Consider the following 72,089-nt stretch of genomic DNA (forward strand, 5'->3'; position numbering starts at 1 on the left):
GATAGTCATATGGAACAAAGGATTATTTGTTGTTAAATAAAGTCATAGTGGAGAACTGTAAAAAGGGGAAGACTCTAAGTATGGCATGGGTTGACTACAAAAAAGCATTTGATAGTATCTCACATTCATGGATAAAAGAGTGCTTAAAATGTGCAAGATATAATATATACTGATCGACTACATTACAGTAACCATGAAACAGTGGCAGACCACTTTGCAATTAAGCCATGATAAAGGACAAATTAAAGGACAAATTATTATCCCAGGGATTAAAATTCAAAGGGGGATATTCAGGGCCAGTATTAGCATTTTGGGGGGCCCAGCAAGGTTCAGGTTGGGGGCCCTACTCAAGAGAACATCAAGTGTGACCACACTGCCATCGCACCCCCTTCCCTGTCAAGCTCATCGAGCACCATTTAACCACTAGTGTCACTACATTCAGATCATTAAGAATTGATGTGCCAAGCTACATACTGGCATTTAGTACCAAAGTTACATTATGACAAACCTTGGTACCACAGCAAGGTAGCTACTCACAAGTACACACTGACTGTCATTTAGTACCAATGTTACATTATGACAAACCACTGTACGACAAGAAGGTAGCTACTTACAGGTGCACACACACTGACTGGCATTCATTGCCAGTGTTACATTATGACAAACCCCTGTAACACAGCAAGGTAGTGACTCACAGGTACTCACACTGACTGGTATTTAGCACCAATGATACATTCTGATAAACCCCTGTACCACAGCAAGGTAGCGACTCACAGGTGCATGTACATACTGTCATTTAGTACCAATGTTACATTATGACAACCTCCTGTACCACAGCAAGGTAGCGACTCACAGGTGCATGTACATACTGTCATTTCGTACCAATGTTACATTATGACAAACTCCTGTACCACAGCAAGGTAGCGACTCACAGGTGCATGTACATACTGTCATTTAGTACCAATGTTACATTATGACAACCTCCTGTACCACAGCAAGGTAGCGACTCACAGGTGCATGTACATACTGTCATTTAGTACCAATGTTTCATTATGACAAACTCCTGTACCACAGCAAGGTAGCGACTCACAGGTGCACACAGCAAGGTAGCGACTCACAGGTGCATGTACATACTGTCATTTAGTACCAATGTTACATTATGACAAACTCCTGTACCACAGCAAGGTAGTGACTCACAGGTGCACACAGCAAGGTAGCAACTCACAGGTGCACATACCGACTGGCATTTAGTACCAATGTTTCATTATGAAACCCCTGTACCACAGCAAGGTTGCCACTTAGCTGCACACACACCAAATGGCATTTAGTGCGAATGTTACATTATGGACAAATCCCTGTACCACAGCAAGGTAGCCACTCACAGGTGCAGACACTGACTGAGTACTCAACTGCCCAGATCTACAAAGAATGTCCAGGTGTGACTCATATTTGACCTGTTTATCACAATTTGTAGTTTTCTCAAATTTTTGTGGCAAGTCATCGATGACTGAATTCATTAAATGACAGGCATTTCAGTTTAACTTCATATCCTTCAGAACATGTATGGTAACACCTTTTATTCTTGCAACTTTTTCAGTTTATAAGAGTAATATTTAAAATTTGCCCAGATCTTTGGGGCTGGAACCCCATTATCTGTGGCTTTGCCCAGATTTTGTGCCATGAGATCAAGAGCTATGATTGGCATTTAGTAGCAATGTTGCTACATTATGACAAGCCTCTGTACCACATCAAGGTGACCAGTCCCACAGAGGTACACAGAGACACTGACACTGACTCCCCACAAAAACACCCGCACTGACTGGTATTTAATAGCAATGTTGTTACATTACGTCAAGCCAAGGTACTGCATCAAGGTAGCCAGTCCCACAGGGGTACAGAGACACCCACACTTACTCCCACAGAGACACCCACAAAGACACACAAAGACACACTGACTCCCACACACACTGACTTCCACACAAAGACACACAAAGGCACACAAATACAAACACAAAGACACACAGACTCCCACACAAAGACACAGAAACCCCCACACAAAGACACAAAGACTCCCACACAAAGACACACAAAGAGACTCCCACACAAAGAGTCCCACACAAAGACACAGACTTCCTCACATAGGACAGAAACACACTAAAACAGAGACTCTTGCACACAGGACAGACACCCACACATGATAAAGACTGCACTACAGCAAGTCTGGACATTAACACCCACACAGACACAGGACAGAGGCACCCATCCCACAAGTACAGAGACAAGACCAGGACAAATTTACTTCAAGACTGAACATAAACCCACACAAGATTAAGTCAGCGCTACAACAAAACAGAACTGAGACACCACTCCCAAACACCAGATAATAAAAGCAATAAAGCAAGACTGAAACAAGCAGCAGTAGATAAACTGACATCACTCAAGGCAATTACTGACATGCAGAACAGTCACACTGCAGATGTACTAAACACATCTATGAGACACAGAAAACACTACAGACACAACATACAAAGGAAAGCCATGGGGATTACAGAGCCTGAGGCAGACTCAGACCCAAACAAACCCAAAAGAAAGCCATGGGGATTACTGAGACCGAGGCAGATGACTCAAACCCAAACAGAGAGTGCAATGGGGATTACTGAGCCTGAGGCAGACAGACTCAAACCCAAAGGAACATAAGAGAGCCATGGCAATTACTGAGCCTGACACAGACAGACTCTAACCCAAAGAAAGACACAAGAGAGCCATGGGGATTATTGAGCCAAAGGCAGACTCAAACCCATGCACAAGAGAGTAATGAGGATTAGTGAGTCTGACACAGGCAGACTCAAACCCAGAGAGAAAAAGGTGAAGACCAGAGAGCCATTCATCTTCCATGTGCATTGACCTCTTCAGCTTCTGACTGCTGCCACTTGTCTGTTCTTCCTGCACTCCTGTCCTAGCCCCCGATGAGTCCTGCCACTCCTAACTGTCCTAGCATCCTGACGAGTCCTGCCACTCCCCACGAGTCCTGCCACTCCCCTGCTACTGCACATGAGTCCTGCCGCCTCCGATGAGTCCTGCCTCACCTAGCTGCCTTTATCTAACATCCTGCTAGTTCCATCCTCATAATCCTACCTTTTGGGAGGTAAGCAAAAAAAAGTGAATACACAGCATACAAGCCACTTTAAGGTGCTACCTGAAATTTACTGCCTGACAGCATTATAAAAGATTACTGGAAAGGAAATAAGAGCACATACCTACAATTTTACTGGGATCTTACAATTTTTTTTCCAGACAAAGTCTTCAATGAGGCTGCCATGTGATGCACTTTGTCGCACTTCATGCTCAATTGAGAGCACAGCTAAGCCTGAAAGTCTCTCCTGACTCATTGTCTTTATGAGTTTCAGTTTAGAAAAGCTGCGTTCTGCAGTAGCCACTGTAATGGGTGCAGTCAAATAAATGCTCAGTGAAACATAAGTATTTATATATATGTCTTGCAAGTGGTTGTGAATGAGGAAATTTAACAGTCAGTGGTGATGATTCATTATCAATCATTCGAGAAAGGCCTTTAAGTTTGTGTCGAAGGTCAGTCATCAATATCACAGTGGCCATTTATCCTGTCAGTCCTTTCAGAGCCTTGCAGTGCTGCAGCAATGTATCTTCTAAAACATCACTCAAGGCTTTAATATTTGATAAAAATCCAAAGGCCTTATCAAACTCTGAAAGCTGCTCAAACTGGTCAGTAAATGATTGATTTGTTGTGCCCAGCAGCACATTGAAGAACTACACGTAGTTTTACCGCTGGATCCTGTACAGTCTCATCTTCTTCTTCATAGTCAAAGAACTGCTTTACTTTCCTCAGTCTCTTTTCTTGAAATGTGGAGCCAACATCCAGTTCTTCCGCTATCTTGGAGGCTTTGCCCATGGCATGTTGAAATCCTGTCTCTCTGTAATTCTTCAGCAGGTCCATAGTGGATGCTAGCACTTTGACACATGTTGAAATATCAACAGATGGACCTTGCAGAACTTTGCTTGCATGATTTACCTCTGTCAGCACATCATACCAAACCGCTAAACATACAATGAGCTTGTATGACATAAGTTCTGTGCACAGTCACCTTACTTGTTGATATGTTGCAGCATAACCTCGAAAAAGGGCATAGCAAAATAAATTTAAAATGGGTGGCGAAAGCCAAACACATTCTGGCTAGGCTTATAAATGCCCTAGGGCAGATAGTCTAGTATGAACCTATGAACCTATGAAGCTATCATTTGTACGGGGTCTATGTTAGATCACTGAATGCTTAAAAAAACAAACGGTGATTCATCGACCCTATGTAAGCGAAAACTGTCAGAACAGCAATTTTTTTCCTAGGGAAAAAAATCGCCGTTCCAACAAAAAAAAATAAAATACATTAAACATTACATTACGTGGGGGGGGGGCTTCACCCCCCAACTTAAATATACCAACTCTGAGACCGCACTACAATGCCAAAAATGGCAAAGTAATGAAGTGGCCAAGCAAATTCTTTCCCAGGAAAAGAATTTGCTTAAAAGCCACTTTGATACTTTGACGTTTCAGGCTTTTGAGTTTGACCAAGATGCATTCGAAAGAATGCATCTTCGGTCTTCTAATAGGGAACCTTTGTACGTACTGCTTGACCTATCTCCTGTAATGCCTCAATGACTCCCTTCAGCTGAAATCTTACTGCCTTGACAGACTCTATCCTGCATTCCCAGTGAGTCTCTGACAGTAGCTTCACAGTGACATTTGTGTGCCATTTCAAGATCTGCCATCAGCTTGTTGATGCTGAACAGAGTACATAAATGTTCTGCAGACATCCAAAGAATGACACTGCCTGTATTGATGAATGTGTGCCATCACTAACTATAAGATTTAAATTATGGTAGGCACATGGCACATAAAAAGCCCTTGAATTCATCTGTTTTATCCAGGCCTGCACTCCAGCTCTTTTCCCCTTCATGTCACTGCCATTGTCGTATCCTTGTCCTCGACAGTAATTAATGTCCAGTTGATGATATTGCAGAGTCTGAAGAAGTGCTTCTGTAAGTCCTGCCCTAGTTGTATCATTCACTGGCACAAATCCCAGAATATGTTCCTCAACTGTGGCTGCAGTCCATGAAATATCCACATACCAAAATACTACAGTTATTTGCTCTTGATTGCTGATGTCTGGCATGCAATCAAGAATCATGGAAAAGTTGAGCTGAGTTAGAGTTGAGTGTGACAAAGTGTCAGTTGAGGCTCAATGCCAGAAATACTCCAGGAATTAATAATAATATATCTATTGTTCCATTGTTTAAACAGAGAGCTTTGAACATTTAATTAATAATAATGAAATTTTACATTAAATTTTATATGTAATTCATATAATTTTTATAACAAGGCAATAAACGAATGTCTCCCACGATGTGAACATCTCTCTGCCCACCAAAAATACGCTGATAAATAATCCAATAATTGCGGCTAGGAGATAACCAAGGCATCTAAACAGCTCATACATAAAGTGTTGACATAAACATTTAAAACTCCGTATCTCTTAAAAGGAAAAAATCTGTTTATTGAGTAACAATTCGGTAAGCGCTTTCACTATGGCTTCATCAGACCGTTAACTTTCAAAATCCAACTAATCACATTTATATAGATCACATGCTTGATGAAAATACATCTCATTATCATGTTAAAGAGATATTTGTCAAATCTATTTCTACCATCAAGAAAAAACTTTACAAATGCTTAACATACAGCATGAAGCCTTTCAATGTTTCAATTGAGAACGCACTTGACAGAAAACAAAAATTCTCCATAGTTGTCCATCCACATCTATACCGTTCTATACACAACATGCATTGTATGAGAAGTGATGTTATGTATAGAATGGTGTAGATGTGGATGGACAACTATGGTTGTTCATTGATCTGTTTTAATTTATTATATTCTTTGATTTATCAGTATAGATAACTTTGGAGACTTTATATACGCTGTTACATGATATACCATCTGGTGGAATAAGACGAGGTTCTTTATGGTAACGCGTTTTCTGTTGGCCTTGTAATCTGCAATTCCCAATGGATTTTATCACAATTATTTTTGCAGAGTCTAAGTTATATATTAGGGACTGCAACAGTTTTGTTTTGTTTTTGTTTTTTGTTTTCTGTCAAGTGCATTCTCAATTGAAACATTGAAAGCCTTCATGCTGTATGTTAAGCATTTGTAAAGTTTTTTTCTTGATGGTAGAAACAGATTTGACAAATATCTCTTTAACATGATAATGAGATGTATTTTCATCAAGCATGTGATCTATATAAATGTGATTAGTTGGATTTTGAAAGTTAACGGTCTGATGAAGCCATAGTGAAAGCGCTTACCGAATTGTTACTCAATAAACAGATTTTTTCCTTTTAAGAGATACGGAGTTTTAAATGTTTATGTCAACACTTTATGTATGAGCTGCTTAGACGCCTTGGTTATCTCCTAGCCGCATATAATTTTTATATACATGTTCTTTATTGTTGCATGTTGTTATTCATTTGATGTTTTTTAGCTTAGATACAATATTAGATTAATATTTTTTAAATGTTATTTTAATTTATTTATTTGAAAGTGGCAGCAGTTGAATATTTTGCGATGTAATTTTAACAATGTATAAAAGGGAAGTGATGACTTGTGTATACGACTCTGATGAAGCCTGGGATGTGCAGGTGAAAATGCTTAGTCATGTACTGTCATCGTTGAATAAAGCAGTGTTTCGCCTTTCAGCATTGTGGTGTGCCCTACCTTTATTATTTTTTGGTTGTGGTTTAATCATGGAAAAGTACCTAGTGTCCTTCACCTGCCTTACAATGATACTTAAAATAGCATTTGCAATCAGCTGGATAACTCCATTCTGTATGTCCTTCCCAAGATAGTGATTCTTTACCTCCTTATTCTGAACACGATGCAAATGTCAGCCATGACAGAGTCAAACTGTGACAAAAGTTGCACTTAGCCTAAGAAATTACCATTGCCATAGGTGTCCAGGGCATCACATGTACCACAGAATGCCATGTTCCATTCCGCCAAGTACTGGACAACAGCAATAATGCATTCTATCCCACCACGCCAGTGAGTTATCTACTTTTCAACCACTGCTTGTCTCTTATCGTCCATAGTCTGCCTACTCTTTATTCTATTGTCCAGTTCCTTCCACTTCAGCATGCATGCCGTATGCTCTGGTGCTTGCTCATGGCTGTGTAAAGCTCTGGACATCTCTCTCCATGCTTTGTAACCACATGACTTGAGAAGATGGTTAGAATGTCAAAACAATTTGCATGCAAAGCAAAACAATGCATCCTTTGAGACCGAATATGTCAGCCAACTGCTTCTTGCTCTCTCTCCATTAGGGAGCACATGTGAATAGTTGTCCGATGTAAATCTTCTTTTCTGCTCATTCACTAGGAACTGTGGTAACACCACTTGCACAGGTCCATGCTAAATGGCAGCTACCCTAAACTCATCCCTTATCAAGTCTGGCCAAGTCCCTAGATCCTCAAAAGATGCACCTGACACTCCCTGCAAGTCACAGGCCACATCTGTCATTACGGAAGTATGGGCTCCTTCTGTATCAAAGTCTGATGATCCAGGCAACACCTCTACAGTTGAATCTGCTTTTGCTGTAGGTCCACAGGAGGTAGCCTGTGGTGTAGCCACAACAGAGTGGTCACTTTCTGTTGAAAGGATGCTGGCCTCACAGTGGTCAGACTGTAATGCAGAACCATTGTGTTGTTCTGAAGGCAGATATTTTCCTGAATCTCCCCTCTCCAATGACCCCAGAAATATTTCATAATGGAATCCTGTCTCTTTATATCATCATTCCTCTGCTGCTGAAACTTTCTTTTTGCTGCTCCTGACAAATATGTACACTTCATCACTAACTAGGAATGGAAGTAAAGTAGAATTACTACACATGCAGACAGAGTCCTTTTGTCATACTGGTAGTAAAAATGCATAATGACTTGCATTGACATCAGTCACTATTGCACTGCAGGCAGAAGGACTGAAGAATGACTAACCTGTAGGCACAAAAAAGTAATGAGAAAGGCCCAAGGTACAGTTTTATGTTAAATACCTAACACTAGAGGTGAACCTGAGCTTTTTCTACACAATTCTTCCCCTTTCACCCCCCCCCAAACATGTAAAGAGGCCCTAAATGATGCAGAAGAGTGATATTACAAGCTCTGTGGAACAGACTAAAGTCTGAAAGGACTAATGACTCGGAGAGGCACAAGTTTGAAGGGGAACACACCAAACTGAGGCAAGACAAAGGTTATGGTACAATAAAAGACTACACATGCCCACTACCTCTCAACCTCCTAGCACACTTGAACAAACCAAAATCATTGGTTGAACAAAGGAGTGAAATCATGGATTTGCTAGAAAACCTCATTTGTGAGGGATGTAAAAATGGCACACACATTGGGAGACATTCCCACAACCCCTCTTAGCATAGGATCTGTGCACAAAAGCATAAAGCCAAGGAATGTACCATGCATTATGTGGAGGTTATGAAACATGAAGTCCATTTCTGCTAGGAGCCTCAGCCCTCTGCATTGTGCTATGCAATTATTTTGAGAGAAAACAGGCCAAAATCCAAACACATCTGGACACACATTCTCACAGGCCCTGTCAACCTCCTAAACTGTCAACATAATTCAGACAACCAAAAATAACTGCAGAAAAAGGTGTAATATCATGGATAGTTTATAACATTAACTTAGATAGCAGAGCAGTGTTTGCAGTAGGATGCATTAAGACATCAGTACATTCTGCAGATTTCTCACCTCCCCCCAACAGCCTCTACACAATAATCCTGGATAAAGTGAAACTCAAAAACATAGACATAGCATTAACAATGTGCATATACAGTGCATGGCCTCAAATTAAAAAAAAATCCCAGGCAAACACTGAACACTGCAACATTCTCACAGTCGCTAACTACTCTCCCACCATTAGTCTTTTTAAACAATGTACAGGCCCCATCAACCTCCAAATAGCATAATTCAAACAGCCATAAATAACCGCAGAACAAGCTGGAACATCAGGGATAGTTAAACAGTACTATAAACCAAGACAGCAGAACAGTGTTTGCATTAGCATGCATTAAGTTATACCAACACCATCAATTTTCAGATGAAGGTAAAATAGGATCATCTGTCTTTCCCGATTTATTAAAGGCCTTTGTCAAAGTCTCTCAACAAACAACTAACTACTCTCGCCAACCTTAATCGCATCCCCCTAGTCCTCCACTGGCTCCAAAGCTACCCAACAGGTCATAAACAGTCATAAAATATGTCTCCAGGATCTACCCCCCCCCTCTACTTCCACTCACATTAGGAGTCACACAAGACCTCATCCTTGGTCCACTTCAGTTTAGTGGATTTATTGTCAGCCTCAACACCGCCACATCCCTAGCACTCACAATCCAATATGCTGACACTGATACACTTGTGTCACATCTACCATGCAACAGGTCATGTCCCAACCCATGCTGAAATAAGCTAATCTTCACCACTTACCCCATACAACTAAGATTATTGACTTAAAACAGCAGCTCACAAGACTGCCCACCTATCCCTGCTGTAGCCAATTACAATATCCTTCTCTGTCCCATTACTTATCTCCCCTTCTTTTTGTCACCCCCTGTCCCATTCTCTCTACCTTTTACATATACAGCATAGACACTGCCAAAAAAATAACGAGCCAACTCTACCTCTTCCCAAAATAACTAACTTACACACTCTCCTAACCAATGGGCAATCAAAATTAAATGTATTTCACATTCCCTTATATTGTCACTCATACAAACAGATAAACCAAACTTAATTTACATATTTCTAGCACATGTGTACTAAGATAAGCATTTCTCCCTGGGCCTCTACTGAAAATGGGTTCTATCCCAGTCAGACTATCCAGTAAACAAATGTAAAATAAGTAAAGTAAAACTGGTATAACCCACAGCCACTCACCCACAAATCCTCTTAGCACAACACGTTGTTACACAAAAGTAAAATAAAACTGGTACAACCACAGCCCCTCTCTCCCTATCCTCTTAGCACAAGAACTCTACATAAAAGCAAATTAAAACTGGTAAAACCAGTCCCCACCTCCCCAATCCTTATAGCACAAGAACACAACACAAGTGAAATAAACTGGTAAAATCACAGCCCCTCACCCCCCCCCATCCTCTTACCACCAGAGTACTACACAAACATAAAATAAAACTGGTACAACCACCATCTCACCCCCACTCACTTAGCACAAAATCTCTACACAAAACCAAAATAAAACTGGTAAAACCACAACCCTCTCATCCTATTAGCACAAAAACTCTACAGAAAACCAAAATAAAACTAGTACAACCACAGCCCCAAAATAAAACTGGTACAACTACAGCCCTCACCCCCCAAACCTCATAGCACAAAAAGTCTACGCAAAACTAAAATAAAGCTAGTACAACCACAGCCCTCACCCCTCAAACCTCTTAGTAAAAGAAATATGCACAAAAATCAATCACCCCTGCACAAAAAAATAAAGTTTAAACTAAACCCCAGAACTTACTTTTATGCTTACTACAGAAGGTTACTTCCAATACTCTGCTCCCTCTTCACGAATGAAGGCACACCTGCTCTCCTTGCCTTCCTCGGACCACTCAGTCCTTTTGAATTTGCCCTTAAAAGGACAGTTTGTCAGACCTTTTGAGAAATTGCCCTTAGAAGGACAGTTGAAAAAATGGGTATAATCCAATGATCATGAGTCCAGGACCACTCCAAAGGCTTGAATCCACTGCTGATCTGCTCTCTGAAGTAGTCTGTCCACATGCTGGTCCAAACCCGGCTCGATCTCTGCACTCTGCTGCTGCTAAGGAACACTCCTCTGTTTAAAAACAAGAGAATTGATCCTTATTAGCTGCAGGTGCCTTTGAAAGGCAGTTTGTGCAGGAAGTGATTTGCAAGGACCAATCACATCCTTGCAAATCACTTCTTTCTTTCTTCTTCTTCTTCTTTCGGCTTTTCCTGGTTAAAAAATGAAAAGAAAAATAAAGAACTTAGTTCGCAGGCTGCTGCAGCCAATCAGATCCCTTGTTCCAGTGAGCGGACCTGATTGAGTGCAGCTTGCTAGTGAATCAAAAAAAAAAAAAAAAAACAGAAACACAGTTCTAATTTTCATGGTGACGCCAATGAACTATGTGGAGGTCCATGAGGAGCTAAGCCAAAAAACATTAATGGTCGGAGCAACCCATGGCTGCTGGATGGGGGCCCTCATTCGCGGGGAGTAAATCTAGGGCTCCCCACGGCTGAGGGTTTTGCAGGTGCCTAACACCGGCTATGGGAATATTCCAGGGTAACTGTCACCATTGCTATTCTGCCTTGCCCTTAACTCATTAAGCTGTTTACTTAACAGCTTAGGCCATGGCCATAAATTGCCTCCTAGAAAAGAAACTACTCTTTGTTGATGATTTAAAACTGTATAGCTTATCAGCTGAGGAACTGAAAGCACAACTGCAGATTGTCAAAACTTTTTCAGATGATATAAGAATGTCATTTGGTCTTGATAAATGTGCAAAAGCAAGCTTTAAAGAAGGAAAACTGCAGCACCAGGAAAACATCAATTTGGGACAAGAAAGTGATGTATAAGAACTTGAGCAAGAGGGAGGGCCAGATTCATGAAGGCTTGCACGGAGTCTAAGAGTAGAGTATGACTCCAGCAAGCCAACATGTCCGCTGAGTGATCCAGGAACAGCCGGCAGGGGCGTGCAACTGAGCTCTCCAAACTAGTCCTACACGGACAGGGCTGGAATATGCAAATTACCTCAATTGTAGGTGAAAGCCATGCAAATGAGGTAAAATTGCGATCCAGGAAATGCGAACCTGTCCGAGTAGGAGTAGTGTTATTTGCAGTAATGTACTCAGTTGATAACTGAGTACGGTTCTGCAAATAGCAAAACAGAGCAGTGTCAGCTGGAAAAAAAGCATGAATTCACAGGAGGAAGCATGCCAATGGCCAGAAATATGGCCATTGGCAATGGGAAGTGATGCAAATTCAAAATAAAATAACTTTTTTTTTTAATCCTGATTTCCGGGGTTTAACCGTAGTGCAGCGCCATGCCCCCTAAAAAGCATTATTAATTAAGATCCACAAATGTGGATTTCATAGCTAAAATGAATTTAGTATGCAAGGGAATGGCAGGCTGAAGACAACATGGCCACCGAATAGAGGTTGCTAAGGGGGGAAGCTCAGTCCAAGAGATGTAACTAAGCATTAGTAGGCAATCCTATGCAAATGAGAGTTATGATAATGAATGGCAAGTTTACATAGCAAATGAGCACAGTCAGTGGAGTGTAGGAGTAGGATAAGGGGAGTAACAGAGTAGAAGATAGGTGACATCACAAGGGGGTTATGTATGAAAGGAGTGAAGCTCATTGGAACAGAGTGACATGTGTCAGCTTACATTTACATAATAGTGAAAGAGGTGTGTCAACAGGTAGGCCAGGTAAAGTCAAGGAATCGAAGGTGTATGCTGTGGATAACACCAAAGTTTCTTGCTGAGCGTGCATGCGCACGTGTGTGCGCCAGTAAACCCGAGTAAGACAGTGTGCACGCATGTAAGCGTGTGTGCATGAGTGTAGGCTTGAGTAAGCATATGTAAGGCTGTGTAAACAGTTGTAAGTGCATTTGTGCTGGTGTGCACGTGTTTTAACAAGAATAAGCAAGTTGTAGTCCATGTAAGCATGTGTGCGTGCATGTGAGCTGGTGTGCGCGTGTTTGCACTTGTATGCGCGGCACTGCCCCCTGAGGAAGCAGAAAGGGAAAAGGAAGCACAACAAATAGTAGGAAGTTAACCAGGGAGTACTAGCAGAGCTAGCAGGTGAAAACAATCAGAATCAGGCAATTACACAGGCAGTACACTAGCCCAGCCCAGCCCAGCACTTAAAACTCAGCAAAAAACATTCCAGTATGTTTTTCTCAGACACACCGCAACACTGCAGTAAGCTAATAGAAGTGAAAACTGAAAAAGCTTTACTGAGACAAAGAAATGTTAGGGGGGCTGCCATTACTGTCATAAGACGACATATGCAACATGCTGAGGGTGGTGACAATGCAAGTGATGCTGAGTGAGGAGACGGAGAAGAGTGTACAGGCCTAGGGTAACCTACCAGGGGCTACATGAGCTGGAGATAGTGGAGCACTATAGAGTAGACAGAGACCTCATGCAGCAAATTGATGAGCTGTGCAGGCCACGCCTCACACACAGAACCAACAGAGGGGAACCCATCCCAGTGGACACCAAGGTATGTGTTGGCCTAAGAATATTAGCAACAGGTACCTTCCAGAGACCAACTGGCGATATGATGGGAATTTCACAGGCATCAGCATCTAGTGTACTGCACCAGTTCCTGAATGCCATGGCAGCACCTGTCGGTGATCATGTATATTTCCCCAATTCCCGTGAGGTATTGGCCAGCAATATGCATCTCTTCCAGAAAATAGCAGAATACCCTGAGGTAGTGGGTGCAATATACTGCACGCACATTCACATCAAAGCACCAGCCGGTGAGCGGGGTAGGGTCTACTATAACCACAAGGGCTACCCCTCCATCGACTGCCAGGTCATGTGTGATGCCCAGGGCATAATAATGAATGTGTGTGGCTGCCCTGGAAACTACCATGACTCCCATATCTGGCGTCTGACACAGCTGTACCACACATTTGCTAATGGGGCATCCCTCATGGTCACCTAGTGGGGGATGCTGGATATGCACTCGAGCCGTGGCTGATGACACCCATCAGAAATGCACACACACCTGAACAGGAACGCCATAATGAGGCACACGCACCAACACGAAATGTAATCGAGCGTGTGTTTGGACTGCTGAAGTCACGGTTCCGGTGCCTGGACACATCTGGTGGAGCCTTGCAGTACTCACCAACTACATGTACCCAAATAGTCATGGTATGTGCTATGCTATACAATATGATCCTGCAAAAACAGCTACAGCAGGAGCAGCACAGGGCCAGGCACAACAGCCCCCCACCATTGCCAAGGCCATCACAGGCAGAGCGTGACTTGGAGGAGGAACAACCTGAGCCTGCCCCAGTAGGCAGAAGGAGGTGTGCCCAGTATGCTTTGGACTTGGCAAAGAGGCACCGCATAGCATATACACTGGCTCAGTAGGAACCCTTGAAATTATACCTCTCTCCGACTTGCACATATAGTAAAAGCGATGCCTAACTTGACACTACCTGTTAAAAAACAAGTATAGGGAGTGTAAAATGTGCATCTAACATAGGCAGCCCTGCAGCACCACCTGAGGCATGATTGCTATGTGTTAAGCAATTTAAAGCACTAGTAAACAACTCTCACCACTATTTAGTATATGTAAACAAAATTGCACACACTAAGTAGCACAACTACAGGCAATGTTCAGCAATACTGTGCACTGTCCAGCAATGCTGGGCAACATTGAGCAATGTTGTGCAAGTCTGGTCAAATGTGGGTATAGTTCATCAAAAGCAGGTTAACAAGTTCATATTTGCTTCACTTTTCTTGAAGCAGTCTGATCTGGCATGTATGAAAATATGAAGAAGTGACAGTCCTCAAACCCAGGATACAGTACACTATAGTCAGAGTACAGAACCACTAAACCATGACAGTACGTCAATGGTCAGCTTGTATGAAAAAATGTTGATAAGTCAATACTAAGATTCTCATGGAAACCTTGCAGGCATAGCATAATCCCTGTTGAATTAAGACACAAAGGTGAGGCCTGCAGTAATAATAGAACCTGATATTCAACACACATATAGTATAAATGTTAATATTGGTAATGTTCACACACATCAACAAATGTAGTGGACCTCAGACAGCAACATACTGCAAGGTCACACTGGACATGCTCACACACTTTAAACTATGAAACAAATGTCAGGCAATAAAACACTGAAAGTCTGAACTGGGCATGCTCACACACTTAGGGCAAGTTTGAGTACAACAGTGGGCCACACATATCCATCAGTTGCTTGTGTCAACCCAGGAACCTCGCACTATTCACCAATCCACCATGTGCACACAGTGATATGACAACAGACACAATATAATATAGTGAAATCCTGTCACAATCAAATATGTTATGCAGAAACCTAGCTTGTTCATAGGAAGTGGTAAAGCAAAGAATAAACAAAACCTGCAATCAGTACCATCACTGAACAATGTGCATCCCGAACATTAGCATAGGTTCAGGGGTTGACACTAGGCTATCTGCCCTAGGGTATGTAGAAGCCTAGCCACAGTTTGTTTGTATTCTGCAACCACACTAGATCAGTAGACTGTGCCTGTTAATAGTTGTTCACACAAGATATCTCACATATGTTCATTTCATTCTGCCTCTGTCTAGCAAGGACCCATAACATATCCCAGGGCTAAACATACGATCACCCATCCACCTGTGAAGATGTCACCTGTAGGTGGTCAGCATGGGTCTGTGCATATGTGGGACTGTGATCACATTCCCGAGTGAGTGGAGCCTCTGTGATGGTAATATGCCCCTCCAGCATGTTCTAATAACATCATTGCTTATGTACCTGTCCCTGGAGCATGTAGCTGTAAGGGACTTTGATATTCTCACATGGAGCTTGTCCATCAATGCTGTGATGGACATGGCTTCAAACAAAAGACACAGACTGCATCCAAGTAGGCACTAAGCAACTGAGGATAGCTGGGGTGACCATAGCCAAACTGTGCATACCATCTGTGTGAGTCCCTAGATCCACTTGGTTATGTAAATCTGTGTACATTCCAGTTGCTGCAGGTGTTGGGTAAGGTACATCCGAAATGAGGCATTGTATCCAAGCATGTACCTGATGTCTATAGGGTCACAATGACCCCACCTGATCTGGATGTAAAACCGTATGGGATAAAGTCGGCTAAATAGAAGGTGTGTCCAACAACATTGGCAATGTGAATGTCAAAGGCAAGAGTACTAAGTATTCATGTCCCCAAATCACAAATCATACACACTGTACGTGATGTATCATCACCTATGTGGTAATATGTGTGCACGATGTTACTACCAAAGGTGATGACTATGCATCTAAAGGAAGGTAGCTGTAGGCCATGGCTCTGGCACCAGTCATCCATCTCTGTGAGACCCTTTCTGAGGATGGTTGTGCCAGCTGTGGAGTTGATTATGGCACACAGTTTGCAGTCATCTGCAAACATGGTCATCCATATTCCTCCTATGTTAGCCAATATGTATCAGAAATATATACAGAACAAGAGAGGTCCCAGGACTGAGCCATGTGGGATGCCACGTGTAACTGGTGTATAGTCAGACATGGCACCTGCAATACTGACCATGTGTGTGCTATCCATGATCCAGTTAGCAATCCATCTTGTGACATATGTGTAGATATTGAATCCGGTGATCTAATGTGTAAAGGCCAAGTGGGGTATTGTGTAGAAGTGGTGTGCGAGCTCCAGGTAGGCTTTGTGGACAACCCTGTGTACGTCTATGGACCTGTTAACTGTTTAAAGACATCAAACATCTGCAAGAGGCAAGATATGCCCACAACAACACCAAATTGTGTAGGATCCAGTGTCTGTAGATTCACAATGTGTATATGTATGTGTTCCATGATGATACACTCCATAGCATAGCAGAACAGGATAGTTAGGCATATATTGTAATAATGTCCAGGGTCCCTTGTGGCACCAGCACTGTGGAGCGGATACACCATAGCTGTATGCCATTCCATGGGTACACATCCTGTAGTAACTGTGATATTAAACAGTGACATAATGTGAGTGTGAAGTTTGTCATGAATCTCGTGTATGCCACAGTCTGGGACACCATCTGGTCCCACTGATGCTGTGTTGTCTGCTATGGAGAGGACAGCACACACATGTTCATCTCTGATGTCAGGGAGGCTACACCATGTTATGATGGACATGTGCACTGCAGGGGGGATGGTGGGGAAACATTCCCACTGAACCTGTTGTCCAGGATGTTCGCAATGTCAGTGGGTTCACTGTATCATTTGTAATATGCAGTAACTCACAGCATATCTGTGAGTTCCTACCCAGGTCCCTGACATAACTAAATAATGCCTTGTGATTGTCCATAGTGTCTGTTGCAAGTGTCTGGTAGAAGTGGGCCTTAGATGAATCAACAAGTGATCATAGCTATGCCATAGTACTGATCAGAGATGCCTTCCTGATTGTGCTCTATAATGTAGTAGCCTCCTTCTGTCCCTGTATAGCTCAGTAATGGCCATGGTTCAGTAGACAGGTCCCCTGCCTTTGGAGGAGTGAGTCTTGCAGTTATCTGGGATAGCATGATCCATGCATTCCAGTAGTTGTCCATAGAATGTGCTTGTAAAGTATGAAGTGGTCTGAGCCGTAATTAACACTGTCCCAGGGTCATTGAGGGATACCACCTCAGTTTGTAGAAGTGTGATGTTTGCTCATGAGAAGTATGTCACTGAGATCCTGCTTCTGTGGCTCACTAGTGATATCTGCATTGCTTACTGTACTTATTTCCTTGTTTCACTTGAAAGAAAGTTACTGTTTGTCGTTTTTGCATTTAAGTTACCTGTAACACATTGCACTTAAGTTACCTGGCACTTGCTCACTAAAGCAATTATATAAGTCAGCACTAAAAATTAAAAGCACTACACCCTCACTCCCCACTGGCCCTGGTTTTCAATTATTAAGGAATTCCCAATATTATTCTAGCATGTCCAAAGGTCAGTTGTCAATCTCCTCTCCAGTCCAGCTGGTGAATCTGGGAATCTTGAGGCAATGTTACAACTGCCTCATGTACACAGACAACCTCTCCTCCTCCCAACAAATTCCAACACATGTGAGAGATGCAACCATATAGCCAAACTGGAGGCTAAGCTCTCTCAACTCAGTACTGGCATAACCAGTCAGGAGGAGAAGGAAACCATACTCACTACAATTCCAGTCTCACATAGACCTACCACGACAGCAAACCAAACACATAATCACAAAGACATACCCGGAGGCTCTAAATAAAGATCTGCCGAAGCAGCAGAGACCTCCAAAGCAGACACCCAAGCAGCCGCTACCCCAAAACAAAACACGTGCAACACATATCTCACAAAGCCAGTGTGCCAAACAGTCACAGCCCTTAAGACTAATCAACACACCTGATACACTTGTAATAGGTGACTCTATCGTCAGGCACACTGAAGTCCCGCTCACCAGGCTGAACAAGGAGAGGGTCACGGTGAGCAGCCTGTCAGGTGCTAGGATCCGCCACATAACACAAGCACTCAGGTCACTCCAAGGCAAGTACAAATATGACTCAGTCATTGTCCATGCTGGTGTGAATGACGTGAGACGTACCTCCCTGGACTACATGAAAAGAGAAATAAAGGAGCTCTCTGAGCATGTAGCCCAGGCCGGTATGACCCTGACCTTGAGTAGCATCTTACCCTTACCAAGAATTATGCCACAATATGAAGACAAGATGATCAATTTCAACAATTGGCTTAAGTACTGGTGTCATTCAAAGGGGATCCAATGCCTGTCAGCTTGGGATGATATGCTCGACAAGCCACGATGCTTCACTAGGGATGGCTTGCACCTGTCACCCCTGGGCTTTCGGATATTGGCAAAGGCTCTTGCTACCCCCATAGTGCCTTTTTTAGGCAAGGCTCAAAAGACAAACCCACCTCCATAGGTATCACAAGGGATAAGAAACTAAGAGTAATGCTACTCAACGCCAGAAGTCTAAACCTCAAGATGCACTTTTCGAAACTCTCCTTAGCATGGAGAACATCGATATCTGTGCAGTAACAGACACCTGGTTCAGGGCTCCCACGAGCACTCCAGCACTACCACTACCAGGTTATACCTCATACCATGCTTTTCGGCCCCAAAACTTGGACCAACCACAAAAGGAGGAGTATTGATATTTATCAAAGATACCCACACCTCCAGGTTGGTGGCAAAGCACGAAGCATCAGAGACTATCCATGTGCAACTAACAGTGGGTAAAACTGCCTTCCAGTTTATAGCCTGCTACAGACCACCCTCCCAAACCCAGGAACCCCACTCGGCCTTCCTGAGAACACTGGAAAATATGAAGGTCTCTCCAAACACCATTATATTGGGCGACTTCAACTACCCAAACATAGACTGGGAGCATTACTCTAGCTCCAACACCCTAGCCCAAAGGTTCCTAGAATTTATAAAGTCAAATGCTATGGAACAACTTGTTACCACTCCCACAAGAGGGGAAAACATACTGGACCTGATCATCACCATCATGGGGACTCTATGCTCCAGACCAGAAGTGTATCCCTCACTGGTAAGATCAGACCATAAACTAATCTCACTGGATATTCACATCCCGACCCCTGCCCAGAAAACCACAGTGAAAAACTTCTCTAAAGCAAATTTTACACTCCTCAAAACTGAGGTGGAATACTTCAAAGCCCCCGGGCCTGTGGAAAATGCAGCCCAGACCGCAGAATCCTTTATAAACGCATTCTATGAACACCTTCAGGAATGCATGGATCATGGGATCCCAAATAAAACCAAGACCCAATCCTCCAAAGGCAGACGTCCTGTCTGGTGGACCCCAGCCATAAACAAACTATACAATAGAAGGAGGAAGCTACTAAATGATAAAGCAAAATCCCAAAAAGGGAAGGCATCACTGATCAGTATTAGCAAAAAACTACGGGCACACGTAAAATTGTCTAAGGCCAGCTTCGAGAGAAAAATTGCACAGGACACTAAGGATAATCACAAGGCTTTCTTTAGTCATGTTAGGAACCTGGGTGGTAATTCCCAGATATGCTCAGAATTAGTCCAAAATGACAAAAAATACACCGAACCCACAGACATTGCCAACATCCTAGCTGACAGGTTCAGCGCAAACTTCTCCCCCCCTCCCCACCAAAAGGGCAAATATCTATCCCAGCAGAGTGCTGCCCCCCCCTGACATCTCAGATGCTCAGGTAAGAGCCGCCTCTCCAAAGCAAAAACACAGCATCAATGGGACCGGATGGTGTCCCGGCTGCGTCCTACAAGAACTCAAGAAGAGCTAAACCCAAACATAAAACTACTGCTCAATCTCAGCCTTACTACAGGATATGTGCCCAAAGAGTGGCGTGCAGCAACAGTGGTCCCTCTCCATAAAGGTGGTGCCTCAACGGATCCTGAAAACTATCGCCCCATAAGCCTGACTAGCTTGGTCTGCAAAGCTATGGAAAGGATCATCATGGACCTCATAAATAAAGATATTGGGGACCTACAAACACTGGATCCTACCCAGTTCGGCTTTGTTAAAGGCAGATCCTGCCTCTTAAACCTGGTTGATTTCTTTGAAACAGTCACCAAGGCCATTGACGAGGGGAAGGTGGTCCACACAGCCTACCTGGACCTTACAAAAGCCTTCGATACAATACCCCACTCGAATTATAGATAAGCTCACCAGCTTAAATATAAACCCCTATGTCACTAGATGGATTGCAAACTGGCTCAAGGACAGAACCCACATGGTTAGAATTGCTGGAGCCATGTCAGACTCCAAACCAGTTACAAGTGGTGTCCCACAAGGCTCAGTCCTGGGACCTCTTGTTCAGTATATATTTCTCAGAGGTACAGGCCAACACGGAAGGACTGTGGCTGACCAAGTTCGCAGATGACTGCAAACTGGGTGCCATAATCGACTCTCCAGCCGACACAAGCATCCTCCAAAAGGGCCTCATAGAAACAGACAACTGGTGCCAGAGCCATGGCCTCAAGCTAAATGCCAAAAAGTGTATAGTCATCCCCTTTGGCAAAAACAAAGTGCCCACAAATTACCACATAGGTGGAAATCCATTAAGTACAGAAGAAGTAATTAGGGACCTGGGGACCCAAGTTGATAGCAATCTCTCATTTGACAACCATGTGGCCAAAGTGGTTAGAAAAACCAGGGGAGGTCATCGTGCCTCTTTACTCATCCCTCATCAGGCCCATAATTGAGTACAATGCCCCTTTTGGGATGTACCTTACCAGACACCTGCAGCAACTGGAAAGACCCCAAAAGTACCTCACCAAGAGGATCAAAGGGCTCAAACAGATGACATATGCTGCCCAGTTAAAGAAACTCCAGCTCTACTCAGTGGCATACCGCCTGTTCAGAGGAGATCTGTGCCTGACGTATAAAGCCATGTCCAACCCGGAATTAATGGACATGCTGCACCTCAGAAAATCCAAATCCCGCGCTCGAGAGACTTGAACCTCAGCACTGAAATAAATAGGACATGCTGGAGGGACAGATTCATAACCCAGAGGCTCCCTTCACTCTGGAATAAAATCCCAGTCCAGGTTAGGCAGAGTCCCTCATTGACTCTCTTCAAGAGGAATCTTGATGAGTGGATGGGAGATCGTAGGTTTACCCCGGGTATCACTTCTGTGTCACTGTTAGATAGAGGCACAGTATACTAACCTCGAAAAAGGGCATAGCAAAATAAATTTAAAATGGGTGGCGAAAGCCAAACACATTCTGGCTAGGCTTATAAATGCCCTAGGGCAGATAGCCTAGTATGAACCTATGAACCTATGAACATATAGGATGTGTGTGTGTGTATGGGATATGTATGTCTAGTGAAATGAATGTATGTTCCGACCTTAACAATTACAGGTATACCTCTGTTGTGGAACATAGAGTCCCCATGTGGGTGATGATCAGGTCACACATGTTTAACCTCCTGTGGGTGTGGTGACCAGGTCTACCATAGCATTTGAGTGTAACAATCCTAGCAACTGTTGTGCGAGGGTGTCACTGCTTGAGTAGTATACCCAGTCAATGTTTGTTTATTTGAAGTCACACAATATAATGGTGTTTGGTGAGACCCTCACATTCCCCAGTGTTCCCAAGAATAACGACTGTTGTGCCCAAGTTTGGGAGTGTGGTCTGTAACAGTCTACATACTGAAATGCAGTTTTTCCCACTCTCAGTTGCACATGTACATTCCCCATTGCTTTGTGTACTGCTACCAACCTGGAGGTGTGTGTATGAATGATGTATATGGATACCCCCCCTATTGTTGTTGTCCAGTCCGAGTCTTGTATCTGAAAACCATGGTATGATGTAAAACCTGTTAAGGTTGCTGTGTTTTTGTGAGCCTGAACCAGGTGTTTGCTACTGCATATATATGGACAGATTCCATACTGATGTGAGCCCTGAGTGCATGCATTCTGAGGGTTAGACATCAGTTGTTGAGCACCATCACTCTCCGTTTCCTGTACCCTGTAACGTCTATGTCTGTGGTTATGTCTTCTGACCCTCGCATCAAACAGCCACTATGTGTGTGTCAAGAGCCTAAGGCAGTCTGTGAAAGCCTAGAGGTGACATGTGCATGGCATCCATAGCAAATGTACATGGCATGTTGAGCATGTAATCCCAGGCTGACAGACACTGGATCCCCTGTGAATGACAACAATATGTTAGGCAACTGCAAAAAGTGATCATGTCATCTGTATACTGTGACATAGTACTTGGTTAGGGTAAGATGCTACACAAGGTCAGGGTCATACTGTCCTGGGCTACATGATCAGAGAGCTCCTCTATGTCTCTTGTCATGTAGTCCAGGGAGGAATGTCTGAGGGTTTACACACCAGAATGGTCAATGATGGAGCCATATTTGTACTTGCCGTGGACTGACAACAGTGCATGTGTCATGTGGCATATCCCGGCACCCGACACACAGCACAAAGTGACCTTCACCTTGTTCAGCCTGGTGAGTGGGATGTCAGTGTGACGGACAATTACAGTCACCTAATACAAGTGTATGAGGTGTGTTGTGTATGCCTAAGGGCAGTGACTGTGTGGCACAATGACTTTGTGAACTATGTGATATGTGTGTATGTTTGTGTGTTAGCAGTTGTTTGTGTGTCTGCTTTGGATGTCTCAGCTGCTTAGGCAGAGTATATTTAGATGCTCCAAGTATATCATTGTGTCTCAATATATATGGTTTGCTGCTGTTGTCATAGGTGCATGTGTGACTCTATTTGTGGTGTGTGTGGTTACCTTCACCACCTGATAGACTGTGCCAGTCATGGCTTGGGAGAGCTCAGCCTCCTGTCTGTCTATACAGTTGCACCTCTCACAGATATCTGTGTTTGTTGGTAGGAGGACAGTGTTACCTGTGTACATAAGGCAGCTGTAACAATGCGTCAGAATTCCAATATGCACCAGCTGGACTGGAGAGTACACACAAAACCGACCTTTGAACATGCCAGGATATGATGATGACATACACTGCCGACTGATCACAAAGCATCAGTAGTGTGTCAAGTGTGTAAAACTGTATAACGGGGTTTTAGTGTTCAGGTTTGTTGTTGCTGTGGAAAGATAATCTGCAAAGGAGTACAGACAGAAACATTACACCTCCTTCAGCTATGTCAGAAATATCGATGTACAGTCATATATGTCCTGAGTCAGGGTCAACTGTACCTGACTGACAATGTCAACATCCTGTCAGACAGGCCCATACATACATACCCACCTCCTAGTGACAAAAGGCCCTAACATCATACCAGGAGATATCACATGTAGAATGTGTAAACTGCTCCTCCCAATGCCAAATGAATCCCATCACGTGGATAACATTGTTTCCCCATATGTGTCATAAGTGAACGACAGGACAAACAGACACTGCACCTGAACAGTCTGTTGAGCCTCACACTCTCTACAGGATCTTACACTGTTGAATGTGTTACAGCATCATGCGGCACACCCCACAAGTGTTGGTGCACAACACACCATGGGAACTATATTCCTATAAGCCTATGGAGTCCAAAATGCTAGTCCATGGAGTCCATCATGATTGCAGTCAGGAACAGAGATATTGTAAACTGACAAACACACACATCATGTTCCCCAAACCTGCTAGATATCTTGCAAGGCAGACACCCAGGACATACATCACTGACAGGAGCAACACAGGTCCCACACAGACTTTTTATAGCCCTTTACCAACATCATAGACACATGTTGTATCCACAAAACCTACAATCCGTGCATGAATATGTACTGTCATATGAAGGAATGGTAATTTGTCCACAGATAGATCACACCAGGTATGAATTGTGTATTCCTGTTCAAGATGTTCACACCTGCTGACCCACAAGGTTCATTCCTGGGATTGCATAACACAAAGTGCACACACATTACCATGTCCAGTCTGATGATGTCAGCAACCTACAAATATAGCATGTGAATAGAAACCACGCAATAAAGCATATAGTGTGTCGTGTTAATGCGTAGCTCACTAGTATCATAACATAGTTAGGTAGGTGTTTGAATCCTGCAATTGCTGAGTGTGTGTGTAAGATTGCCTTTGAGAGGAGTGGTCTTTTTGGAGACTGTGGAAACACATTAGGAGTGGTGAATACCTCTTTGCCAAGTGTGATGATGTCAGCATCCTACAAATAGAGCTTTGGAAACAAATACTCCCAGTAAAGCAAATAGCGTGTCGTGTTAATGTGTATCTCACTAGTGTCATAACATAGTTAGATAGGGGTTTAAGTTCTCCAAATGGCAAGTGTGTGTGATTTCCTTTGAGAGGAGTAGCCTTTTTGGAGACTGTGAAAACACATTTTAAAAGAGGTACATCCCTCTTCGGAAAGTCTGATGATGTTAGCATCCTACAAATATTCAAGGAGAACAGACACCAGCCAATAATGCATATAGCATGCCGTGTTAATGCGTATCTCTCTAATATCATAACATAGTTAGGTAGGGGTTTAAATGCTGAGTGTGAATGTGTGTGTGTAAGACTGCCTTTGAGAAGAGTGGCCTTTTTGGAGACTATGGAAATACATTAGGAGTGGTGAATACCTCTTTGCCAAGTATGATGATGTCAGCATCCTACAAATAGAGCTTTGGAAATAAATGCTCCCACTAAAGCAAATAGCGCATCGTGTTAATGTGTATTTCACTAATGTCATAACATGGTTAGATAGGGGTTTCAATCCTGTGAATGTGTGTGTGTAAGACTGACTTTGAGAGAAGTGGCCTTTTTGGAGACTGTGGAAATACATTAGGAGTGATGAATACCTCTTTGCCAAGTGTGATGATGTCAGCAACCTACAAATAGAGCTTAGGAAAGAAGCACTCCCAGTAAAGCAAATAGCGCATTGTGTTAATATGTATCACACTAGTGTCATATCATGGTGAGGTAGGGGTTTGAATCCTGCAAATGCTGAGTGTGTGTGTGTGTGAGACTGTCCTTGTGAGAAGTGGTCTTTTTGGAGACTGTGGAAATACATTAGGAGTGGTGAATACCTCTTTGCCAAGTGTGATGATGTCAGCATCCTACAAATAGAGCTTTGGAAGTGAATGCTTCCAATAAAGCTAATAGCGCATTGTGTTAATGCGTATCTCACTAGTGTCATAACATAGTCAAATAGGGGTTTGAGTGCTGAAAATACCAAGTGTCTGTATGTGTGCGATTTCCTTTGAGAGGAGTAGCCTTTTTGGAGACTGTAAAAACACATTTTAAAAGAGGTACATCACTCTTCGGAAAGTCTGATGATGTCAGCATCCTACAAATATTCAAGGAGAACAAAAGCCACCCAGTAATGCATATAGTGTGCCATGTTACAGCATATCTCTCTAGTATCATAACATAGCTAGGTAGGGGTTTGAGTCCTGCAAACGCTCTGTGTGTGCGCCACAGGCGATCAATACAGTGTGGGTTTTGCTTTTGCTATGGTATGACATATGTTTCAAACAGTATGTGCATTGCACACATCGTGTATCTGCGTGTCAAATAGATTTGTGTACGTGACCTCAATCAGTACATAGGTGTGAAGCCTGCATACTACATGACTACATTTGTAACCTTCGACAGATTGTGCCACTGCTTCTCATATCATAGGTCACATATGTATGTATGCATCAAGACTGGCCAATGTAGTGATCCATGGCCAAGGACATCCCTCCCACACACACCCATGACACGTACTATACAGTACTTTGAGTGAGAGTAATTGCTGGGGTATATGTCAGACATGTTCATACACAACAACGACTGGCAATAATGGACAGTCGTTATAGGTGTGCACCAGCCCTGTGGATATGCATGCAGGCCCCTAATGTGTTATGTGAAACACCAAGGGACCCCACAATACCTATGGAAATGTGGATACCAAGGGACAGATGACATAACACATGTCTGTCTGTACACATTGGTACCCAACATACATGTTCAGGGCTACCACCTATGTGGTACTGTCGGGATAGTATGTATAGCAAATGTGGATGACTATGCCATAGACGGCATACTGCTATACAGCATGTATTGGACAGCAGGTATCTGTCCATATGATACCCTTGTGTAGGATATAAGTCCCATCCGGGGAATGCAGTGTAGGCCAATGCATGCATTTCCAGATGTGGATGGACATATCACTAGTATGTTTGCATGTACTGAAGAGGGCTATGTGCCACACAGGTGTGGTCCCAGGAATGTGTGGCAGTCAATACCACTGTTTACTGTTATAGAATAGTACTGGAAGGATCCAACTGTTACTGAGTTCCCTACAACTGTGAGTCATTTGTCAGGACATCATCTAATGATTGGTTATAGTCATGTTGTTGAGGTGGTGTATACTGCCAGAATGCAGATCATTGACAGATATCAACGGTATCACCCACAGCATAGTGCCAACCCATGTCATACACACATGTGTACCCATGTTAGTACATATCTGTAGTAGAATGCATACTGGCCATCAAAAGATACCATGAGATGTTAACAATGTGTAGAACAGGGTATGTCACACATCCCACGTGTCCACTATGCACGTACATGCAGACAGTGTGCACACACCATGTTCACAGACTGTCCACTCACCAACACATGCTGGCAACTGTACACTTCATCCAAGTGACACATGGGTGGACAATACATACTCAGACCTAACACTGGTGTAAACAATGCTACAATGACTATCAGAGCTGTGATGCATAATGCCTGCTCAGATATACCTACAAGGATATTAGTACACCTTTCTTTTGGCAACTTGCTACTATTGCTACACTGCTATAATGTCACCCTGTGCATCAGAACCATGTTAGCTTATTCCTGCATCAATGTGACAGATGACAGGAGGTGGCACAGGTGTCATCACATGCACAGGGTGTGTTGTAGGTTTGCCAGAGCCCGACATTGACCCATCCAATCGGCATGTCTGTGTGTGTGAGTGTGTGTGTGTGTGTGTGTGTGTGTGTGTGAGGGACAACAGTACTGCATGGGCCAATGTTGATGTGATGTTTGTGTGTGTATGTGTGAGCTGTAGTTGTATGGTAAATGTGTGTGTGTCTGCATGCACACAACTCCACCATGTGGCTGCCATATATGGGTGGTTGTGGGACAGCCACAGACTGTACCTGCTAGTCTGTACAGATCACTGTCTCCGGCCATGGACACAGTACCTGTGCCTAGCAGTGGTGCTACGGGCAGTATCGGGTACCAACCCTGACTGGGTGCTATCATCAGAGGCAGAGGTATGATGACTAGACCAATGTCCCTGCTGGGACTGGCCAGCGCCATGTGCACGTGGTCTAGTAGGATGGTCAATGGACAGGCCAGCCCCAGCATTGCTGGAGCTGGTACTGCCACTACGGGAGTGGCTGTGATCCGTGGTCCATTTGCGACGACTGCCAGCTGATGCTGTTGCTGGCATGCGTCCGCATTGGCTTTTCATCCTTCCCACATGGTCCTGGCTCATGGCTAACACATCGTGGAGAATATCTAATGTCTCCCTCCAATGGCTATCAATGACCTTGGTGTAATTCCGGATGGCACCGGCAAGGTCACGGATGCTGTCATTGATAGCAGTGTAATGGGCCCTCTGTGCCCTTAGTCCCTGTCGGGTGTACCATTCCATACGTGCCTGTGCCTGCATTACAGCCTGGAACATACTGGAGGTTTGCCAGGGGCAATATGACCAGTAGTGCTCCCCCAAGAACCCCTGGACATCCGCCTATGTGGTACCATTCTGGTAATCTGGCTATGGTTGCTGTGAGGGGATGCACGTGCCATAGGTACCACACTCTCCTCGTCAATGCCAACTATATGCTGTCCCTCAGCTATGGCCATTGGTGACGAGGGATGTATTGGCAGTATGAGTGTAAGCATAGATGGGGTTGACCACTGTGTACTGTTGATTGGTGGACCAACGACAGACCTTATCAGACCTTCCTGTGCCACAATACATTTCATCATCTCCACTATTAGTGGCGATGACATCAGGTTCCCTGCTGCATTCAGCCACACATAACTCAGCACCTGTGGAAGGAAGACAGGAAACGCACTTTACAATCTGTACATGATGTTAGCACACATGCACAAATGCACACATGCACACATGAACACATGCAAACATGAACACATGCACACATGAACATATGCACACATGCACACATGCACACATGAACACATGCACCCATGCACACATGAACACATGCACACATGCACACATGCACACATGATCACATGAACACATGAACACATGCACACATGAACACATGAACACATGAACACATGCACACATGCACACATGATCGCATGAACACATGAATACATGTACACATGAACACATGCACACATGAAAACATGCACACATGTATACATGCACACATGCACAGAAATACACTGCTCACCACAGCACATACACACACACACACCAGCAATCCAACACATACACAATAGTGGGTGATGGTGGGTGACAGTATCACAAGGCAATCAGTCACCACACGTGTCAGCAGGCAGACCATGTGTTGCTCAACACCATGCAGTGCAAGTGTAGACAGCCCTATCTAATGACATTATACATGGCTTTGATGCATGTGTATAGTTGTTCAGTGATTGGCTACACCCTGGAACACAATGTGTACATGGACACAACATTGCTGTGCAAGTATTATCTGCTCTGCAATGTCATGTGCATCATCACTCAATGGTACACATACCATGGCTGCATGTATCTGTGTGACACATAGATTGCCATGTCTGATGACAGTGTCTGTGTCCATAGCACATAATGGATTCACCAACTCTACCACTCACTAAGCATACATGTATTGCTTTAGCCTACAATGAGACACCACATTCCTCAACGGAGAACTACGTCACATCATATGCCTTACTACTATGTCTGCCTCACAGTACATTACACATCAGTTGCTGTCCTCACAGCTAGGATAGGCACTACCATGTCAGATACAACATCACACTAAGCTATCACACATTTACAGACCTTGCACACATTCAGCGTTACACTTATTCAACCTCACATAACAGCTCTTGCATTAAGTACATGTGTGAGTGCATAATGTCATAGGTAGGTAATATGCTATTGGCCCTAGGGCCTACGGCAGCCTAGCCATATGCTACCCTGGCCTTTGACACACATGTACTTTGATTTCACTTGCTCCTGCCAACCTGAACCACAGAGGTGTTTCCTGGGGTGTATTACCAATCTCCCACACAATCATCAGGGGTATTTATAACAACTGCTAAGGAGGAGCCTTGTTTGCTATTGATATGTGGTCTATTCTGGTGTATGGCATATCTCTGAGATGGGAACCTATCCCTTCAGCATGTGCTGTTTAGTGAGCTGACAAGGTTTAGGGCCCTAGAGCGTGTATCCCCGAGGGATTGTGATATGTTGCCATGGTGGTTGTCACCCAGATATGGGTGTGACATACCTCTGTATGTCTGGCAGAGGTCACCTCTGTGTGGCCAGTATGCAATACAGTGTAGTCGTGGTTTTGTGAGTCAGTCTGCATAGGGCATCTGTTTGCGGACAATATTCCCCTTTGGGAGGTCTGTCTGTGGCCTGTTCACCTAGTGTAATTGTCATGTGAAGTACATACCACACAGGGCATTGTAATGAGTAGAGGGGAACTCTACCCTATACTTCCATAGATGACACACTTGTTGTCATGACACATACCACACAGAAAGATTACAGGTGTAGTGTGGCACTGTCTTCATCAAAGTGGAGGCTACTGTCCACCTGTGTCCTATGTTCCCTTATCACACCTTCACTGTTAGGTAGATCTCTACCTATATGGTAGTTAACGGGTACACTTTTTTGGGAAGGTGGAATGGGACTGCAGTATCAACACTTGTCTACAGTCCATGCATTGTTCACCACACACCTGTTGCGGTACATGTGACCCCGTGTCTCTCTGTCTCTCTCACTCTATATGTATATATATATCCATATATATAAATATATATATATATATATATATATATATATATATATCTATATCTATCTATCTATATATATATATATATATATATATATATATATATATATATTTATATATATATATTTTTATATATATATATATATATGTGTGTGTGCATATCTGTACACATCCATGTACACATCCATTGCTGTACACATGGATGTACATATAGGCACATGTACAGTCCACCTTTCATGGTGGGGATATCACTTATGCGACAGTTGTGGGATGTACATGTATGTGATTAAATTGCACAGTGTTGTGCAGAATGCATGTGGGTGTCCTCAGCCCTTGTAGCATTAGCAGGCCTCACTGTCTGTAACACAGCAGATCTGACAGATCTGTCCCATAGCATTTAACCACCACATGACATATATCAACACTACCATAGCTGGCCTTAGGCATAGGCCTACTGGGCGGCCGCCTAGGGTGCTGATCTAGAAGGGGTGCTTTTCCACTATTTATGTGGACAAAAGGATGGGGGCACCAGGAAGTGTGGTAGGGTGTGCCATGGAGCCCTTTTGCCTATGGCACCAGTCGACCTAAGGCCACTCCTGCACACTGCGTGCTGTCTTCTAGGCCACACACTATGACCTACATGGATATATGCACATATCAACCTTCACTGACAGATAGCTGCCCACCCTTCAGTAACAGTTGCAGTATGTCCCTTGCCCTATGCATATGTGCAGATACAGATAGATACATACTGCTGCCACACATGGATTTGCAGTGTGTAGATTACTCTTCAGGAACATCTACAACATGCCAACACATTCATGTGAGTTACATACCTTACCTTTGTATTTCCCTGCTCAGTGTGTTACAGTTTTGTATTTTTTTTTTATTGGTGGTTTGTTTTGGGTTTTCACCCTCTATTTAACCTTCAGTCTCTGTTTCTCATTCTGTTCTGTCTCTGTCTCAGTCTGTGTCTGTGTCCGTGTCTCTCTCTCTCTCTCACTCAATCTCTATCTCATAGCACCTGCAATGATATAATTGCATGTGTGGACTGCAGGTACAGCCTGCTTTTCTAGGTATCTGCACTTGTGCATGTGACAGCCTCTGCACCAATTGCTGCCCACCATTCAGTAATTGCATGCAGCCTGCTGTTTGGTGATTGCATTACTCACTGTGATTGCAGCCCACTGCTATAAAATGTTAGGTTTGGCAGGCATAGCCCTTTCAGATTTCCAAGGTGGGGCCCATGCTTGTTTGCTCTGGACACCATTGTATCAATCTGAAGGTTGGTATATGTCTCTTATCTGATGCTAGGGTTGTAGCCAGTTATATGCATGTTGTACTCCTACCTGCATGTTGCTGCTTCCAGTACACACATCCCAGTGTAGACATGTACGCACCCCTCCAAATACACAGGATACATGGGAGTATGTACTTTTTTCTCACACAATTAACTGACATACAAATGTGGTTATTGCATTGTATTCCTGTGGCCAGTATTTATCCTGGTCTGATACTGTGTGATGTTTGTAAGGTGCTACTGTAACATTATTCCCTGCTAGGATGGCTGGTTCTCCTTTCTCAGTCATGTCATGCAGTTCCACAACCACTGCTGGTAAAGACCCACAGAAAAGGGTTTGTGTTATACCATTCCTAATTTCCATTTACATTCCCTCATTGTAATGCATGATATATTTATTTCAGAACCAAGTTATTTGTATGTCTGCTGTGGCTTAGTGGTAATTCATGCAGTCTATTGTGTCAATGGTCTGGGGTTCGAGACAGGCAGAAGTTTTTTTCTTTTGCTGCTCAGCAGAACATGGGCCCTGCCGTAGAGTGACTAAAGCACTTTTAAGCAGTTGTAAGCGGGTTTGCGTGGGTTTGCGTGACTCTTAGCGACGCTAAGCTAAGTGTACACATGCGCACACCTGCTTAATCCCACTTACTACTGCTTAAAAGTGCTTACTCTTGCTAACCCCTGCGCTAATTTCTTTGAAAGAAAAGAAAATGGGTAGATAGGGAAGTGGTGAAAAAGGGGGCACAGAGAGGGAAAGGCAGCAGGAAAACAAGCTTGGGATGTGCAGGATGGGTGTAGGGAAGTTCCATAGCTGCCCATTTCTTTACCAGCAACAGCTGTGCATATGTTGGAAATTTGGAGTGAAATTTGAAACCTTCCACCCCTGAGAGAGGGGTGAGGGCAACATAGTTTGTTGTACTGCCAATTAGAATTATCAGTGTACATGTCCAATGGACATGTGTGCAAAATGGGAAGCTATGTATGGGGCATAATTTTTTTTCAGGTACAGATTGCCCTTTTTGTTTTTTTGTTTTTTTGTTCAGGGGAGAGTGGAAAGTGAGGTAGAGGAAGTAGGTATATTTGGGGAGGTAGGTTGGGTAGGTAAACAGACAAGACAAACAAGACGCATACAGGGGCGGAGTATGACACATGGGGTGGGTGAACACAATTGACGGGGACGGATGTTTGGAAATCGCAAGCCCATGAGCCCACAGATGGTAACAGTGGGACTGAGGTCCCCAACCATGGGCAGTCACTATTGGTCCTTCACAGACCTGAGGGTTGCTGTGCTGGGGGCTGCGTAGGAGGGGCAGGCTCACTCGTGAGTTGCTCCACTCTCGCCTCGAGCTGGCATAGGGGATCAGCGACTAAACGCTGGATCTCCCTATGCACCACAACCCGGACCCTTCGGAGGGTGACAGGAGGCCCTTCTCCACCCACGCTTGCAGGGGGGGGCGAGCACCATCCCCTGCAGCGCTTCCACCCGAAGGTGGCACAGGACCTACAGACAAGGGTGGTCTGGGCTGGGCACCAGACCTGCTGGTGCCAGGTGCAACTGCCAGCTGAGGAGGGACAGGTGGGTCCACTGGGACCGGCCTTCCCATACGTTCTGTGATTAGGTGTGTTTAATTACAACATAGACAACAGCATTCCAAGTTAGTTGTAACAGCATGCAGTAATATTCCCATTAACCCAACACACCAGAGTTACAACAGTTGAACAGCAAGCATAACACATGCATGTATTGAATGACAGTGGACATTCCAACAGCATGCAGGGATGATTGGTGGCAACAGGCCACCAAGATTGTGGTGTTTTAACAGGGGACATGCATCAAAGTAAGTGCAGATTTTATATAACAATAGGACATATGTCCCAACAAATGTTATGAGATTAAATATGCTGCATTTCCCGCACTTTTCTGTGATTGGACGTTTTTGAATATTGTCAGCTGACTGCAGACCTGCTTAGCAATGGTTAATCAAACATTTACGACTATATATATGTTAACAGTGGATGCTTCTCCTAAGCTGTCATGGCTTAGTGGTTCAATACTTTGATTATGGTGCACAGTGTCCTGGGTTCTAACCTTATCATTGCATTTTATTTTACTACTGTCCAGACAAGTTAGGGGGTGTGGCTGTGTTTAGGCAACTTTGCTCTACGTTGCTCCACATTGCCCGACAGTCTGCTGGTTGGCACGGTGCGCACCTCCGCACAAACCGATTGCGCTGGGTAAAGCGCTATGTAGCTTTGGGCAACAATTTTGCGCTGGGCAAAGAGTGATTTAGCTATGGGCAACTACATTGCGCTGGGTAGAGCATGAGTTAGCTAGAGGCAACTATATTGAAGCGCTGCTTTACTGCGGGCAATTTTATATTCGGATCCTTTAAAATATTTATTTTATTCACTGATACATTGACCATTTCACTGCTTTTTAGTTATGTTTAAACATATATGTTGGGTATTATTCCATATACTGATTTAAAAAATAAATACGGAAGGGAGTGGTGTGACTCGAACCATGAATGCCTCTTCTTTGTGTGAACGCTCTACCATTATACTGTTGCTATTTGGTGTGATTTGCATAAACATTCTTTCTTATGCTCTTCCATGTCACAATTGCTAACTATAGCTAAGCAATGGGCACACCCTCGGACACTCGCGCAAATACGGGCAGCTATTTTGGGCATTTAAAAAAAATTTTAATGTTATGCATTTTAGAACTGTGATGGGGGTTTACAATATCAGGTAGTGAGGTGTTGGGTGCAGGGACATTTGAGCGGACTTACTCTTGTTTATTTCTTTTTATTTTCAACACTTGTAGGGGCATGGACATTTAGACTGCTCGGCAGTCGGACACGCCCCCTGCTTTCTTACACGGTCCGTGTAGGACTTACAGTTGGGTCAGCGTGCGCTCATGCATATTCTTGGCACGCTGACATCATACCATTCAACTGCAGCCTCTGAGTAAGACTTATTAAGTCTTACATGGAGGATTCATGAATCCGGGGGGGGGGGTATATAAATATTTGGGAGCTGATGAAAGATAAGCAATAAAACATGAACAAATGCAAATAAAACTTAGTAAGGAACACTTTAGAATATTTAAATTAATCCTGGAAACAGCATTGACATATAGGAACAAAATCCAAACTATAAACCAATTTGCTCTTCCTGTCCTTACAGTTTTGTAGTGGTTGATTTGTTCCAAAATGTGTTGGATAGATGAGATAGGGAAACAGGAAGGATGCTTCATGCTCAAAAAATGATCTATAAAAATCAGTGTATACCAAGATTATATATTCCCCATTCAGAAGGAGGGATGGGCCTCCTTGAAATTGATTACATGCATAGATCTGAAATCATGGGACTCCACACATATCTACTGACCTGGTGAAAGTTTTAAAACATGAGGAGAATAAATCTTAGATGATTTATCTGCTTAATCAGGTCTATGTTAAATGAACGAATGATCAAAATGTCAAGTACAACATACTCAACAACCTTTGATCGATCATTCAATTAATTGGACATTCCAAATGCCAAAATTTGGAGTTTCAAAATGTTTTGGTTGGCCATCCTAGTCAGTGTAGCGTGTGATGTAGACACACTACACTGTTCAAAATGGCTATGTCACAGGCTGCTTTGTCAAATATACAAACTCCAAGATCGCTGTACATTGGGGAAAGGGCAATTTCCCGGTAATCGCTTGTTGCGATTACCGGGAAATTGCCCTTTCCCCAATGTACAGCGATCTTGGAGTTGGTATATTTAGTTAGGGGGAGTGTGGGGGGCACAACCCCCCACATCAGGGTGTAAAAGTAGGTGTGTTTGTGTAGGTGTGTTAGTGTTTGAATGATGTGACTGTAGGGGTTTGAATACATTGGTTGTATGTGTGTGTGTTTTGTATGTTAGTGTAGGGGAGGTGTGGGACAAAAAAATCTTTCGATTTTGTTTGATTCAAGCTTTTAAGGGTTTGAGGTTTTGAACTTACAATCATAGTGCGTCGAGTATGTTGTACTCCACATTATGATCATTCGTTCATTTAACACAGACCTGCTTAATCTAGCAGAAGCATATCAGTGTCAAGCAGGAATGGAAATCAAACCAGAAGTAGATAAAAATCAGCCAGCAACTGAATGTCCCAAAAAAACAAAAGAAAGAATATAAGGTGAAGGACCAGATGAGAAGGCAAGAAATGTGGAAAAAGCAAAAATATAGTTGCAAGTATAGAAAACTTCTAGAAGAGCCTTGTGTCGCTCAGGAACGAATGCAAGAATGGTTAAGGAGCAGCAAATTAAAACCAAGAGATGAAAGGTTAACATTGGTGGCTTAAGACAGTGGGCTGTGTGCACACTGGTTTACAAAGTCCATTGAACATGTGGGAGAAACATAAAAATGTAGGTTTTCTAAAACCAAATTGGAAACAGTCGCACACCTTGTTGCTGTTTGTGACACACTAATGGCAGAAGGACTGTATACTGAAAGGCATAATAATGTGGCAAGACTGTTGCACTGGAGATTGTGCAAGCATTATGGTACTGAAGTGGCTGAAAAACACTGGAAACATGAGCCATACAGCATCACAGAAAATGATTAAGTTTATATCACATGGGATCATCCACAACAGTTCAAAAGATAGATGCTAGGAAATGGGATATAGTGGTACAAGAAAAGAAGACAAAAGTAGCATTGATCATTGAAATCACCACACCCAGTGACTACAGTGTCTTGCGTACAGAGAGACATAAACTCATAAAATATCAGGATATGCAAGCAGAAATGAGAGATGTGGAAGAAAGCTACCCAGACAGTTCCAATAGTAGTAGGACCAATGAGTCTTAAAAATCTACAATCATATTTAGATATGATACCAATCCATGTAACATGAACTGCAGAAGGAGTCAGTACTAGCCACATTACGGGTGCTGCGAAGACCACTTCTGGCTGACATCAAAGACAGAAACAATGCTAATTTCATGAACTTAAATCGTACTTTGACTTAGAAATGGGGTCCATTCCCATCACGGTATTAGAAACCCAAAAGATTTGGAGAAATTAAAAAAAGAGAAAAACATATGACTGGTGAAAAGCACTTTTATTTCGTATGACACATCATCTCTTTAAACTAAAATATATCATTATAAAAACTTCACAATAATGACACCACAATTATACAATCGGCACTCAGTATACTAAAAGCCGATTTTTGAAATGTGCTTTCATACTTATGCTCTCACCGAATACTAGGAATTATTTTACTTCAGAATTTTCCACTGGTAATCTTTCATTTCAAACCTAATACTAATGCTACCATGAGGTATTCATTTTCAATTCAATTATTTTAGCTTCTTCTAGTGTTATCAGTATAAAATCTGGCAAGCTGCTAATACGTAAAATGTTTCAAATGTTAGTGTAGTGGCTGAACTATTTTCATGAATCAAGGACACTTTCTCTGTGTGTGTATGTGTGTAGATATATATATATATATATATATATATATATATATATATATATATATATAGTTCCACTTTAAAAGATCTAAAACCCATAACATCTAAATTCATAACATCTAAACCATAACATCTAAAACCCATAACATTGAATTTCATGACATCTAAAATGTGTATCATAACATTGAACACTACCAATCACATGAAAATAACATCCCCTCCACATATAAATACACCAAACTAACAAACACACTCCCATAAATAAAATGGTAACTCCAAGATCGCACTACAGTGGGAAAAAGTTAATTTCCTATCCCCACTGTACCACGATCACCATAAAGAAGGTACACATAATGTCTATATCACTTACCTGTATGGCTTAAAAAAACACATACAGATTGGCAAAATAAACACTATATAAATAGTATACATTCTTACAATATATAAATAATAACTATAGAAATAAAAACTAAAACATCTCATAGTGATACCACAAGGTAAACAGAATAAACTATAACTATAACATTTACAAGTTTGATGATACACTATTACATATTATACATTTTAAATGTTATGACATTCAATATTATGAGTTTTAGATGTTATGAATTTTAGATGTTATGGTCTTGATGTTATGAATTTAGATGTTATGGGTTTTATATGTTTTGAAGTGTAACACACACACACACACACACACACACACACACACACACACACACACACATATATATATATATATATATATATATATATATATATATATATATATATAGTCCCTGCACTAGTAATGGACAGGGAACGCTCCTAAATGCTTTATCTCATACATGGGGCCCCCTCAGATCATCTATTGTATGATCCCAGTTATTTTCAGTAGTGGTAATACAAAATTATCTACCATGGGATATGTAAGGCCTATCTCTAACCAAATGGGATAGGCTAATTCAAAAAAAGGGAAAGTTGGCTATGCAGAAAATGGCCTACTTGGGCAGCTAGCCAAGTAGTTACCTATGAACCAATGAATGAAATTATTTATTTCTCTTAATTGGTTTGTTGCATATGCTTGTTTGAAGTGAGTCATCACACATAGTTTAGAAATGTAGTTTTGCTCATATTAATATCAAATGTAAAGCCAGAATCTTGACTTGCATGTTGTACATAACTCCATATTTAAGTACTGTAGTTTCTGCTACCCCTTAGCAACATAAAATATTGTTAATAACATGTAAATATATTATTTTATCTTGTCAACAATTGTATATGTGCAGTATATTTCCATTTATATATTACTTTTTTCTTTTTACGTGGTTTGTTGGCTTGACATGCTGTTAACGCTTGTGTGTTTGTCTGATTTTAAGGACAATCACAATAAAATGAAATCTGCTATAGTACTAGAGATTAGACACCCAGGTCAGAAGGCACTCAACAAACTACTGAGAAATAGCCAAGAAACCATCAAAATAGTGTACTGCTGTTTGAGGACTCAGTTGGAGGAAAGCCTTCAGCACCTTCAATTGTTGATGCTGGCATATGCAAAACAAGGGTCAGAAGCTGTAATGATATTTTAATTTTAAGTATATGAAATGTAAAAAATATAAATTAAGGACAACTGAAAGTTGTCAAGAATGAAATTAAATGAATGAACATCCATCTACTGGGAATTATAATGAGTTGAAATGGATCAGTATGGGGTATCTTCAATCAAACAAGCACATGATATACTTCTCAGGGAACAACACATATTTTGACATAGATAATTCATAATCAAGAAGAAACTAGTAAATGTGTTAAAATATAATGCAGTCAGCGATCATGTAATTTCAATACATCTTCATAGAAAATCTGCCAACACAATCATTATTAGGCTATATACGCCAACAATGGAAGTTGAGGAAGAAAATCTTGAACAAGTTCAAGCAGAAATTGATCGTACATGAAACAGGATATGCTGGAAGTTATGGGCAAATAGAATGTGAAAGTGGGAAGTGGAAATGATACTGCAAAGTATAGTCTCAGAAATAGAAATGATGTTGGACAAGTTTTCATTGATTTCTGCAAAACCAACAACCTGTTCATCTCGTACACCTTTTTCCAGCAGCACAGATGAAGATTATACAATTGGACTTCTCCCAATGGACTGCACAACAATCAACTAGACTATATTTGCAGTGGCCAATGTTGGAAAAGCTCAATATTGTCAGCTAAATCTAAACCCAGAGCCAGTTCTGTCACAGATGACCAACTTCTTATTTGTAAAGTCAAGATTGAGTTGAGAAGGGCAACATTTTGCTCATGTTCCAAGGTATGATGTTTCTGACATGCAAATTTATTTCAAAGATAACTTAGACAATCATCTCACTGTCTTGAATAGGCAAGCCAGTGAAACACCATTGAAGGAATTGTGGGAAAACATGAAGAAGATCATACTTGAAGAATGCAACAATTATTTAAAGACAGAAGTGACACAAACAAACAGAAATGGATGTCCAGTGCAACACAAGATACTGCACTGAAATTTAGAGTGGCCAAACTGAAAAAAGAGAAGCAAACTGTTAAAGACCTTAATCAATCTTTGCAATGAGCTGTAAGGCTAGATAAAGAAAAATGTAACAATGACATGTGCACAGACTTAAAAGAATAAAACATTCAAGGATGAACAAGATCAGCCTTTCTAAAGTTGTATGAACTCAAGTGAAATTTCCAGCTTAGAATTTGTATGATGAAAGACACCCAAGGTACTATGCTGAATGAAGCAGATGAAATGAAAACACAGGTGACAAGAATACACAAAATCCTTATATCAGAAAGCTCAATCGATTCAACAGCAGTTCCAGGCAACAATACGCAAATAGGAACTGATGGTGATAAAGAAGGAAGTTAAGGCAGCACTTTACCAAAAATCAAAGCCCTCAGTTATGATGGAATTCCAATAGAAATGCTGAAGTGCTCAAATGAAGCTATTGATCTGTTGTCAGCACTGTGCTAATGAATACTAAAGTCATCATCATGGCCAGTCAACTGGAAAAAGTCCATATTTCTCTCAATACTGAGGAAAGGCAATCCAATTACAGTACAATTGCCTTCATCTCACATGCTAGCAACATTTTACTCAAAATCATACAGTGGAGAATGCAACTTTATCCAGAGCAGGAACTCCCAGATGTACAAGCTGGATTCTGAAAAGGAAAGAGGAACATGAGATATTATTAGAAGTGTAAGATGTATCCAAAAAAATCAAAGAATATCTGAAGAACATATGCATCTGCTTTATTGATTAAAAAAATACTTTCAATTGTGTAGATCATGAAGCCTTGTGGTCAACTTTGAAAACAATGGCTGTGCAAGAGCACCTCATCATTCTCATGTATACTCTCTATTGCTAATGATAAGCATCAGTCTGACTGAAAAAGAGAACCAGAATGCTTCAAAGTCAATGAAGTTGTGCACTAAGGATGTCTCCTTTCTCTTTATCTCTTTAATTTGTATGAAGAGAAAATCATCAGAGAACTGGGGCTGTATGAAAGGGATTGTAGAGTGAAAATTGGTGGCAGAAGTATCAACAATCTTCATTACTCAAAACATTTACTATCAAGTATCAAGAAGCACAGTCTCAAGATGGGCCTGCACCTGAATAGGAAATTGATGAAGATATTTAACAACTGATGGCACATCCAACTTCAAGTCTTGATGGAGAGCACATTGCAGTTGTCAATGACTTCAGTCTCCTTGAGTCAATTACTACTATGGAACTTATAAGTGGTGTGGAAATTCAGTGATGTCTCTGTGTTGGTACAGCAGCTATGTCGAGTTTGGAAAAGGTATTTAAATGTATTAATGTGTCTCTTTACAAGAAGATCAGATTGGTTCAGGTTAAAATTTTCTCAACAGCATTATATGATTGCAAAAGCTGGACAATCAAGAAGAAAGAAAGGAAGAAGATCAGCACCTTTGAATTGTAATTTTGGAGTAAACTATTACGAATCTCATGGATTTTTCATGCAAAGAGTCAATCAGTCATTGCCAAGATTCAAACTACATTCACTTTGGAAGCTAAAATGTCAAGGCTCAAGCTATCCTATTTTGGACACACCATGAGAAGGAAAGCACCACTGGAGAAAGAGATTATAGATGTTATGGTAAGTAACCAGCATAAGAGAGGAAGACCTCTGATACTCTGGCTTGACAAGGTGATAAGAGACATAATTATGCCACTGCCAACTCTTACCAGGTTCTGTGATGACTAGAAACTATTTAGAAAAACTGTCTATAGAGTCAACATTAGTTGACGTTGACTGAACTACACCTAACAAGGACATATATAGTCTGTCTCCCAGTGTCACCTGAAAACATTAGTGTATCAGGGTGCAGTAATAGCAGGCACAAATGCTATTCCTTCAGTTTAACTCATAACAGCAGAGTGCGTCTCCAGACATTTCTGCAGTTACCTCCTACTAACTTCTCTAGGCGTCAAATATTGCTTGTTCATATTTGCACAAATTGCATTTACACAATGACCTCCTACATGAAGTACACATAACAAATAACATCAGCAACCCCAAATACGCTCTTTCAAAACAACACTCGCATGAATACATAGAGCTACATCTCATGGAACCTCTGAATCTAAGCATATAAGGCAAGCCACCAAACAATACAACATTCTAGTCATTGGAGACTACACCATAAGACAAACTGATGTCCCTCTCACAAGCCTGATAAGGAGAAAGTCACGGTCAGTTGCTTATCAGGGGATAGAATCTGCCACGTTACACAGGCACTTAGGTCACTGGACTACAATTACCAGTATGACTCAGTCATAGTCCATGTGAGAGTAAATTACCTGAGACATTCCTCCCTAGGCTATATGAAGACAGACATCAAAATATGTGTCTCAGGCTGGTATGAACCTAGCATTGACCTTCTCCAAGGATGATGCCACAATATGAACAAAAGAGGACTGACTTCAATAATTGGCTTAGTTCCTGGTGTCATTCTAAGGGTGTGCAATATTTGTCAGCATAGAAGGAAATGGTCAGCAGACCACACGCTTTGCCAGGGATGGTCTGCACCTCTCCCCTCTAGGCTTTCGAATATTAGCTAAAATATTGTCTTCCCCTATACTGCCTTTTTATGCAATGCCAAACTGTAAGTACTTCCGATATAGGAAATCAAAACCAAGAAAATCTAAAGGTATCACTGCTCAATGCTAAGGGTCTAAACAAAAAACTCCACTCCCTAGCAGCTCTCTTTACCCTAGAGAATGCTGATGTCTGTGTCATCACTGAGACATGGTTTAAAGCCATGCAGAGCACACCAACAGTGCAAGGTTATAACGCTTTCCACACATTTAGGCCAGTTACTTCACAGACGGGGACTAAAGGTGGAGGTGTCTCGATTTACATCAAAGATAAATACACTTCAAGGCTGGTCAAACAAGACAATGCACCTGAGTTGCTCCATGTTCAAATCATCATAGGCCAAATCTAATATCACTTTCTTGTAAGCTATAGGTCCCCGCTATGGCCCAGGAAACCCATACCATGTATTTAAACTTATTAGAAACACTAGCCATCCAACCCAATACCATATTCGTGGGTGACATTAATTACCCCACTATTAACTGGGAATCATATATGACACCAAATGTGCATGCACAGAAATTCCTGGATTTTGTAAAGACAAACTCCCTGGACCAGATAGTCAATACACCAACCTGGGAAACAACCATGCTGGATCTGGTCCTCACTAATATGGGAGAGTGCTGCACACCCCTTACTGTAATGCCTTCCCTGATAAGGTCAGACCACAAAATGGTTTCCTTTGAAGTAAAAATAAAACTTGGACCGCCAGCTAAACCTGGAATATTCAGGAACTATTCTAAGGCTAACCTCCTGCTCTTAAGTGAGAACCTGACAAAATGTGAAGCCCTCGTAAACCCTGAGAACACTGCTGCCTATGCAGAACTGTTCAGAGAAACCCTGTACAATCATTTTAATAGCTGCATAGAGACAGCTGTACCCACAAGAAAGAAGTAGAGAACTAAGTCAAAAAACAAGCCATGCTGGTGGAATCACAAAATCAATAGGCTGTATAACAGGAGGAAGAAAATCATGGCAAAAATCAGGAGCTGCAGCACCCAGCATGATAAAAGTACTCTCATCAGACTAAGCAAACAACTCAGAGGACAAATAAAGTCTAGCAAATCCAAATGTGAGGTACATTTGGCCTCCCAGGCCAAGGACATCCACAAAGCATCCTTTAGCTATGTCCACAACCTCAAAGGCAATACACAATTGTGTGCAGAGCTGATTATAAATAGAGCCACCTATACTGAGCCGGAAGACACAGTAAACCTTCTGGCTGGTAAATTCAGCTCCAACATTACCCCTTTCCCCCTCAGCCTTCCCACAAGAAATATCATCAAATATAACTCCCCCTACTATCACTAGGGAGCAGGTCCTTAATGCACTCTCTAAGACCAAGAACACTGCATAAATGGGCCCAGTCAATATCCCAGGATGCCTTCTAAATAGCATGAAACATGATCTATCAGGGCCTCTGGAATTACTATTTAACTGTAGCCTCCAAACAGGTTTCATGCCTCATGAATGAAGAAAGGCAACAGTCATCTCTCTGCACAAAGGTGGGCCATCTACTGACCCATAAGTTTTACTATTTTTATATGTAAAGCCATGGAAAAAATTATCATGGAGATGATCAATAGAGATATAGTAAACCTCCAGACACTGGAACCAACCCAGTTTGGTTTTGTCAAGGGCAGATCATGCCTACTTAACCTGGTGGACTTCTTTGAGAAGTTCACCAAAGCAATGGATGAGGGCTAAATCATTCACACTGCAGACCTTGACCTGGCCAAGTCATTTGACACAATACCCCACTCAGCCATTGTTGACAAACTGAAGAGGTTAGGTACAGACCTGTATGTCACCCAGTGGATAGCCAACTGGCTCACACACAGGACCCAGGAAGTTAGAATTGGGGAGTCTCCCTCTACAAAGAGGCCAGTCACAAGTGGTGTTCCTCAGGGATCAGTCCTTGGACTGCTCCTTTTTGGCATTTACTTCTCAGAATTCAAGGCCAATGACAGTGGTCTCTGGCTGACTAAATCTGCAAATGATTGCAAATTAGAAACTGTTATTAAATCTCACACTGGCACAAATGTTCTCCAAGAGGGGCTGACACAGACAAACAACTGGTGTCAGAACCATGGACTGAAACTAAATGCCAAGAAATGCATAATAGTATCCTTTGGGAAGTCATCCATCCCTTGTAACTATCATGACAACACACTTCTTAAAGTTGACCGAGTAGTCAAGAGACTTATGGCCACACATAGATCGTAATCTAGCCTTTGACCATCATGTATATACAGTGGTGAGAAAATCATTCTATGTTGCACAACTTATAAACAAATGTATTGAATCTAAGTCTAAGGAAGTCATTGTTTCACTGTATTTGGCATTCATCAGACCTATCATTGAGTACAATGCCCCCTTTGGTATAATCAAGTGAAGCTTTAGTTATTAATCATATTAGTTAATCAATATATTTTTTCATAAAAGACTCAACATTTACTTTCTTATTTTTGCCCAATAGGTTACTCAACAGCAAAGTTTCATTCTCAGTGTGGTTGACTAGGGATATAGCCTTTAATAAACTGCTCTGTTACAAGCTTGCTCATCATCTGAAGTTTAAAAACTTCTTCTTTTTAACTCTCGTCAAATAACACAATGCCTATCATCACACACTTTCTCTGTATGTCATCTGCTTCCTGTAACCAAAGGTTATAGGGCTTGATTCCTTTCACGTCCATTTCCATACTGTGCATTCTAAGAAGGTACTTAACCAATGCTTCCCATTTGCCTGTGAAAATGGGCACTTGGTTTCCTTGGGCTCATCTCTAACAAATGTAGAAAATCAGATACTCATCCAATCATGCCTTCTGTGTCAGCTTTGCCTGCCTGACATCTGTCTGTGTTTGGATACAGAAATTGCACTTTTGGCCCATGTGTCTTGATATTCTGTGCAATATTTTTTAACTTAGAACTCAACTTTACATTTTAATTTTCCATCTTAAACTTTAGCCACTAAAATATAACACTTTGTCATCTGGTTTATACTTGGCTACACCTTCCATTAAATAATGGCATAGCACAGTTTCTACAGTGTCAATCTGTGTCATACTATTACTATTTGTTATATGCTGAACCTCAGTAATTAATGCTTTTGGAGCTTCATATGTAACCCATCTGAAAACTATTACATGCTTAGCAAAAAACTAGACAGCTGCCAATTAAACCCTGTACTGTGAGTTTGTCATGTAAATACCCAAACCCCAGCTCTTGGCTTACTTGTAGTTTCCTTTCCAAAAAGAAATAAGTAAATAACTAAATAAACATTTTCTTCTAGTTCCAGAGGGTATAACCATTTCCATTCTTTGATTTCTTGTTCTTTTTTACTCTTTTATGTTTGCTCGCACATACTTATATGATTGCATTGGATATTGTTGGTGAATACTCAGGTTTAGACTCCAAATGTTTCTGAAAAATCTATCTCAAGTCGGGTCTTAATACTTTTATAGAGAAATGTCTCTATCTTTCTATTCCTTCCCAGTAAACAGGATTCAGGAGTCTAACCATCTGGACATCCACTGGAAGTTTTAAAATTAGGCATACAGACTTCCCACCTTAGAGTCAGCCACTCTGAACTTAGCGCATCTCACTTCACATAAAATACTCCATATTTCTTCAGGTTCTCAAATACTACATTTTACACTGCTACTATTTTACTACTCCCATGCTATCAGTGAACCTGCCTTACATAGACACCTGTCTTTAGCTGCCTCTGATTACGTGATATTCTAAACAAATCCCTTAATGACACCCATCTGAAATCCTAGCTTTATGTGCTATCCACTGTTGTAACTACGGTTTCCCAAAGATACCCCCACATACTTTACGTGTCTATATCATTTTATCCATGGTTGTTCACCGTAAACCTTTGTTCATTGAACCATATACAGTGAACATTCAGCTCAACGAATTGCTTTCTCAGGGAAATTAATGAGTTGTCCAGTACTCCGAGCATTGCACAAAGCACAGTATTTTGGTTTACTATCATAAAATCGAAACTTAAAATAAAAAGTGTCTTCATTTTCGAATTTAAACATCAGAAATGAACATTTCCATATGTCCCTAATGTCGAAAACAGCTGTGTATTGTCGAAAATGTCGCTCGCGACATTTCCGACATCCCGTAACTCCCTACCTAACTAGCCTAAACTCACAGTTATGCAGGGGGGCAAGCCCCTGCACCTCAAGCCCCACACCCCCATAACTTAATATTCCAACTCCGAGATCGCACTACAGTGAGGAAAGGGATGTATTTCCCTAACCGCACTGTACCACGATCCCCTCACATGAGCGAACGTTATAATTGCGAATGCACAGTCCGTTCGCAATGATAACGTTCGCTCACATAACCTGCCGAACTATGAAGTATTCGAACATCTGTTGTTCGAATACTTCATAGCCGTGCAATTGCACGTCGGCATTGTGATAGTAAACCCAGCATTTTAAACCCAACCAGGTGGGGATCTGTGCCCCCCACACCAGCCAACTATATATACCATTTCCAAGACCACATTACAGTGGGGAAAAGAGCAAATTTCTGATGCTAGGCAACTCATTACTTTCTATGGGAAAGTAATTTGTTGAACTGAATGTTCGCAGCAGTGAACATTCATTGTATATGGTTCGATGAACAAAGGTCCATAGTTATGAACCTTCGATAAAATGATATAGACCCACTTTATACAAACTGATGTACACAATGATCTCACCCCTGCCTATTGGTGCCATCCACTAGGCAGTTTCCAGTTATTCCATTATGCCATATTATAGATGGCCTCTCTCACCTTGAAACCACTGACTTTCAGATGGCAGGAAGGTCTATGAAGCCTAACCAGACCATCTTCATTATGGTGTTGATTTCAGAAGTGGAGTGGCTGTCACCTTATGCCCCACCCTGCAGAATTTTATATTGTCTTCTTTATTATGGAGCCATTGGATGGGGAAGTCTAAAACCAGTGTGATCTCCCTAACAGGTAGTACTGAAAGCCCTGAAGACCCATTTTGTAACAAGATAGTCTGTTTTTTATACTGGGGATTAACACTCAGTTTTCTTAAATTTTCTTCTTATATAGCAGCTGGGTGATCTTCATATTTAATCTTCTGTGTAAGTACTGCCCCTAACCTGACCTCCAGTGCATCCATATAGACGGCAAAGGGTTTAGAAAAGTTAGGAGGCTACAATACTGGCTCAGCACAGAGGTTTCTTTTTAGTGTCATAAATGCCATGACAGGATCTGGGGTCCATCTGATCTTTTTTGTCATTCTGTCCTTAATAAGGTCTGTTAAAAGACAGACTACAGAAACATAAAGTTTAAATAATACCCAGCAAGTCTAGGAAAGCCCTGACTTTTTCTTTCCATTCTGAGTATTGGCCACTTTTTCTATAATTATGTTTTGCCTTTATGATGTTTAATTAGTCTCTGGCATTTCACATAACCTAATTTATCTTACCTCAGTCACGACAGCTTTGCCCTTTGTAGTCTACAGTGCATCTGGACAACCTCAGTGAGTCTAACACTGCCTTTGCCTTTGCAGGATGACAATTATAATCCTCCAAGTGAATAATCACGTTGTTCAAGGAAGCTACTCCACATGTTTGTCAATGACTTTATAATGTGTCTAGATTGTCACTGAAACCAAAGGGAAGGATCATATACCATGAAAGGTAGTCCACAGTAGAAGGCAGTATTTTGTCTAGCCTTCTTTTTTGGTGTATCTATTATGCCCTACTGTTAGGTGCAGGGTAGGGTGTAATTTGGCATTACCCAGTCTTTTCACCAGCTTGTCTTCTCTAAGCATAGGGTTGCTATAGGACATCCATGTGCTATTCAGTTTGTGAAAGCCATTACAAAATCAGATGGTACAATTTGGTTTTGGTATTAACACAACATAGCTGTTCCACTGACTGGCTAACTCCTCTGTCACACCCACATTCAACAATTTTGTTTCATTCTTCTTATTTGGCTTTTATTTGGGCTTCTAGTCTCCGCTGAGGCTTCAAGCTGACCTATCCTCGAATGGTTTCTATTTGGAGTGTAATGAGGATGGTTCACAAGGTAATTCTAAGAAAGTGTCTATTTCTTTCTTTCTTTTTTGTTTTTTAATATTTTTATTAAATTTTCATAAAACATAATCACTACAAAATTTTTAATCAAAAATGTAATGCATATTTAAAAGTAATAAAAAAAACAAATCTTATAAATACAGAAACAAGAGTGTCCATCAGCCTTCTAGTCATTCCTGTTGTTGCATGTCTGTTCGATTCCATAATGTTTTTTTATTTTTCCTTGTCAAGCAGTTCTTTAAATTTTGTCCATATATTGAGGCAAGAGGTAATTCTGTTCATTCTCAATCTGATTGTAATAATTCTAGATGAGTTACTTTGGTTGCTAAACTTATAAATTCTTTAAATGAGGGAGTAAATTAATTTTTCCTCTTTTGTCTGATCACTTTTCTGGTGATGGTCAGTACAGTCCACAATATATTATATTTCGTTCTTTTAACAGAAGTGGGGCTAGGGATATTAAGTTATTATAGTATGTCTTGTTTCTTGTTTGTAAACTTAAAGAGGATGTAAAAGGGCATCAGCCATCTATCCAACTCCTAGTTGATGACCTTGAATCTAGCACCAGTTTTGCTGACTTGAGCTTCTTTCCAGTTTTTAATACATGTATGACATATTTGGACAAGATGCCTGTTTTCTGACAGCCTTAATATTATATCTTCCATTTATCAAGGGATATATTCTCACTGATGTGGACCAGAACCAAGACCCAGTCACCTACTTTGAAATCCCTGTTTTGGGCGTTCCTGTTGCAGCTTATGCTCTTTCTAGATTAACTCAAACAATGGTCATTGTTACTCTCATCCTCTCCTGTAGACCATCACAATGTTCAAGTACAGCTTTAAAATGATTTTTAACATCTTCTTCTAAGATCTTCTTCATTATATCCAACAGCACACTAAAACATCTATATTATAGTAGTGCAATGGGACTAAATCCTGACGAGGTTCTGAGTACCTCCCTAATCAAGAGCATCAGCTGAGACAGTAGCTGGTCCCAATTTGTCCTGTCTGTTTACACAACCTTTCTTTCCATGGGCCTGAATTTTGTTGAACCTTTCAACCAATCTGCTAGTTTCAACCAATCTGCTAGTTTGGGGATGGAAAATAAAAAGTTTAAACTGTTTTATCTGAAAACTCTGACAAAGATGCCTCATAATCTGTAACATGAATGAGATACCTTGATCACTCATAATCTCCTTAGGTATGTCAACCCCTGAGAATAATGACAATAGCTGCTTAGCAATGGCTTTGGAGTTGCCTTTTCTAAGGGGGTAGATAACCTAAGGATATCAGGGTTCCCTATTATGCCATCGCAGACGCAGGTTATCGAATATGACTTTGTCGAACAGTAAAGTGAGAAAAGGCAAAATAGCGAAGCAGCTTTTCAGAGAATTCTCTCCCTGGGAAAGAATTTCTTTGACCGCTTTTGCTACTTTGCCTTTTCAGCACTGTAGTGAGATCTCACAGTTGGTATATTTAAATAGGGGGTGTGGGGGGGCCCAGCCCCTTATGTCGGGGGTGTGTGGGGGCTAAGCCCCCACGTTAAGTAATATTTTACTGTTTTTTTATCACGGAACCTATGAAGTTCATGACTGTTCTTTCAAAGGGTACCTCAATTATTGCATGAAGATAGAGGGAATTTTAAACTCTGGGTTTGTGTGGTCTTCTGGCATTCAGTACACTCCAAACAACAGTTTTCTATTTCTTTTGTTGTGCCAGACAAATAGAGCAAAGCCAAAACTGTCTCTTTTCTCTTGTCCATGCCCACGTGCACCCCAGCATGTTCCTGCGAGACATTTTCATTTCTGCTGTCTGAAATGCTTGAGGCAGGCTGGTAATGATTCCATCAAGAAGTCCTTCCAGTTGTAGTGTATACATTTTCTCAGACTTGACTTAGAGTCTCTTCCTCCCACTGGCCACTGTTAAACTTCAAGTGGCTTACTCAGAGTGTGGATAGTCTGAGGCCTCCTTCAGCATTTGTGCCTCAAGAAGTTGAAGGATCAGCCTCTTACCACACAAGGGCAGGTTCAGTCATCTCTGTGGCCTACTCAGTTCTAAAAAAGGGTAGCTCACTCCAATACTCCAAAGGTTGTTTTCTATCTCCTGTTTCTTTGGAAATGTCTTTTATTTTGTAAGGGTTAGTCTCAATCATATCCCTTTCTTGTTTTTTTCCCTCCTCAGATTCTTGGGGTTTCTCATTTTCCTTAGGTTCCTCTTGTGTTTCCTCCTAAGCTGGGGTCACTAGGACTTTGTCTATTCCTCATTATCTCACCTTCCACCACCTGTTTTTGTGTGTAAATGTATACCTTCCTGAACCTTCCCACAACAATAGTGGGTCATGTACAGATTCTGTTAAGACAGCCTTCTGGCATGGTACATGTGCAAGCATCCTCTTGAGCCATGGAATATTTTATTCCTACCCATATAGTTGGGTCAATGCAAATGCCCCCTAAACTTCTATCCTTCCCACACTCTTCATATGTCTTTAAAGAAGAAAAAAAAATCTTTTCTACCTGGGTGACTAGGAAATGCCTTCTCTCCCCATGTATACTCACTTCCTCTTCTTTACGTTACCCTTTGGAGTATCTACTGCGCCAAGAGTGTTAACAAAATAACTAGCTCCAATTATAGCTTATTGCAGGCTATAGGTTATCCACGTTTTTCCATATTTAGATCACTTGCTTATTTTTGCAGAGCCTTTTTCAAAATGTCAGGAATCTCTCTCTTGGGTGAGAGGTCTCTTGCACAAGCTGGGATTCCAAGAGAACATTCAAAAGTCATTCTTAACTCACTCATACAGGATTGGGTTCCTGGGATGTCAACTGGACACATCAGTTCAAAGAAATTTTCTTCCATAGGAAAAATAGATCTTTATTGAGATCTATTTTTAAGTTTTTCTAATCAGATGTTGGTCAATGTGAGAGAATACCTCAGGGTTTTGGGTCTTGTGGCATCTATGATTCTTATGACACCCAGATACCTCATGACAAAGATAAACTGGTATCCAAAATGTCTTTGGTCCCAGCATCAATACCCTTTATCTTTTCAGATCCCAGTGCTAAGGCTTATCAGAAAATATTTTTTTTTGGTTGAGACAACTGATATCCTTAAATACAGGGCTGCTCCTCTCCATTCCTGCTTGAAAGCAGTCAGTCAACACAAACCTGACACTTTGGACTTTGCTTGGGGATCATTTTCAGGAGATATAAAGGTGCAGGGAGTGTGGGACACTAAGGATAGATGCAAGCACAGTCATATCAAGCATATGTTTGCCCTGATCAAGGCACGCAACTCTTTGAACCATCTTCGATCCCTGGTGCCTCGACAACTTGTTACAGACAATGCCACAGAATTGTGGTACATCAACAAGAAAAGAGGAACCAGGTCATACCCCACTGCAAATTTGTATTGTTTGCTGGGTATAGTGTCATAGCACAGTCTCTTTCTATAGGCATCCTAAATTCTGTCAGAACAAAATTTTTAGGCAGACAAGCTGAGCAGGACTAGGCCACACCCTTACAAATGGAAACTAGATCAGGGGGTCTTTCAAGATTCGATCCATCTGTGGGGAGTTCCTCAAACAGACTTCTTTGCCTCCTCTCTAAACAATAAACTGGCAAAATTCTATTCCTAGACCTCAGACAAGAAGGCCTGGAAAACAGATGCCTTTTTTTTTGACAGGAATGCTCCCGTATCTCTTTCCATTCTTTCCTCTAATATCTAGCGTGCTTCTGAAGATTTAGAAGGGATCCCCAAGATCATTGTGGTGACTCCCTTCTGATCCAGGCAACCATGTTTCTCTATTCTTTTGGAAATTGTTATGGACAATTACCACAAGGTTTCTCACAGAATGGATCTACTCACACAAGAAAAGAGGTATTTGATTCAGCTCAACATCAATCATTTTCAAAAATCTGAAAAAAAAAACTTTGGCAATAAACTGCTCTGTACTAAATCAAAGAGGTAGAACAAATTTGTCTGTATTGTACAAGAGCAGAAAAACAGCTTAGGAAAGCAGACACCAGGACCAATATATATAAAACGTAGAAAAATACTTAATAAGAAGATAAGCGCTTTTGCAATGGAATTGCTTCATCAGATCTCATTTCACAAACTAAAACATAGCTAATATATATCAAACACACCAGCAAGTCACCAATAAGCACAAAATGCATTTTCCGTCTCTAGACAACTCATTAAGTAACAACTGTTAAATGGCAGTTCATCATTAATTAAGTGCTACAAACTCTTATTCTTCAAAAATATATCAAATACTAAAAATATGTGTAGACATATGGATATTTACATAAAAAAATATAAAGAACATATAAAAAATATAATAAAAACATTATTGCACTTACTTCTAAAGACAGTTATTTCCTTAACCTACGTGCTGTAAGAACAGGCTTAATGGAGATACAGTCATTGAGTCCTGAGCCAAAGTGGGCTCTCAGTCTCAAAATCCATCTTAATTCCACATTATCAGTTCTGTTTATTAAATCACTCTTCCTGTCACCCTGATGTATAACCTCTAAAACTTAAAACTGGAAGGCATGGCCACTACTTGTAGTATTTATGTGGTTGGCTATGGTATCCACAATATAAATTATTTTTAATCCTCTTCCTTAAGCACCCGTTCATCTTGCCAACATAAAAAGAAGTGCAAGATGAACAGCATGCTAAATAGACTGAGTTCAGTGTTGCAGTCAGCAGAGGATGTTAAATAATATCTCTGACCAGTGAGTGGGTGTATAAAAACATCTGTCACCTCTACATATTCACAATGGGCACACCCTTGTCACCCCTCAATGCTTCTGCTTTGCTTGCATTCTTGGGGTAACATAATAGATATTTCAGGGACTTCTTATTCCTATAACCATATCCATGTTTATCTCCTACCACAGTTGCTATCTTGGGATCGACCTGTAAAACATGCCAATACTTATCAAAAATATTCTTAAGTTGATGGTCATCACTGGAAAATGTTAACATGAATATCACATCACAGGGGTTTCTTTTCAACTGCTGTCTTGGTCTTAAGTGGTGAGGCAAAATAAGGTCTTCCATACATATCTCTATTAAGTTTCACCAGATCCTTCATCCTCTGTACCTCACTAGTCTTATATCCTCCCAGAAGGAATTCAGTTTTTACCTGCTCTAATCCTTGATGGAAGTCTTCATCCCTTGCTGTTAACCTACTAGTCCTGACTGACTGTCCCTTAAGCACATTCTTAAAGACATGTTTGGGGTGCATACTAGTCCGGTGTACATAAGTGGGGTGGAAACATTCTTTCCTGTACACCTTAGTTTGAACTCTATTGTTTTCATCCATGAAAACCTCAACATCCAAGAACTCTATATGGTTCAAAGAACACTTAAAAGGTAAATTTCAAGAAAGGACTACTGCTATTCACGTAGCTAATAAATGCTGACAGTTGTTCCTCAGTCCCTGACCACAACAGAAACAAATCATCTACAAATCAGTGATAAAACCGTACAAATTCCTTATGGAGGGGCAGCAAAAATTCTTCTTCCCATCCCAACATCACCAGGTTGGCATAGCTATTGGCACATGGTGTTCCCATAGCCACGATAGAAACCTGCCTATAGTATCTCCCTTCAAAGGTGAAAACATTGTATTCCAGTATCATATTCAACAAAAGGTATAGGAAATCTGCTTTATGGGAATCGGAGATTCCCTTACCTAGCAGAACTCTTCTCATGGTCTCTATCTCATCCACATTGAGGATTATTGTGACTAATGAGGTTACATCCTTTGTAAACAACAATAGGCAATACATGCTTATATCATTGTCCAGGAACAAATAAAGGTCCTGTAAAAACTGCTTAGTGCCTCGTAATACTGTTTGAAACTGCTCCACCACTGGACGGTGTTGTTTTTCCACATAAATGGAAATTGGGTCTGTGACCCAACCAGCCCCTGCAACTATTGGTCTAAACAGTGGTTTAAAAGGGTCCTTATGTACCTTTGGTAAACCATTAAAGGACAGAACTAATGGTTTGTCCACCACAAAATACCGAAACAGTTCTCTGATCATGAGGCCAGTCTCTACATACCCACTTAATGACCTTGACAGCTCCTTTTCTAAGTTTTCAGTCACATTCATATCAATCAACTGATAAGTTTTAACATCTTGTAACAATCTATTGATGGAAGTGAAATAGTACGACCTGTTCATCACCACAACAGAGCCACCCTTGTCTGCAGGTTTAATAACTATGGACAAATATTTGTACAATGCTGTCAATGCTCTTTTTTCTTCAGATGTAAGGTTCTCAAAACCTTTTCTCCTTTTATTATTGCCTAACAGCCCATAAATCTCTTCTTCACATAAACAAGTAAAAACCTCTAGGACAGGGTGGATCTGTGGGGTGTAAGCACTAGGTTTTCTAAAAAATCTCAAAATTGCAGCCTGCAGATTTATCAAAAGTTAATCTCAAAGCAACATTTCTAACGAATAACCGTAAATCAATTAAAATATCAGTCAAATTTGTCTGCGTGGTGGGAATAAAAGTTAAACCCCTGTTCAATACACTCAGTTCAAACTTTGTTAAGGGTCTATCAGAAATGTTCCATACCAAATTTAGTTGTCCTGATTCCGCATTCTTTTCAAAGTCCGCACGTTCGATTCTTGGAATGACTTCATTTTGCCTCTTGCACACTGTTCTGTCACATCCTCTGGATTCCTTGCCTTCTTCCAAAACCTGAGTTGAAATTCTTATCTTTACACCGCACTACTGGCTCAGTCAACCCTTCTTGCTTACCGCCATGGAAACTGGTTTACAGACCTTCACCATTCGGAGTACTATAAACAGAGGTACTGAACATGCTTCAGTAGTTAATGCAGCTTTGGTATTAACAGATGTTTTAACACCCATCTCCGGAGTAGCAATTCTCGGCACATGCACGGCCCTTCCAGTCCCACCTCTCACATTCGATTGGGCAAGCCTCTCTGATACATGGTTCTCAGTGATTATTGAACCATGTATCATGTTATTAGACTTGCGTTGATTGGATCTCCACCATGTAAATTCATGATTATTAGCAAAGTCGTGCAGGTCCCTTTTGAACTGCATCAAATTACATTCATAAAAAGAAACTCTGCCCAGTACTTCATTAATGTGGGATTTCACTACATCATCTCTGGCCACTCTATAAATTTCCACCTTCAAGGCTCGTATTTTTCCACACAAATCCCTCTCAACAGGTACAAAGTAATCAAGTATAAGACATGTGTAGGAGAAACTTGTGTCTAAATTTATCCGCTGCCATTTAGCAAGCAGATCTGGGTAGGAATCCACAAATGCAGGCATCATAAACACCCTCATCTTCCTCAGAATTAGCTTTAGACTACAGCATGCTTCTAAATGAAGCCGCTGACACTGCAGTCTTTTCAAGCAAAATAAATAATTTTCAAGGGCTCGTACCTTCTCAGATAACAGATCATTTCGTGTTTCCTCCACTCCATCATGTCCTTGCACACGTGCAGGCACTTGTACAGAGAGTAGTGGATTAGTCTCTACTCTCAAAAAATTGGCCAGTCACTCCAATTGTTCTCATTCTTCTGCAGAGGGTTATAGGACAGTTCCACTTCAGTTCCCAAACCTTCAACCATGCTCACCAGGGTTTATAAAAATACACCAACTTATAAAATCCAAAAACAAACCTTGGCAATTAACTGCTCTGTACTAAATCAAAGAGGTAAAGCAAATTTGTTTGCATTATACAAGAGCAGAAATACAGCTAAGGAAAGCAAACACCAGGACCAATATATATAAAATGTAGACAAATACTTAATAAGAAGATAAGCGCTTTTGCAATGGAATTGCTTCATCAGATCACATTTAATAAACTAAAATATAGCTAATATATATCAAACACACCAGCCAGTCACCAATAAGCACAAAGTGCATTACTTGTCTCTAGACAATTCATTAAGTAACAACTGTTAAATGGCAATTCAAGTACTACAAACTAATTCCTCAATTCTTCATTACATTTTTATATGTTCTTTATATGTTTTTTATGTAAATATCCATATATCTACACATATTTTTTAGTACTTGATATGTTTTTGAAGAATGTGCAAACTGAGATAAGCTTCTTGGGTAGATAGTATAAAGTATGTACAGTTTACATTTTTACACCAATGAAATAAACGTCTTGGGAAGATAGTATTTTCTTAGTGTATATTACAGTGTCAGGATCAGACTGGAGTGGGAAACAGTCAGATTATTAGTCCCATGGTAGATGTGTGAGTTGCCAGAGGTCGAGTGGTGCTTGGTTTTGAAGAGTTTGATGTTATAGCTAGAGGATTAGTTTAGGAGGGGGAGGTTAATGAAATAAGGATGAAATAGTAGATTAACCTGGAGTAAGGCATGTACATAGCAATGATTTCTTTGAGTGTTCATTTAGGGAGGCTTTGAGTGAGATGAGCTAGGAGTTAGTCTAAGATTGGATGGGACAGTATTCCATAACTTGGAGACAGAGTATGAGTAAAGTGATTTCATTTGTTGTCTGAAACATTTGTAGGTATCAAGATGGTATTTATCCTCTGATCTGAGTGTTTGATTTATAGTGTTGGACCAGGCAAGATAGGGCAGGGCAGACTGTGGGCCTATGAACTAGTTTGTGGATTTTGGTTAGATGTACGTAAGTAAGGTGGTTTGATAATTTCAGCCATTTTAATTTATTTAACGGTATGCAGTGACATGTACAGTGGTTGGAGCTTGTTGCAAATTGTATTACTTTGTTGTAACATTGTTCCAATTTGGTGTTGGTGGAATTTTTTTAGATTGGTTAGTATACAGGATCTATGGAATAGTGATGGGATCAGAAAGCTTTTGGCTAGGGTGATCTTGGTGGAAGTGATAAGAAATTTTCTTTTCCTGTAGAGGATTTCTAGTTTTGCATGTGTCTTTTTGATATTTTGGTGAATATGAAGGTTGAAGTAGAGTTTGTTATCAATAATAACACCTAGAAGTTTAGTATCTTGTAGTATTTCTAAGATGGTTTTGTCATCTGTGAGAATATTAAATCCGTCTGGGTTGAGGATGGTGTTGTGGGGGTAAAAGACTATAATTTTAGAATTTTTAATTTGGAAAGAGTTGGGAATTTGTGAACCATGCTTCAGTTGCTGTGAATGATTGCTGGGTTTTGATTTGCAGTTCTTGGAGAGTACAGGATATACAGATTAAGGGTGAGTTGTCTGCATATTGAATTAATGTTGTTGGGGAAGAGGGGGTCCAAAGAATATTGGTGAATATGTTGAAAAATAAGAGTCCTAAGATAAACCTTTCAGGGACTCCTGTGGCATTTTGTAGGAAGGGGTAGAGTTGGTTAGACCATTTCACAGCCTGCCTCAGATCATGTCCATATTCATTAAGGATATCCACACCTCCAGGCTAGTTGCTCAGCATAATGCATCCGAGATTATCCAAGTGCAACTAACTCTGGGAAAGACCGCAATCCAAATTGTAACTTGCTACAGATCCCCCACCATGCCCCAGGATTACCACTCCTCATTTCTTGATACACTGGAAAATATTAGGGTACAAACCAACACCCTAATAATGGGTGATTTCAACTACCCCACCATTAATTGGGAAAACTACTCATGTGCCAACTCTTTTGCTCAACGTTTTCTGGAATTCATAAATTCTAGCACCTTGGATAAAGTTATCCACACCCCCACCAGGTGCAGCAATATCCTAGACCTGGTCATTACCAACATGGGTGACCGGTGTTCCACACCAGAGATCAATTCCTCGTTGGTCAGATCCGACCACAAGCTAATCACCCTAGACATCCATATCCTGCTCCCACCCCTCCATTAGGGAAACCACTATAGAAAATGTGTCCAAAGCCAAGTTGACGCTTCTTAAGACAGAAGTGGCAAACTTCACAACACCCATACAGATGGACAATAGAGGTACGACTGCTAAATCCTACACAAATGCACTTTATAAGCACTTACATGAGTGTATGGATTGTGCTATCCCTAACAGAACCAAGATGCTATCCTCCAAAAAAAAGAAGCCAATCTAGTTGTCCCCTGCCATAAACAAACTCTACAACAGAAGAAAGAAACTGTTGCAAAAAAGAGTAAAATCCCATGACTGGAAGAACTCCCTGGTTAGCTTCAGTAAGAAGCTGACATCCCTCATGAAATCCTCCAAAGGTAGCTATGAAAACAAAATTGCCACTGATTCTAAAGACATCCACAAAGCATTCTATAGCTATGTCAAGAATCTCAATAGCAACACTCAGATCTGCTCTGAGTTACAACACAATGGGACTAAATATACAGAACCAACTGATATTGCTAACATCCTGGCAGATAGGTTCAGTGCTAACTTTACCCCAACCTAAAGACCCATCTCTATACCGGAAAAATGTAAAGTTCCTGTAATCACGGCTGCACAGGTAAAAACCACACTCTCCAAAGCCAAGAACACAGCATCCATGGGACCTTACAACATCCCAGGCTGCATTCTACATGAACTACAGAATGAACTGGCACCCCACCTAAGCAGCATGTTCAGTCATAGCCTCACCTCAGGCTTTGCACCCACTGAATGGTGCACAGCGATGGTTATCCCACTCCACAAAGGGGGAGCCACCACCGACCCCAGGAACTACTGCCCCATTAGCCTAATGAGCCTGGTCTGCAAGGCCATGGAATGTATCATCATGGAACTTATAAACAAAGACAATGGTAATCTCCAAACTCTGGACTCCACCCAGTTTGGGTTTGTAAAAGGCATATCATGTCTCCTAAACCTGATTGACTTCTTTGATGCAGTCACCAAAGCCGTAGACGAGGGTAAGGTGGTTCACACAGCCTATCTAGATCTCGCCAAGGCTTTCAACACCATCCCTCACTCTGGAATTATAGATAAACTCACTAAACTAGGTATAAATCCCTATGTCACAAGATGGGTTGCCAATTAGCTCACTGACAGAACCCACACTGTGAAAGTAGCAGACTCCAAATCCAACTTCAAACCAGTGACAAGTGGAGTACCTCAGGGTTGAGTCCTGGGTCCCCTCCTGTTTGGTATCTACTTTTCTGAAGTACAAGCTAACAAAAAAGGTGTTTGGCTAATGAAGTTTGCAATGACTGCAAACTAGGAGCCATAACTGAAACTCCAAACGATGTGGACATTCTACAAAAGGGCCTCACTGAGTCAGATGCCTGGTGTCAAAGCCATGGCCTCAAGCTCAATGCCAAAAAGTGCATTGTCATCCCCTTTGATAAAAACTCTGTACCCATGCGCTACCACATAGCTGGTAGTCTACTTAATACCAAAAGTGTGATAAGACACCTTGGGACACAGGTGGACAGGTCTCTCCTTTGATAATCACATTACCACAGTAGTCAGGGAATCATTCTACATGGCACACCTCATCACAAAAGATTTTTCATACAGGAAAAAAAGAGGTCATTGTTCCCCTCTACTCATCACTCATTAGACCTGTTATAGAGTACAACACCCCTTTTGGTATGTACCTTACAAGATATCTAGAACAACTGGAAAGGCCACAGAAATACCTCACAAAGAGGATTACCGGCCTCAAACAGATGCCCTGCGCAGACCGTCTCAAAAAACTCCAGCTTTACTCCATCGCATATTGCCTACTCAGAGGTGATCTCTGCCTAACATACAAAGCTATGTCAAACCCAGAGGTGTTGGACATGCTCCACTTAAAGAAATCCCAATCCCTCTGAGCTACATGCTCTAGGACCTAAACCTTGTCATCACAATAAACAGAACATACTGCAGGGATAGATTCATGTCCAAGAGACTTCCCATACTCTGGAAGAAACTACCTATCTATATTAAACAAAGCTCCCCATTAGCACTCTTCAAGAAAAAACTTGATGATTGGATAGTAAATAAGAAATTCACCCCGGGGATCACCTCTGTGGCTCTGCTCGACGGGGGCACAGGAAAATAATTTTCTTGGGTTGCGAAAGCCTGGGTACCTTTTTTGCTAGGCTTGTATAGGCCCTAGGATCTATAGCCTAGTACCTACCTATGAATCTATGAACCTTTGGAACCACTGAAATGTGTTATGGAGCAAACTAGTCTGAGTGTCTAGCAGTAGAGTATGTGATACTGTGTTGAAGGGTCTTGGGAAGTCCAGGAATACTGGAGATACTAGGTATCTTTTATCCCTAGCTTGGTTAACTATGTTTGTGAAGGATATAAATGCAGTGGATGTGCTATGGCAGGCCTAAAGCCGTGTTGAGTTTGAGTGAAGCAGTTGTTTTGGAGTAGATATTTCATTAATTGTTGGTGAATACACCTTCCCATGATTTTGGAAAATGGGAATTGAATTGATATTGGGCAGAAATTAGATATTTCCGTGGAGTGTCCTTCTTTGTGGATTGGTGTTATATGTGACATTTTCCATATTGTTTTGACTGTACCTTCTGAAAGTGATGTGTTAATTAGGATGCCTATTGGATATACAACTGAGTCAGCTGAGACAACATATCAGTGAGTTTGCAAATTGTACTAATATGAATGAAACCATTACTGTTTTTCTTTAACACCTTTATTGAATTATCAGTTGTGGCAGGCAAATTTACATTCATACAAAAGTAATCAAACTGTAATAACATTGACAAACATTATACTTCACATATATTTCTATATATCATATAACCTAAGCAACATTACATAAATTCTTCAATTCCTGTACCTTTTTTTAAACAGGAAATATCATTATTAAACCATGACTTATGTATGACATAAGCAATCATACATTTATATAAATGAAAACAAATCACACTGACACCATCCTAGCTGTAAGCATTTTACATCACAAACCATAATGATACACTCCTAGTTGCAAACATTATACATCACTTATAATCTACACAGTCATTTTCAGTCAAACTTTACATATCTCTTTTAACTCCTGCCTTCTTTTAAATCTCATTCCTCCTCTGTATGTATTGTTCCCACAATTCACATTTTTCCTATGTAATTTGCTCCTACCCTTTTCTAAAGATTTCAGTTCTAGTTGTTTTATGTCTGTTACTATATTCACTACTTCTAATTTAGTTGGTTTAGATTTTTATTTCCATTTTCTAGTAATTGCTTTTTTGGAAGCCACCAGAATTAGATACAGCAAGGTCATAGCATGTTGTTAAGTCAACTTTAGAAAAAAGGAAAAGCTGAGAAAATAAATGCATAGATATGTGACATATAATTGCAATAAAGTTATTAATACTACAGCTATCTTTAGTCACCCAAAGACTAATCCCTCATATTTTGAAGCCATATGCTGATTACAATATAAAATGCATTTTGTCTCTACCAACTTTCAAAAATCGGACTGCGCCTGTAACTGGTCATGGTTAGATCAATGCTCTCTCAGTAAACAAACTTAAATAACAATAAAAATAAATCTGAAGTGTTTTGTATAGCCAGGACTGTTAGAAAGCTGAAAAGAATATGTGAACATAAAATATTTCATTAAAATAGACTAGCTTATGATGATCATATAAACATTTCTTAAACTTAAATTTAAACATAGTGCGCTCTATTAGACAGAAGTAGTGATTCTCATATCAGAATTGATATGAGAGAAAAATCACAGGAAATTACTTTTAAAACAAAAACTTTACCAAACTTTAATGAGGTCATTACTATGAAAGGACTTTTGAAAACTATGCATTTATGTCATTAATTGCTTTTTGTGGGGTCATTATGAGTTTATAAAGGTGCATTTTGTTTCAGTCTGGTTTAATATGCAGAAATACCCTAGTGTTTAAAACATCTGTCATCAGCTATGTACTTTTTTCTGCTGCTTTATCAGTGTTATTATGTGTTTTTCTTTGCCAACAAGTTGTTTTTGGATTTTTAAATGATCTGCTGTTATATTATTGGCATCATTTGACCTATTGATCTAATACAATCATTTTATGTTTTGAAAAGGGATATGCTCACCTGTAACTGATCTTACCATGTTTTAACTGATGAGAATAATAAAGCCTTTCAAATGGAAGGCTTCAGGGCAGCAATCTAAAGACTGTCAAAGATGAAGTAGCCATGAAAAAGTCACACCACAGTTGAGAAGCAAACCACTTTATAAAGATGTGAGCATAGAGGATTTGCATCTGACTAGACCAAAGTAATGATAAGTGAAATGGTGGTTCTAACATGTCCACTGCTCCTTTCCTAAACCCCTTTATTGTGATTGTAAAATGTTCACAGCTTCAGCACTGAATTTAGTTACTGTTGTTCCAGGCATTTTCAGTTTCATCAGATTTAAAAGAGGTGAAAATAATGACTCAAGCTATTTTTTTTATTATTGGATTAAGTAATTAAATAAGAATCTTATAGAAGCATTTTTCATAATAATTGAAACTATAAATAACTTGCAGTTGTACACAGACACAGATTACAGTGGAGCACCAAGCATGCTGTACTATTTTAAGTGTGATGCTTGGTAGCACGCAGTGTGCAGTATTTACATTACCTACCAGTGTGTGTGATGTTAGGAACATGCGCTACACTTGGTGCTCATATCTGAGTGAACAGTACGTTTCATCAGTGATAGGCAAAATGCAATGTCTTGGAAATATGGTTGTGTGAGTGTGTATATCTATGCCTGTGTTTGTGCACCTATATGTGCTTTTCAGTGGAGATATGCTTGTTTCAGGGCATGCGTACATGTGTCTGCCTGCATCTTTGTGTGTGTGTGTATTTGTATGTGCATGGATATGCTTCTGTGGTGTGTGTGTGTGTGTGTGTGTGTGTGTGTGTGTGTGTGTGTGTGTGTGTGTGTGTTTGTGTGTGTGTTTATGTATGCATTAAGGAAATAAAACACTTGCAGTTCTTATCTATGTGTCAATCTCAAATGATTGCTCAAAGATATATCCTTTCTTTCATTATTCCTGTGGGACTTCATGTGTGCAGACGGCAGTGAAATATTTCATAGAAAAATACGGTTTGCATTTTTTTTCAGAAAGTATTGTCCCATGTTCAGAGCCAAATTAGCGTCCTATGCTAGAAAGGAGTTAATCTTGGATGCACACTTAGCATGAAAGCAACAGAAGCAGTTCTTATCTGACTGACATGCCTATTTTTGGATGGGTGGTAAGGTTTTTGCCTACTGTATGATATTAGGAAAATGCTTCATGTGCATGGAAAAGTGCAACTGAAAATTTGGCATGGGGAAGGCAGAAGCTGACAGAAGTAGCATGCAGAACAGAGCATGTGACCCTGGCATGCAAAACAGAGTATGTGACCCTCACATGCAAAACAGAGGATGGGACCCTGACATGTAGAAGAGAATATGTGACCCTAGCATCCAGAACAGAGCATGTGACCCTGACATGCAGAACAGTGTATGTAAAGAAATAAACAACTGCCTTTAAACCTCTGCAAGTGAGATAAAAAACAAATAAAAATAAAATACCAGCAGGTGGATATTGGTTCACACACAGCAAAAGAACCAGAAATAGAAATAGAAAATATATTATAAAAAACACAAAGAGTTTATTTAAAGTTAAGCACATTCATTTAATCAAATGCTAGACTTCTTCAGAACTGAAAACCAATTACACACTCCATATAAATAACACCAATGAATTGCTTAATTATTTAATTGTTAAACAGCTAATTAATCATTAAATACACAATTTAAAACAAATATGTATGAAATATAACCTATAAAACAGAAATTACTATAGAAGTGGCATAAACAATCAATTACACTTTTATAATTTATGTATTAATTCTAGGAGAAAGTGATTTTAATCTACTATGAATGCTTATAGCCTCATTAATCTATAGAGAAATTGAATCATTCAATCTCAAGTGCCAGTAAGTTTCCTTCAGTTCCAGAAAAAGTATTTAAATCACGTCCTCTTAAAGGTAAATGAACTGAATCTATTGATGAAAATACAAACATTCAAAAATTAGGACATGCAATAGAGTATCTACATAATTCATGGTCTAGTTTACAATTTATGTCACTCAGATGTTCTCTTAAACATGTCTTTACATTTCTAATGGTCTTACAATCATAAAAAAAATTAAACATGACTGACAAGTGGCTAAATAAACGACTCTACAAGAATGGCTTGTAAAATGTCCGCTCGTGTGTGTGTGTGTGTGTGTGTGTGTGTGTGTGTGTGTGTGTGTATATATATATATATATATATATATATATATATATATATATATATATTTATATACATATATATATATATATATATATATATATATATATATATATTTATATATATAATTTTGTCCTAACCATTAGCAATTACAGTATTGCTATTAAGTACATATTGACAAAGTTCACAAAAAAAATATGCAAGAGTAAGTTCCTTAAAACATTTCTGTGTACATAATGTTGATATAATGCTGTTACCCATCTCCAACAATTGTTTCACATTTTTAGATATGCTGTATGTAAAAACAGGAGCATCTCCAAAAATACCTTTCAGTTAATTAATTAATTTCACTGGATGTCCACATCCCGACCCCACCCCCAGCCCAGAAAACCACAGTGAAAAACTTCTCAAAAGCGAACTTCTCACTTCTCAAAACTGAAGTGGAATCCTTCAAGGCCCCAGGGCCAGTGGAAACTACAGACCAAACTGCAGAATCCTATATAAATTCATTCTACGGACATTTCCAGGAATGCATGGATCATGCCATCCCAAACAAAACCAAGACCCAATCATCCAAAGGCAGGCGTCCAGTCTGGTGGACCCCTGCCATAAATAAACTGTACAAATAAACTGTACCCCCCTCCCCCCCAAAAGGAGAGATATCTATACCAAGCGATTGCAGCCCCCCAAACATCTCCAACGCCCAAGTGAGAACTGCTCTCTCCAAAGCAAACAACACAGCATCCATGGGACCTGATGGTGTCCCCGGCTGTGTGCTCCACGAACTCAATGAGGAATTAAACCCACAGCTAGGACAGCTGTTTAATCATAGTCTTACCTCTGGATACGTACCCAGGGAGTGGCGCACTGCAACTGTGGTCCCACTTCACAAAGGCAGTGCCTCCAACGACCCTGGAAATTACCGGCCCATTAGTTTGACAAGCCTTATCTGCAAAGCCATGGAGAGGATCATAATGGACCTCATAAATAAAGACATAGGGAATTTGCAGACTTTGGATCCATCCCAGTTTGGCTTTGTCAAAGGCAGATCATGCCTTCTAAACTTGGTTGACTTTTTCAAACAGTCACCAAAGCCATTGATGAGGAAAGGCAGTCCATACAGCCTACCTCGATCTGGCGAAGGCCTTGATACAATACCCCACTGGTATCATTGAAAAACTCATCAGCTTAAATGTTAACCCATACATCACAAGATGGGTTGCAAACTGGCTGAGTGACAGAACCCACAGGGTCAGAGTTGCTGGCGCCATGTCAGACTCAAAGCCTGTCACAAGTCGTGTACCACAGGGCTCAGTCCTGGGCCCACTCTTGTTTGGCATCTACTTTTCCAGTACAAGCAAACACAGGAGGGTTATGGCTGACAAAGTTTGCAGATGACTGCAAACTGGGCCATAGTAGAAAACACATCTGACACAGATATCCTTCAGAAGGGTCTCACAGAAGCGGATAACTGGTGCCAGAGCCATGGCCTAAAGTTAAATGCCAAAAATGCATAGTCATACCCTTCGGGAAAAACAAGGTTACCCCTAGCTACCAAATAGGTGGCAATCCACTGAGCACAGAAGAAGTTATCAGGGACCTGGGGACCCAGGTTGATAGAAGTCTGTCATTCGACACCCATGTAGCTAAAGTAGTTAGGAAGACCTTCTACATTGCCCACCTTATCATGAAGGGATTCTCATCTAGATCAAGGAGGTCATAGTCTCCCTATACTCATCACTCATCAGACCAATGATTGAGTACAATGCCCCATTCGAATGTATCTGACCCGACACTTGCAGCAGCTGGAGAGGCCACAAAAGTTCCTCACCAAAAGGATAAAGGGTCTCAAACATCTGTCCTATGCTGCCCAACTGAAAGAACTCCAGCTCTATTCAGTCGCCACCGCTTGCTCAGAGGTGACCTTTGCCTAACATACAAGGCCATGTCAAACCCAGATTTGATGAATATGCTTCACCTCAAAAATCTAGATCCGTCAGAGCCACAAGGCGGAGACTTAAACCTCGACACGGCTATTAATAGGATGTGCTGGAGGATAGATTCATCACCCAAAGATTCCCTATGCTGTGGAATAAAATCCCGGTATATGTGAGGCAGAGCACCTCGCTGGCCTTGTTCAAGAGAAATCTTGACCAATGGATGGGAGATCGCAGATATACCCCAGGGATTACCTCAGTGTCACTGCTCGACAGAGGCACAGCAAAATAATGGGTATAGTTCCCCATACCAAAGGGGTGGCGTAAGCCACAAAACTATGGGCTAGGCTTGTAAATGCCCTGGGCAGATAGCCTAGTATGAACCTATGAACCTATGAACCTATGAACAACAGAAGGAGGAAGCTACTACATGATAGAGCAAAATCCCTAATAGGGAAGGCATCTCTGATCAGTACTAGCAAAAAATTACGATCCCTCATAAAATCCTCCAAGGCCAGCTTCGAGAGAAAAATTGCACAGGACACCAAAGACAATCATAAGGCTTTTTTCAGTTATGTTAGAAACCTGGGATGCAACTCCCAGACTTGTTCTGAGTTGATTCTAAACGACAAAAAATACACTGAACATACAGACATCGCCAATATCCTGGCAGACAGGTTCAGTGCAAACTTCTCCACCCCCTCCACCCCAAAAGAGCAAGTATCTATCCCGGCAGAGGGCTGCCTCCCAAACATCTCAGATGCTCAGGTGAAGGCTGCCCTCTCCAAAGCAAAAAACACTGCTTCCATGGGACCAGATGGCGTCCCAGGTTGCGTCCTACATGAGCTACAAGAGGAACTAATCCCTCAAATAAAACAGCTATACAATCTCAGCCTCACTACAGGATATGTGCCCACAGAATGGCATACAGCAACAGTGGTCCCACTCCACAAAGGTGGAGCCTCTATGGACCCTGGAAACTATCGCCCCATAAGCCCGACTAGCTTAGTCTGCAAGGCTATGGAGAGGATCATCATGGAGCTCATAAACAAAGACATTGGGGACCTACAGACACTAGATCCTTCCCAGTTCGGCTTTGTCAAGGGCAGATCCTGCCTTTTGAACCTGGTTGACTTCTTTGAAACAGTCACCAAAGCCATAGATGAAGGGAAGGTAGTCCACACAGCCTATCAGGACCTTGCAAAGGCATTTGACACAATACCCCACTTGGGCATCATAGATAAGCTATCCAGCTTAAATATAAACCCCTATGTCACAAGATGGGTCACAAACTGGCTCAAAGACAGAACCCACAGAGTGAGAGTTGCTGGAGCCATGTCAGACTCGAAACCGGTCACAAGTGGCGTCCCACAGGGTTCTGTCCTGGAACCACTCTTGTTCGGTATATACTTTTCCGAGGTACAGGCAAACATGGGAGGACTATGGCTCACCAAGTTCGCAGATGACTGCAAACTGGGCGCCATAATCAACTCTCCAGCTGACACAAACATCCTTCAAAAAGGTCTCACAGAGACAGATAACTGGTGCCAGCCATGGTTTAAAGCTAAATGCCAAAAAATGTATAGTCATACCCTTTGGCAAAAACAATGTACCCACAAATTACCACATAGGCGGAAACCCATTAAGTACAAAGAAAGTTATTAGGGACCTGGGGACCCAAGTTGATAGCAATCTCTCCTTTGAAAACCACATTGCCAAAGTGGTTAGAAAGACCTTCTACATAGCCCACCTCATCACAAAGGGTTTCACATCTAGATCAAGAGAGGTAATCGTGCCCCTTTATTCATCCCTCATCAGGCCCATCATAGAATACAATGCCCCCTTTAGGATGTACCTTACCCGACACCTGCAGCAACTAGAAAGACCCCAAAATATCTCACCAAGAGGATCAAGGGTCTCAAACAGATGCCATATGCTGCTCAGTTAAAAAAAACTCCAGCTCTACTCAGTTGCATACCGCCTACTTTGAGGTGATCTATGCCTGACATACAAAGCTATGTCAAATCCAGAATTAATGGACATGCTCCACCTCAGTAAATCTAAATCCCTTAGAGCCACACGCTCGAGGGACTTGAACCTCACCACAGAAATAAATAGAACTTGCTGGAGGGACAGGTTCATAACCCAGAGGCTCCCTTCACTCTGGAATAGAATTCCAGTTCATGTGAGGCAGAGCACCTCACTGAATCTCTTCAAGAAGAATCTCGATAAGTGGATGGGGGATTGTAGGTTTGTCCCAGGGATTACTCCTCTGTCACTTTTAGATAGAGGCACAGTAAACTAAACCTTAAAAAGGGCACAGTATACTCAAATCAAGGGGTGGCGTAAGCCATACAGAATCGGGCTAGGCTTATAATTGCCCCAGGGCAGATAGCCTAGTATGAACCTATGAACCTATGAACCTATAATAGCTCCCATAGCTACTTCAGCCACTAGTCTACAGTATTCCTTATGTGAAGATAGGTGAAGGCTGCCAGCATAGCCAGATAGAATTTTGTAGCTAATTCTGTCATTTGTAAAAATTAATATAAGCCACAGGCTTGTTCTCTTAAATGGGAAAAATTGTGTTAAATGTGGAACTGCAAAAATGCAACAACAGTGCACTCTGCTGTAACAAAGATGACAAGTCAATTCTTTGATGTCAAAACTTGGAGCTGATATGTCTGGATGAAGGAATCCTGGCTATTGTCTTGACACCTGAGTTAATTGCTAGAATTTGCATGATTAATTTTTTTATTGTTCTGGCTTCATGACCAGATGCAAGATCAAGGGCTATTAACCTCTGAGAATCTGTTAGCCTGGGAGCCAAAAAGAAATTATGTAATCTAAAAGGAATCAGTGGTACTGTGTTATCAATTTAAGGACAGACAGAATGAGAGCACAAGAGTATTTGTCTTGAGAACATACAGCACCACCAGCTCTGCTGTTTAGATGTCATTAGGATTTTAGAACTGTGTTTTCTCTTAGATATAGCTAGGAAATAGGAAGATTAGACTGGTTTGTTTTTCTGTGATGTCTGAACTTTTGCTGCTGTATTATTTTAAGTATTTCTCGGTGATCTCTGAAATCTTGACTAGCACTGTATAGTAAGAAGTATTGTCTTGTGTTTTTATTATTTATTATTAAATATTTCTAAACCTTTCAACTGTGGCTGTTTTGTGTAGAAATAATTTAAGCTCTAAAAGTACATTGGATGTATATAGTGATACGGTACCAAGTCACTCCAAATAAGTCTTTACTGTTTGGTTGCACTTACCATTTGGATAATAATATTGCATAGCAATAATTGGACACCCTTCATAAGGATCTTTGAGTAGCTGATAAATATTAGTTGGGTGGTGGCAGTGATTTCTACCTTATAGTATGGGTAAAAGGGGCACAACTGGATAACCTGTGCCAGCCTTCCCCAGGAGTGTCTGTGTGGTTGTGTAAACTCTTATCTTAAAGTGTGTGTGTGTGTGTGTGTGTGTGTGTGTGTGTGTGTGTGTGTGTGTGTGTGTGTGTGTGTGTGTGTGTATGTGTGTCAGCTACTTGGGCAGGCACATGAAGCACTGGTTGGACTGAGAGGGTGCTCAGGGTTTTAGCTTGCCCACTATGCTGCAATCTGGACCCTATAGCTGTGCCAGTGGGGAGTCTTATTGGGAACCTGGAGAGAAAGGGAGAAACGAGCCCCAGACTGACTGTGATCTCTGTGTGCTCTTAAGGGAAATTGTACTTTACTGTGTGTGTATTTATTATCCTTCCACCATATGGACACCCCTCACTGGTGTTAGTGGTGAGGACTGAGGCTCCTTGATTGCTGGGCCAGTGCATGGGCATCACACCTTATTAAAAATAAAAACAAAATGTTATACCATAAAAGATCTAAAATACTACAATAAGTTTTTAACCTTCTAGCAGAAATGCCATTAAAATTAATTAAATGATGCAGGCAGCAGTGGTGCAGCAGTTAGCTCTGTTGCCTCAAAGCAAGACGTTCTCCCGTTCGATTCTCAGCTGGAGCGCCTTTTGTGTGGAGTCTGCATGTCCTCCCCATGGTCGAGTGATGTTAAAGACATGCATGTAGGAGCATGCGTGAATGGGTGTGCCTTTGTTGAAGGCTGGGTTTTGGGCTGGCAACTCGGCACCATAAAAATCCACTGCCAATCACGAGCAGACCGGAGTTCCACTGTGATGACCCCTAACTGGGAAAAGCTGAAAGACTTTTTTTATTATGAAACATCTCCAGACCATCCTGATGTGGATCTACTTTGTACAGATTTATTACATCAGGTGTAACATACATAACAGTCTTATCAAATAGAAAGTTATTTATGTTCATTAGAAAATACCATGAAGTTTTGGTGTAAGACAGCAATGTACTCAGTATATTCTTAATGGACTTTTCAATGTAAAAGACAAGTCATGTGATCCTGACATGCAGAACACAGTATGTGACTCTGGCATGCAGAACAGAGTGTGTTATCCTGGCATGCAGAACAGGATATGTGATCTTGACATGTAGAAAAATATAAGTGACCCTGGCATGCAGAATTGAATATGTGACCCTGTCATGCAGAGCAGAGTATGCAACCGTAGCATGCATATCAAAGTATGTCACCCTGGCATGCAGAACAATGTATGTCACCTTGGCATGCAGAATTGAATATGTGACCCTGGTATGTAGAACAGTGTATGTAAACCTGGCATGCAGAACAGAGTATGTGACATTGGCATGCAGAATAGGTTACGGGATACTACCAGCTGCTCCATCTCATCCAGCTCCTCTTCCCATCCTACCAATGGAGCAATTATATCCTCAGGATGAGGTACTGCTGAGGAGTTAAAGCAGATTCTGTCACTTATTTATGTTCAGTGAACTTTTCCCATGAGACACTATTTTTTTTTTCTTGAGGGAGAGAGTTTAGTAGTAGAAGACATAATTGTTTTTCCTCTAAATGTCCTTACATTTCAAGTAATGTTATGATATGTTTGGAAGGAAAATGACATTTAAAATTCCTAGAAGATATTTCCTGAAAATGATTCAGGTTATGAGTGATTGTCTTCAGTATGCAATACAAGCTATGTTCATGTTGTTTGGAAAGAACATGACATTTAAAATTCATAGAAGATATTTCCTAAAAAGGATTCAGGTTACAAGTGATTATCTTCGGTATGTAATATGAGCTATGTTTATGTTGTAATTTTCCAATACATTGCCATTGAGCAAATATAGGACCATTACAGCTGTGTATTAGGAGTTTCAGATTATTTACAAGTACATTAGTGGCAACACAAATTAAGCCCTTATTTACCAAGTGAGAAAGTCTAGTGAGATGCTCATAAAATTCCTTTTACTACACATAAGGACAATAGAAATAATAAGTCAGACTTCTCTTATGAAGGAAGTATTTGAGAAAGGAGATAGAGGGCCAAAAGAAAATTTGTCTCATTAATATTCAGGCATAGTTGGGCAATGTCATCCAAAATAATGTCCATGAAAACTTGGACAAACCTGACCTAGCAAATACACTATTGTTATAAAGTAACAGATGGCTATTCAGTAAAATTCTAAGAGATTCAGTGGATACAATCAAGTCTGCTTTAAATTGCTCTAGTTCCCAAGAACAATAAAATGTTTGAAAATATTTTTCTAATACAGAAACTAATGCCACTGTATGTATGAGATAAAACTATCAGATTTAA

This window comes from Protopterus annectens, chromosome 4.part0 (genome assembly GCF_019279795.1).
Source record: "Protopterus annectens isolate FY-2018-M chromosome 4.part0, PAN1.0, whole genome shotgun sequence".
In the NCBI taxonomy this organism is placed as follows: domain Eukaryota; kingdom Metazoa; phylum Chordata; order Ceratodontiformes; family Protopteridae; genus Protopterus; species Protopterus annectens.